Below are 72,089 nucleotides of genomic sequence, written 5' to 3' on the forward strand. Positions count from 1 at the left end.
TCTTTATTAGTGATATTGCAGATGGTCTTGATGAAAAGGTATGTCTATTTGCTGACGACACAAACATTTGCAACAGGGTTGATGTTCCTGGAGGAAGAAGCCAAATGGCAAATGATTTAGGTAAACTGGAAAAATGGTCAGAGCTGTGGCAACTCGCATTCAATATGGATACTTGTGCGAGGACTCAATTCAACAAAATAACAGATTCTCTGCAGGAGACCTCGATTCTCTGTCAGTCGGTGGGGGTCTGCACGATGTGCACAGACAGCCTCTGTTACTGCCATTCACTTACGCTGAGGCTTCTGTGAAGCTGCAGGGAAAGTGCCTGTCAGCAACGGAGGTTCACAAAACACCAGGGAGTCGGTAGAGAGGCAGAGCGGTGTATGGGAGGGGAGAGGAGTCAGAGGGGTGTATGGAAGTGGAGGGGAGAGGCGGAAGTTGTCTGTGCGTATCGCACGGACACCCACCGTCCGACAGTGAGGGGAATCCAGGTCCCCTGCAGCGTTGCGGGGATCTGGATTCCGGTGTTATAATCCGATCTCTATTTGAGGTTGGATTATATAAGGAGAGGAGTTTTTCAGAGCATTTGCTCTGACTAAAACCTCTTTTTATAATCGATAAAAATCGACGATTTTCATTATCGATTATTATCGATTTTATCGATTAGTTGTTTCAGCCCTACTGTTAACATAGCACAACACAAAGAGTGCAAATGGAAAACGCAGAACAGGAAAAAATGGAGCAGTGGTTCATATAGTAAGAAGCACAAAGCACTTCTGAAAATGAACATGCATGTCGCTGTCTTTGAAAGACCATTGGTTACATATCTGTCATCTCTTCTCCAAAACGAGAGTAGCAGATGGTCCACATGTGCAGAGGATGCATGCCCAGGAACATTTTCTCCCTCTGATTGCATGGTTTTATGCTGCCTCTGTTGCCAATGGTATCATGCAGCATGCCTTTTACAAAGCACCTTAAAACTGCCAACATAATACAAGTGTCACCAGTGTTCAAAATGACAAAGATCTATATGATATGTCAGATGGTTTTATTGCAGAAAAAACTGTTTGATTTTTCTCCCATTATATCCTATGGGCATTCAGTCAATTCTGTCATTCACCTGCCATTCCCTAGAAAACCGCTATAATCTCACATAACCTGAGTTTTAGAACCTATAACTATACTAGGGGAGTATACATGACAAAAATCTATCTATTTCTCTGAAAAACAGGTTTGTTTTTTTCTCCCATTATATCCTATGGGCATTCCCTCAACACTGTCATTCAACTGTCATAATTCACAGCCATAATTCCACCTAATCTGACACTAAGATCATGTGTCTGTAACAGGGGAGTATGTGTTCCAAAGATCTACATCATATGTCTGATGGTTTTCTCTGCAAAACAAGTTACGTTTTTCTCCCATTCTATCCTACGGGCATTCACTGAATACTGTCATTCACCTGTCATTCCATAGAACACAGCTATAATCCCTCAAAATCTGAGTTTGGGATCCTGTGTGTGTACTAGAGGAGCATGTGTGCCAAAGATCTATAGGATATGTCAGATGGTTTGCTCTAAAAAAACAAGTTTAATTTTTCTCCCATTATATCCTATGGGCATTCACTCAAAACTGTCATTCACCTGTCATTCCATAGACAACAGCTATAATCCCACATAGTATGAGTTCTAGATCCCATGTGTGTACTAGGGGAGTATATGTGCCAACGTTCTATATGATATTTCAGAGGGTTTTCTCTAAAAAACAAGTTTAATTTTTCTCCCATTATATCCTATGGGCATTCACTCAAAACTGTCATTCACCTGTCATTCCATAGAAAACAGCTATAATGCCACATAATATGAGGTTTAGAACCTATAACTGTACTAGGGGAGTATATGTGACAAAGATCTATAAGATATGTCAGAGGGTCTTCTCTAAAAACAAGTTTAATTTTTCTCCCATTATATCCTATGGGCATTCACTCAAAACTGTCATTCACCTGTCATTCCATAGAAAGTAGCTATAATCCCACATAATCTGAGTTTTAGATCCTGTGTCTGTGCTAGAGGAGAATGTGTGCCACAGATCTAGATATGTCTTAAACTTTTATTTAAAAATCAATTATTCTTTTCCCCTCTATTATAGTCTATGGGCATTCCTCCCCATTATAGTCTATGGGCATTCCTCCCCATTATAGTCTATGGGCATTCCTCCCCATTATAGTCTATGGGCATTCCTCCCCATTATAGTCTATGGGCATTCCATTTTGTCATTCGTTTTAGTATGTCCCTCCTTTTTTCCCGTTAGTGGTGGGCCACAAACATATGAAGAATTCCTGTCATCATAGGTCGGAACTACAATGCAGGCCAAATGGCACCATTTTACACCCTCCCCCCACCCCCTGCAGGACACCACACAGTACCAGCCTACTAATACTAGTGTATTTGTTTCTTGAGTGGCGGACCGACAGGATAAGTACATCCCCTTGGGCACGGCTGAATTTACAGCCGCCGGTAATTTAATCTGCGTTACTCTATGTGTCAGAGCAGAGCCCTCTGACCTGGTTGCCGGGCAACCGGACACGCCATAACGTCATCACGCTTCGTTCCTGGTCGTCTCCCGACAGACCGGACCCAGGGGGCATGGAAGGGGTATGTACCGCCCGTACACCGGGCATGGACCGGGAACGCAGACACGCGGTTTCCTGAACGTACGAGGTTCGCACGGCCCTCTACTAGCATAGTGTAGGCCTAACCGGAGTGTATTTCCCGTTAGCTGTTTGTCTCCCCACCGCAGTTCAACCCTTTATGTGCCGGGGTGCAGGCAGAGCATTACGTGCAGGCGGTTAAAGGGACATGAACCAATCATGATTTTTTTAAGGAACAAAAAGTGTTCTCATAACATCTACTGTCTTTGAATTTTCTGTATCAGGTTTATAAGGAAATCCTGCTGCCAGTACTGAACCTTATAATGGATCACTTCCAGATGCTCAGATGGAGGGGTAGAAATAAGAAAATGACCTGGGAGATTGAAAGGAGAAAGGGAGGAGAAAGGGATAAAGTTTTGGGAGAACAAAAAAAAGTATGCAGGGTGTCCATTACTATGAGCATCTAAGGTACAGGAGTATAGTTATTAAGATCAGTGATATAACTTTACAAAAGCATTTGTGTTAAAGGCAAAATAGTAGATAGTCCTATCACGGCAAGGTTAATTTAATTAATGACTTGTAGAAAATCGGAGACTTTATAAAAACAGAATAGAATGATTCTTGTCTGCTGTGAAATTCTGTATTCCTTACTGTTTTTTTCTTTTCTTACTGATATATGTTATAGCAAATAAATAAACCTTTTTGGTTCTGGAGGGATGGTGTTCATCTCCCTCTGGTATTGAAAGGTCTAAAGCAGATGTAAGACATTTTTGGCATGGTGTCTGAATACAATGAGGCTTCTTCCATGGTGATGACTTGCAGCCGGTAGGAATTTTGCTGACCTAGATGGGGTCTGGTTAGTTACGTAAACTGATCTTTTAACTGAAATGTTAGAAAGCTAAACATTGTACAGACTATTGCACCTTGTTACTCGTGGAAAAACAAGTGGTCCAATCTTTTAAAAAATAGTAATTTTCATTATTAGTAATGTTTTCTAAATATGGCCCGTTATTGTTTTATAACTGATATATTTGTGGGTTTAAATAAATTTAAATAATATTGTATCAATGGATATTTGAATAGATTTTAAGTGCTTCTGAAAATGGGCCTCATATATAAATGGAGAATTAATTTATAAAAATATTTGCCCATTGCCGCAGTCAAGCATAGTGTAAAAGCCTACACGCTACCTATGACTGCTTCTTAAATTAAATATATATAAATAACTATAAACTGCAGAAGTTAGTATAAAACGATCTACATTTGACAAGTACTAGATGCATATATAGGCAGATGTTACCGTTTCTAAATATAAAAAATGCATTCTCAGCATACCAAAATGCCATATAAGAATAATAGCTTTCCAAAGCTACTTTTTCTGCATTACGCCTCTTAGTTCCTGAAAACAAATTACTAATGTTACATCTGTTCAAGCTTAAACCGCTCCAGTACCACTCGACTTTGGTGCACACAAGTTTTTATATATGTATTGAGTATTTAATGCTGCTAACACAAGAAAATCATCGCCTGATTGTTCCTAGAAGAAGTGATGTATTTCCTTTTATAGTATAGATCAGCAGGAGCGACAAAGACTGGCAGTGTGAGACGTCTGACAAAAGAAGCTCAGAGGCAGCTAACATTGCTGCTGGAAATGTCGGCTTTATACCTGGAGTGTATAGTATCACTGAGAAAAGTCTGAGGCCATTGCTTACCCGGCTCGGTAAGTGAATGGAAAGAAAAAGACACAAGATCAGCATAGTCATCCTCCTGCCTTACTAGCTGTGGATAGTAAACCGACAGCTATGGTTGTGAGCACAGGTTAGTGGTGTTTTCGTGCTGTGTTAATCTCTCTATTTAGAGTGCCCTGTTTTTGTTACCAAAGCTTGCAAAGCAAACATAAAAGCTTCACACAGAACACTCGAACATTTAACATTTTATCCTTATGAAATTCAGTGGCAGGTGTTTTGCAATTGTAATTGCCATGTTTTTTACCTGTTTATTGTGCAATATATGTATTTTTATTATGCAGTACAGGCAGTGCTTTCATATGATGTTATATAATATCAAAAGAAAGTTAAAAGTTATATTACATATATTGTGTGGGTACACTAAACCTTAAAAGGTTTTTTTTGTTATGGATGGCCGAATGCCCTCTTGGGATCTTGTTGTAACCAGATGTAACCTAATGATGTCACTGTAATATGAATGTTGTCCGCGAATGTATTTATAACCTTATTGCATGAATTTAAATGTTTATTACTAATTTGCTAATCTCTTTTTTTCTGGAGAGAGAGACCTCTTGCCATTTTGATACCTACTTCAGCTGATAACCAAGTCGTTAGATAGCTGTGCTCTATAGCCCTACATATCTGATCACAGTAAGGCAACACATCACCTGAAACTTCTCCCAGGAGACAAGTAGAGTCAAGTTGATACCTTTTTTGGCTAATTGAGTAGATTTCGAGTGCAAGCTTTCAAGACCTCTCAGGTCTCTTCCAATCATATTAGAGAAAAAACATGCTATTAGTTTGTCAAAATGTTAAGGCTGTCAAACATGTTATCTTAATTGCACTTTGGATGATAAGAGAAGGAATCAGATTACAAAGAAAATAATAGAACAAGATTGGGTGCATCATGACACTTCCCTTTTGCCTCCTACAGCACTGCTAAAAAAGCTGGGGATGATTTCGGTGCATGGCCAATTTGCCTTATGGGGAGGCAGAAACAGAATATAGAGTAGTTAATTAGTTAATATAATTCCATCCACGAATAACACTCTCTGGCTCTCTTTCAGTCAAGTCTGGTAGCATGTTAGATCTATATTTAAAAACAATCATCGGAAGTAGCACTTCCTGCTTGCGTGAACGCCTATATAGTAGAACAGGAAGATTAACTTTCCATTTTTTATACAGTAGTTTGCTTTAAATTCAAAATAAAAATACATTTTGTGTTTTGCATTTGTCTGTTTTACTAAGTGGTTTTTTTTAATTTTATTTATGTTATTTTTATTATATAATGGATCAACTTTAGTGTGACATCAACTTACAAAAGAACACGTAATTGGAAAAGTGCTTTAAGTATTATCAAATAAAGGTGGACAAAGTTAATTTTACTCTATGTTGCCTTTATGGCCACTCTTTGGATATTATCAGGCAATTTTATCATGATCTATTAGGTGTTAAACCACATGCCATATATTAATTTTTTGTGACTGGTTTATTTAAATTGACAATTTCAAGTTAGGTGAATACTTTAAGAAAATTAGGTAGATTTTTTGCATCACACATGATTAAGCCCAATATAATTATTGGCAGACAAGAAGCCATATCACATGCACTTATTGGGAATGCTTTTAACCAAGGCTTTTCAGTGATAGCTCAGATGTGATGATGCATGTGTGTTATTCTAGAATGGACTGATGAATCCATTGCACATATGGGTTGGATAAAATGTAGTCCCCATCAGATCTCACCTGAGTGGTCCAAACCATCCTAGTACTGCCTGAGACTGTAGGGTAAAGGGTTATGACGTGTATGTTGAAGCCAAGTTAGTGATGTAGGAAGAATATGCCCTGGCATTTGACCACCCAAGTAAACGTGGGTAGGCTGGGCTAAAATATTCAACCAGCCCTGGGCTGCCAGAACTGTATTTCTTCCTTTAAAGATAGATAGATTTTTTATTTATTAAAACGCGTTTGTGAATATTGGTATACACACACATGTGTTTTTTGTTTACACAGGAAATTATAAATGGATGATGAAAAGGTAACTTTGCCTCTCACTGTTCATCTGCTGGCCAGTTCAGGAAGCACGTTATCAATACAACAAGCCGTTGACCAGCTTTTGCACAGAGTATGTCCAGATATCCAGCTTTTTCTTGTATCAGAGCGGCCAGCTCTGACCAACACAGTCGAGTCTCCTAGAAAAAGGATTGGATTCCCAGGGATCTCTGTGACACTTTTTCTTCGTGACGACTTGGGTCAGGAAAGAGTATCTGTACTGCGTGGCTTTTTACAGCTACATCCATGGAACCGTGTGCACATAGAATCCAAGCAAGTAAGAACATGTGCTTTCAGCCAGTCTACTGCAGATTACTACTGTCTCGATCTACACATGCCGGTGTGGGGAATAAGACAGGTGCACTATGGCATGGAAATTGTAAGACTTACCTTGTATTGTAGCTTTGATAACTACGAGGATGCTGTACGACTTTATGAAATGATTCTTCGAATGGAGGCAATTACAGAGAAACCAGGATTCTGCTTCTTTACACTGTATTCCACGAAGTACACATCTGTTCAGTTCTCTTTAAAACAACTACCCCCTGGGATATCTGTGCAAGTAAAAGACAGATGTGCCCTTCAGTTTGGCGTTCAGGCAATAGGCCAGCTCGTTCCTTTGCTGCCCTACCCATGCATGCCCATTAGTGACACAAGATGGCAGACACAAGACTATGAGGGGAACAAAATCTTGTTTATGGTAATTACTTGCATTTCAGCCTTACAAAATTTTAAGTTATCAAAGTCTTTGCCAAATCTAGAGCGGAGTCCGTGGGTCTGTCATTTGTGTAGAGAGCATCATATTTCATCCGCTGGCAGATATCAGATTTAAAGCCATATTTTTTTTCTTTTTAACTAGAAAAATATTTGTAGGGAAGTGCTGAATTTTTAACAGTAACCATAGATAGCAAAATAATTGTTGTTGATTGTGCCATTACTTCAGTAATGGTTAGATAAGTGTGACTCTTCTGTAGCTTCATCTTGGAGTTTATTTACTAAAGGGAGAGTTGTGGTTTCTACTCCCTTACTTCACTATACATTATAAAGAGTCTACTCTGGCAAGTTTCTCCAGCAAGAACTGAGTTAGCCCTGCATCATGTATATTTTAATGGGTGAATACATCCCATTATGTTTTGTTGCTTAAAATTAGTGATTTAAAATTAACTTTTCCATGCAAAAGTCAAAAGCAAAATATCAGAGATGTACCGAACGTTAAAACAGACATTTACCAAGCATTATATATGGTATATAGGGTATATTCATTTGCTGCCATTTCCAGCTCACAGACCTCAATATTGCATTATGAAGGGCTAGTCTTGGTAAGCTTTTTGTGAATAGTTAAAAATAAATGAAGTGACTCAAGGCAGTCCCTTATACTATCTTTGCATTATGTATAATGCCAGCCTTGCATAATGTCAGTCCAACTGTTCGCAGTCAGTAAATACACATCCATGATAAATGGCTGTATATGGGGTTAAATAAAAAAATCTCATCCCAACTACTGTATGCATTATGAAGGTCCAGTTACGGTAAGAGGGGTGTTCTGTTAGAAATGGTTTTGTACCTCACCATAGGAAGGTAGAATATGACAACAGGCATGAACCATTCAGATCATCTAGTCAGTCCTTAGTTTACTACTTTTATACGTCAATCCCTAGTCACTCATTGTCTTGTGTTATATTCCTATTTCATGCGTGTTTAAATCCCCCACTGTATTAACCTCTACCACTTCTGCTGTAAGACCATTGCACTTATCTACCACCCTCCCAGTGAAGTGAAACCTCATTACATTAAAACATTACACCTAAACCTCTGACTCTCTTTTATTAGATTATGACCTCTCCCTCATGTTAGTTTATTGTTAAATGAATAAACCTCAATCAGAAGATTAAGCATTCTGGCAAACTGAACATGCACATTTTTCAGCTGTACTGTACAATAAATAGTTGAAAAATACATATGTTATAAAGTAGATTTGATTTTAAAATTCTATTTGTCTTGTGCACAGGTTACTGAAAACACTGTGGCAAATTTGGGTCATCGTGACAGCAGAATGGCTAGAGTATCACATGTAACTCCAAGTGCTCGGCAGAAAACATTCATGGGACGTCTCCAAAAAATGGGGCATGAAAGGCTACCTGTATCTGAAGAGGTGAAATTCAAACAAGTTTTTAACTTGGCCTGCAACATCTCAGATCAAAATGAAAAGACTTGTGATCAAAGTGAAAATGATCTCCAGAAACCAGTGCCAAGACACAGTGTGCAATTGAAAGAGACCGAGACAAATGTAGACACTGGATGTACAGTCATTAAACTAAGAGAGCAACCTATTTTTGATCACAATTTCACAGGCCTTCAGGACTTTTTTGATGGCAGGCACTTCTGTACCACGGGTGAAAAAGAACCCCTAGACATGTTCTCTAAACCACATGGCTCTCTATCCCCTATGTCTGTCAAAAGTAACACAGAATGTGGGCTGGGCACCCAGTGCATTAAATTGGAGAGATCAAAAGTAGACGATAGCAACTACAGAGTACAGAAAGAAGAATTCTTCATTTGAAATGAGTCAATACAATATTTCAATTCTCAGAGTTTCCTATAAAATGGTTCGTTAATGATTCATTTTCTTAGGCTGTCTATTCACAGGATATGTAGTTCCTTTTACATTAAATACTTCTTACGTTATGTTCTCCGCGTCTTATTTATTTTCTCATCAAACTATTGTGATCCTATTTGACTACTGTAGCAACATTTAACTGAATGTCATCTTCTCCATGGTCCTTAGCAAATTGTACACATTGCTGTGAAATTCGCTGTGCTGCAAAATTCACGTTGAGTCATCAAAGCTTCAAGTCTTGGTAATATCTGAGAACATGAGGTTCTTCTCCTGCAGCAGGGGTGTTTGCAGAGAGATAACTACATTTATAGAGTATGATTAGTGAGCTTCCTACCTCTTGTTTTAGTGATTAACAGTGGAAACTGTATGACTTGTTAGAAACAGACGAAGCTCAGAGTTACAGTTCCCATAGGAGGAGAGATACTCTGGCAGGTTGGAGCTTGGATTATTGTTTATGGAAGTCATTGTGTATGTGGGGATATATCTATATGAATGTGTGTGGTTGTGCTTATTAAACATATCTGTGTGTGTTAACATTTCTTTGTAGACCTTTTTGAATTTGTGTTTTTTTTATTGACATAAAATTATTTTGGGGTTTAATACCTTAAATGCTGGGAGAGGTGTGTTGATTTTGTTATGGTAGAGGACAAGGAAAAAAAGTTGACCTGAGAGAAAGATTATCAGTTACTGTCTCTATTTAGCCCATAGAGTGTCAGCTATGCAAATCAAATACTCAGCTGTTCATTTAGAAAGTTCCCAGGTATAAGGCTAGGTTTCCACTTGGGTTTTTGTCCGGCGTTTTTTTCTTGATGAAAAACGCCAGGAAAACTGCCGCTGCATTTACCTGCGTTTTGGCGTTTTTTCTGCAGTTTTTTCTGGCGTTTTAGCCTTTCTGTGGAAATTGCTTTTTTTGACCTTAGGCAGTTTTTCCAGCCTTTACAAGTTAGAAGTTTCACCCAGCTAAAAGGGATTAGGATAAATGGCAAGTATCTGCCCTCTCCTGATGTCATTTACCTGGTAGACCCTTTTGTCTCTTTTCTGTGGTTTGTAAGGCATGCTTTATTTCGAATGTCTGCTCCTCTGGGAAGATTGGCCCCAAATGATGGTGCAAATTGTTTGCTGTTGCTTTTGGCACGCAGGATCCGGTCGCGTATGTTTGTTTGTAATGGCATGTTTGTTCCAAATGGTGTAAAATTCAATATGAACCAGTCCAGGACTTTGTTTTGTGTGAAACTGTTTGTTTTCAGCCTATTTCTCGTAGGACACACAGATACTGGGTCCATCCTCTGCATTGTAACTGTGGAAAAAACGCCATAAAAAACGCCAAGGCAATAAACCCACATGGCTTTTTCATGGCGTTTTTTCTCTCCCATAGACTTCTATTGGAGAAAAAAAGCCAAGATTTCTTGCAAAAAACGCCAGAGTGTCAACATGCTGCAGTTTTGAAAAACTGCCACAGAGCCCAAAAAAGCAGAAAAACGCCAAAGAGGACTGAAAAAACGCCAGACAGAAAAACGCCAAGTGGAAATGGCATTTTGCGATTTCCTATTGAATTACAGCTAACATCTGGCTGCAGCCGTTTTTCACAAAAAAACGCCAGGTGGCGCTATTGGCGTTTTTATAGGCGTTTTTAGCAAAAAAAAACCCAAATGGAAACCAAGCCTAAGGCTAGGTTTCCACTTGGGTTTTTGTCCGGCGTTTTTTTCTTGATGAAAAACGCCAGGAAAACTGCCAAGAAAACTGCCACTGCATTTACCTGCGTTTTGGCGTTTTTTCTGCAGTTTTTTCTGGCGTTTTAGCCTTTCTGTGGAAATTGCTTTTTTTGACCTTAGGCAGTTTTTCCAGCCTTTACAAGTTAGAAGTTTCACCCAGCTAAAAGGGATTAGGATAAATGGCAAGTATCTGCCCCCTCCTGATGTCATTTACTTGGTAGACCCTTTTGTCTCTTTTCTGTGGTTTGTAAGGCATGCTTTATTCCGAATGTCTGCTCCTCTGGGAAGATTGGCCCCAAATGATGGTGCAAATTGTTTGCTGTTGCTTTTGGCACGCAGGATCCAGTCGCGTATGTTTGTTTGTAATGGCATGTTTGTTCCAAATGGTGTAAAATTCAATATGAACCAGTCCAGGACTTTGTTTTGTGTGAAACTGTTTGTTTTCAGCCTATTTCTCGTAGGACACACAGATACTGGGTCCATCCTCTGCATTGTAACTGTGGAAAAAACACCATAAAAAACGCCAAGGCAATAAACCCACATGGCTTTTTCATGGCGTTTTTTCTCTCCCATAGACTTCTATTGGAGAAAAAAAGCCAAGATTTCTTGCAAAAAACGCCAGAGTGTCAACATGCTGCAGTTTTGAAAAACTGCCACAGAGCCCAAAAAAGCAGAAAAACGCCAAAGAGGACTGAAAAAACGCCAGACAGAAAAACGCCAAGTGGAAATGGCATTTTGCGATTTCCTATTGAATTACAGCTAACATCTGGCTGCATGCGTTTTTCACAAAAAAACGCCAGGTGGCGCTATTGGCGTTTTTATAGGCGTTTTTAGCAAAAAAAAACCAAGTGGAAATCTAGCCTTAGGCTAGGTTTCCACTTGGGTTTTTGTCTGGCGTTTTTTTCTTGATGAAAAACGCCAGGAAAACTGCCAAGAAAACTGCCGCTGCATTTACCTGCGTTTTGGCGTTTTTTTCTGCAGTTTTTTCTGGCGTTTTAGCCTTTCTGTGGAAATTGCTTTTTTTGACCTTAGGCAGTTTTTCCAGCCTTTACAAGTTAGAAGTTTCACCCAGCTAAAAGGGATTAGGATAAATGGCAAGTATCTGCCCTCTCCTGATGTCATTTACTTGGTAGACCCTTTTGTCTCTTTTCTGTGGTTTGTAAGGCATGCTTTATTCCGAATGTCTGCTCCTCTGGGAAGATTGGCCCCAAATGATGGTGCAAATTGTTTGCTGTTGCTTTTGGCACGCAGGATCCGGTCGCGTATGTTTGTTTGTAATGGCATGTTTGTTCCAAATGGTGTAAAATTCAATATGAACCAGTCCAGGACTTTGTTTTGTGTGAAACTGTTTGTTTTCAGCCTATTTCTCGTAGGACACACAGATACTGGGTCCATCCTCTGCATTGTAACTGTGGAAAAAACGCCATAAAAAACGCCAAGGCAATAAACCCACATGGCTTTTTCATGGCGTTTTTTCTCTCCCATAGACTTCTATTGGAGAAAAAAAGCCAAGATTTCTTGCAAAAAACGCCAGAGTGTCAACATGCTGCAGTTTTGAAAAACTGCCACAGAGCCCAAAAAAGCAGAAAAACGCCAAAGAGGACTGAAAAAACGCCAGACAGAAAAACGCCAAGTGGAAATGGCATTTTGCGATTTCCTATTGAATTACAGCTAACATCTGGCTGCAGGCGTTTTTCACAAAAAAACGCCAGGTGGCGCTATTGGCGTTTTTATAGGCGTTTTTAGCAAAAAAAACCCAAATGGAAACCAAGCCTAAGTGTAGTCTTTTTCACTTTGTTTGATCTCTCTAAAATGTTGGCAAAATAAATATATTGAGGTGCACTGAAATAGAATGAATGAGAAAATTAACAAATTATACCTCAATAAGCAAAACACACTAATGTAGATGAATCAATACATACATGGCAGAAGAGCGGAGGATGGGGAAGGAACAGGAGAATGGGGTGAATACAAAGTGATCATCCAGTACAATTAAATTGAGTTTTACACATTTACAATGTGAATATAGGGCTGGACGAGAATCTATTGAATGTAAAGAGAATAGGAGCAAATAAATCATAATCCCTAGCTAGCCAATCATCAGCTTTCTTTGTGTAGTATGGACACCATGGCTAAGGAATACTACCCCTCGATCAGATTTGTTCTTGATTTAATATTACTAAACATTATTGTTTCAATGTGTAGATGGTTTCTTCAGAAAGCGCCAACTCTGCAGCCAATAGATAAAATACAACTGAAAGGTTTAAAAAGGCCTTTTCTCCAAGCAAATTGACTTGTTGCCATTTCTTAGTATACCCTGTCTATTGAACCACAGGAAGCAAATGCAATGCAAATTCAAACTATCCCATGAGAATTTCCTTAAGAACTGCGAAGATACTGTGTACAGAGCAAAGTTGTTTGCCATTCTAATTTGTCAGCAGCTTCTTTGTCCCAATGACCACCTGTTCCAACTTTCAGAGATTAAATTAAACCGTTCACTGAAAAAAATGCAATATGTCAGTCAAAAGACCATTGCAATGGTGTGGGGTGACCAGCACACCTCTACTCCTGCCTATTGTTTTTGTCCACAGAAATAACTACAACAAGATGTGTGTCCAAAAAAGACCAATGCATATAATCCGACGAATACGTTGCTTCTGTAGTAATGATGGGGCTAAAGTCAGTGATAAACTAATCCTGACACTGGTTTAGACTGTTATAAGATGAACTAATTAAGGATCGCCTTCTTGTTCCACTCATCTCAACTCAGACAACTGCAGTGCAGGTCCAATGTAGATGCAAGTAAGCATGCCAACTCTATGACCTAAGTACTGGGACTTTGAGTCATAGGCAATCAGAGATGTCATTTTGTCCATGGAAGTAGGTAAATTAGCTTCTAATTGTGTATTGAAAAATAAAAAATATTTATATTTTATTATTTATTATTATTAATATTTATATATATATATATATATATATATATATATATCAATATATCATGGGCTGAAAAAGAAAAGCCAAATGTTCTTTATTTTAGTGGTTCCTGGACATGCAGAACGGGGAAATGCTGTCGCAACACAATCTAAAATAAAACAACAATAGTTGTGTTCAACAATGGGCTGATTGTTTCATTAATTACCACAGGCTTTTTTCTTATTACCATTCACTGCACATTACTAGAATATATAGTTGTAAGCAGCTGGCAAACTGTAGTAAATTAAGAAGCATGTCACTGGGGACTTTAAAGCTGCTTTAGAATACAAAGCACACTGTGCTTTATTCATTGTTTTATTAAATGGTGTTTTATATTCGCCTTGAATTGCAGGAGATGGCCTTTAAGCAACATGAATCCTAGAATAATTCAACATTCAGTATGGGACTTTTGTTTTCTTTCGTCCAATGTGAATCAAACTATGTAATAGTTCCTGTTTACTTGATACATGGAGGATGCTTCCCTTTGATACCTGCACCCAAAACATATTAAGGTGACCTGCCGAGGCCAGTTACTTTTGATAAAGCATGTCATATTTTATTAGCTTCATTTACTGAGATGCAGTTATAACAATGTGGGAAAATTCATAGTGTATAAATAAAAGCTATCATATGAACATATATTTATGGAAAAAGGAAAAGTAATATTACATATGGACCCAGTGACGTATTCTGGCCAAGGCCAATAGGTCCAGGGGGTGGTAGACCCTCTGCCACATAACAGGGAGCGCCAGGCTCCACTATATGGACCCTTTCAGAGATGTTATCTGAAAATTACTCAAGGTAATACATGATTACATGTATTAGGATGAAACATGCTTTAGGGTAACATTAGACCCTCCAGAACTCTTGCGTGAGCCAGCGCTGGCTGGTGGCGAGCACGCCAAGTAGGTGCAAGCAGCATTAGATGTGTTTGGCTAAACGCATTTCCTGCAAGCTAAGTACCTGAGGGGCACCAAAAAAGCAAATGCATGGGTGGGATTTCGAAGACTCTATTAACGCATTCGCAAATGGAAAAAAAATATTTAAAAGGACCATTCAGCTATCATATGCATTAAAATATGATGTCATGGTTGTCCCCGTGATGCGGCTTTCCTCTTAGGTTCCCTGAAATGCAGGCTCATTCCGGCCATCACCAAAACAACACAACACAGAGACTTCCATTACCAACTTGAAGAGATCACATTTTATTAGCGTGTTTGATATTTTACTTTTTGTCTCATGTAGCTCCATGTCTCTTTCCTATCATTATTAATCGGTAGAATTGAGCTCATGAGTGTCATGATGCATATAAAACAACTAAAGGCATGAAAAATATCAAAATGATTGCCATTGCTTAGTATAGAGAAACATAATTTGTCAGCAGCTGTGGCTCTCCAAAGCACTGAATACTCCAATCTTGCGTTAAAGTGACGCTCCAACTATCAAATATAGCGATCCTAAATATATCAACCAATAATATTAGCCAAGTCTTTATTGACATTCGAATGGCTTTTGTTGAACAGAAAGATTGTGGCTCTATTGCCTGCGGCCTTTTACTTTGGTGATTATGAATAAACCCGCTTCATACATTCCCATTCTTAAGTAACTTGAAATGTAATCATTACTATATTTTAGCGCTTTGTAGTGAAAAGGAGCTTCAGGCAAGACAGGGAATGGGTGGTCAGGATGAAGCAAGCAGTAAGTCAGCTGATATGATGTCATGTGACTGGCAGACACGGTTTGCTGCAGACATGGCTGCTGTGCAGTTACTGCTGCTGCTGCTGCTCTGCTGGGAAGCGGCTCTGTGCAGAGCCTTTACCTTTGTAAAGTTGTATCATAAGAAACCTGCTGAACCTGTGGATTCTGTACCTGATTGCTGGTTTCTGCAGAAACTTGATCACTTTAATGGGGCTGATTCCAGGAACTGGATGCAGGCAAGTTGGGAGAGGGTGCAGAGCATGCTTTAACTGTTTGATACAATGTTCCGTGTCCAAGTTAGTTGTATCACGGTCTGTGAAATATGAGTGACTTAAAACTGAATTGCCGCAAGTTCACCCCAAAGCTATGTTTTTAGTTGCAATGTACAGGGCTATTCATAGAAGCAGGAAATAGAAGCCATGCAGGAAAGAATGTACAACTAACTGCTTCAAGCGGTCTGTTTTAACCGTCACATGCTAGATACTTACACAAATAAACAATTCCCAAAAATAAACGAAACTATATTAGCGTTTAAAATATATGAAGGTGTAGTAGTCAAACGCCAATCATTTGCATAAACATGTAAAGAAAGAAATACATAGGTAAAATGGTATTAGAAATGCATGCCTTTTAATGTAATGCACTTGCATATAACTGCCCATAATTGCACTTTTCAAAGCCAATAAGAAAACTTTACTTTTCGATTATAGTTCCCCAGCGAATGTGGAAGTTTGAAAAACTTTTATGATCTTTTTGGCTACTTTGCTTACACCTGTGAGTCCAATGGGTGAAGGTCAGCAGATAGCGGTGGATCTGACAAACTTTTGTACCTGGCTGCATCTTTCCACTCACACCTAATAGTTGGCAATATTCCTCTTTCCACTCACACCTAATAGTTGGCAGTATTCCTGCCTGGGTCACAATAAAAGGGCTGTTCTGGAAGGTGGTAAGAGAAGTGAGTCACTAGATACATTTGGTAGGTTCCCTTGGCATTCAAACTGATCTTGGGGCGCAGGCACCCGGACATAGCAGAATCAATACCCAAATTTATACATCCCAACTTTTTAATTCATCATCTGTTGAGTCTATGGGAGTTTTATTAAAAATTCACTGATGGGATCATTTTGCAACCCCTCATTTAACCACTCTTTTCTTGATAGTCTTTGGAGATCATTGGGGCCTGAGCGAGAATTCTCTTGTAGTACCTTCATAGTCATACCTACCTCCAGCCGCTACTTGTAAGGATCTGGGCACTGTATACAATGTTTTCTGAGGGCATTTCAGGAAAGTACTGTAAAGTTAAGATGGCACAAGGAACAACTGGACCCAGAGCTGCTGGCTCCTTTGCCCTGTGGTAAAGACTGCACTGTTTTCCTGCATCTCTTGCCCCAACTGTACAACAAAGGACATGTTCATAGGTGACACTGCCATAGGGCCTCCCTTTGTTCTATGGGATCTCATGAATAATGCCTTATGTGTTACACAGTGGGCTCCTCAAAAGTTTTATTCTTGGCCATGTGTTGGCTTTTAACTGTAAAACTAACACACTGTGCAAAAATGGTGTGCTGTATTTAAAGATCTCTTCTAGTGATAAGTTGGCTCTTTTTGAATAACCGAAACATACTTAGCTCATCTGCCTTGCTCCGAAAAGGAGAAGAGCATGTTGTCTTCAACTTATTGTCTCAAACAGCCTCGCCAAACATTCGAGCATGTTAAAGTACTTAGTAAGATCTTTAATGTGCATGTTATACTTATACATACCTGGAGACGGCATGAAGTATGTAATCAGATTGCACATGTGTAGTTTTCTTTTGTGCATGTTTGACTCTTTTTGCATTTGCTTAAAACACAAACCATGATCTGCATTAGATTTGTTTGAGAGCTGGGGTCTACCTTTTAATTTGTGGTGACTTTGCTTGGATAAAGCTTGAGTAAATGCTGCCACCCTGTGGTATGTTTTGGATGTTTTACATAAAAGGTGAATAAATGTAAATATTACAACTACCTACAGCTCGAGTGTCTTTTTGTTTTGGTCGATCAGTGTAAAGGTCTTTGTGACGCGTACTTTAAAAATTTACCTAATGGAAGCAGAACTCAAAGGCAGTCTTTGGCAGGTCAATCATTATCTGATCATTTTCCTGTTCCAAAGATTACAAAGGCTGCCGAAATCAGTAGTTTAGGAATCAGAGATAAGAGAAATAAGAGTTAAAACAACCCTTATCCAACATATACTGTATATTAGGTGGTTTTTGCTAATTTTGCAAACAAACACAATTATATACGATTATACAGTTCTTGAAACTGTCTCTAAATGGAAAAGAAGAATGTATAATATCTTTTATAACATGTTTGTGCACCTTTTTGTTATCTTCTACAGAGATTCTTTGTGAATGACTCCTTCATGCAGCCCGGTGGGCCTGTATTCTTAATGATTGGAGGTGAAGGACCAGCCAATCCAGCTTGGATGAAGTACGGTAGCTGGCTGACATTTGCAGAGAAACTGGGTGCCCTATGCCTAATGCTGGAACACAGGTTTTACGGCCTAAGTCACCCAACTAAGTAAGTGCTTCTACTAAAGGTTTTGTCTAATTTTAAACCTTAGAACTTGAGAAAAAAATACCTCTTTAATAGGTACTGTTGATAACTTAAAATATTTGAAAACATGGCAGAACCTTGCTGCTGACCCATAGATTGTTTTGTCTTCCATACTTCTGTAAAATCACTGATGTTGTGTAGAGACTAGGATGAATGGTTAGTGGAGTTACTGGACAAAGTTTAAATTTCACTGGTTGCTTATTAGGCTTAAATCACTAAACAGGGAGTTGTGGGTGAATGACGAGGTAAAAAATGGTTCTCTCAGTTTTAAAATTGGATTATGTAGGAAGGGCAAAATTCACAGTGAATTCATTTGTTACCCATTGCATCTGGGTAAATGTATCTGTGACGCCAGGGGATTTGGTAGAAACATTTCACACAAATATTGCTCTCTTACAGGAACAGTGAAGAGTAAATGTCACGTTTCACTTGTCCCTAAAAACAGTATTCTGCTTGTTTTATACACTGGTTATGAAAAGTTATTCATTATAAACACATTGTGAAGAACTATAGTTTTGAAAATGTTATTTCTCTGCCGATAGATGGCAGTCATTTCTTAAAAGTGCTATTCATTTTGTTGCATATTGCAGACCTGATTTTTTTTTTTTACCTGTAGACATACTGTAGTATTGTACAGACATTATAAATTAATCATACATCCACATTTTATTTTGTTTTAGGCAGGTGTTAAAAAAAGGTGTAAAGTAACAATGCTTTCAAAAATAGACAAAATGCAAAGTGAGTGAGCAAAAGAAAAATATAAATCAAATCAGTATTTGTTATACCCATTGTTTGCAGGCCTAAATTTTGTAGGCATATAGTTGGGTGTATGATTAAACAACTATACCAAACGTGCTAATAATTATCAAATTCTTTATTTTGAAACACAATCATTAACTGAAATAGAAGCAGCTGTATAGGCAGAATAACGCTGGATGAGGAACAGCCAAACTCACTAACAAGGTGAGGTTGTTGAAGACAGTTTAATGTCAAAAGTCACCATGACAAGACTGGGAACAGCAACAAGCCTCAAGGTAGTTATACTGCATCAGCAAGGTCTCTAACGGGCAGAAATTTCAAGGCTGACAGGGAGTTTCCAGATGTTTTCTTCAAGCTATTTTGAAGGCACACAAGGAAACAAGTAATGTTAAGGACTGTAGACGCAGTGGTCAGCCATTGAAACTTGTGTACTAGATAAGGCCATGCTTACTTAACTTCACAATTCAAAGATGTCCAGTCCAGTGCCGCCAGCTTAGCATTGGCAGAAAACAGTGAAAACACTGATATACCCTGTCTGGAGAAGTCTGGTCAGAAGCGGTTTTCATTGAACACTTGTGGCCAAAAAGTCATACCTCCAAAATGGAAACAAAGTTGTACAACTTAACTTTTTATGAAAACACAGGAAATGGCAACAGGTTTGCTGGACTGATTCATCAAAATGTGAAATATTTGGCTGTAGCGGAATTGTTTGCTGAAGGGCTAGAGAGCGCTACAAGAATGTGTGTATGCAACAATAAAGTATGGTGGAGGTTCCTTGCAAATGGAGGATTTTGTCAGAATTAATTGTCCAGTGCTGAGAAGTACATGCAGATACTTGTTAGGCAATACCGTTAGGGAGCCATCTGATTTTCCCCAAATGTAGTATGCAGCATGACAATGGCCCCAAACATACAGCCAAGGTCATAAAGAACTATCTTCCGCATAAAGAAGAGCAAAGAGTCCTGGAAGTGAGACAGAGACTAGATCTCAAAATCAAGTCTGTCTGGAATTCCATATAGAAAGAGAAACAACTGAGGCTGCCTAAATCCACAGAACTGAGGTTAATTCTTCAAGATGTTTGGAACACCTACTCGCTGCATTCCTTAAAAAAAAAAAATGTGCAAGTGTACCTAGAAGAAGTTACACTTTTTGAAGGCAAAGGGTGGTCACACCAAATATTGATTTGATTTTTGAATTTTCTTCTGTTCACTCACTTTGCATTTAGTTAATTGATAAAAATAAATTATTAACCTGACTGTTTTTGAAAGCATTCTTACTTTACAGCATTTTCTCACATCCACGTGAAACTTTTGCACATGTCTATGTCTATGCATATATCACACAGAGATCAGATTCCCCTTCTTCCCATCACTCAGCGTGTATATGTTTGCTTGCTTCAACAACTAATTTGTTTTCCGGTTTAGGGATATGAGTGTAGAAAATCTTCGCTATCTGAGCAGCAGGCAAGCCTTGGCCGACATTGCTCACTTCCAAACTGTAATGACAAAGCAGTTAAAATTGGGTGATCGCAAATGGGTGGTATTTGGTGGTTCATATCCAGGATCTCTTGCAGCCTGGTACCGATTGAAATATCCTCACTTGGCCTACGCAGCGGTTGCCAGCAGTGCACCTGTGAATGCTGTGGTGAATTTCCCTGGTAAGCCGTTATATGCATGCTGTATTTTGTTTCTCTCTTGTATTAAATTGTACCTAATTTTTAGATGTTTAGACAGTCGTGCATTTTTATGTATGCCTCCCTATGTCATATTTACTCTTTAGTTTGTTTTATTTCATTTGGATATCTTGCATACAATATACCCTTAACAAGTTAAAAACGCTATGTTACTCTATCCTTGATGCAAGTTCAGCAGCACAAAGATGTAATTTAGTTAGTCCCGGCAAACCATCTGCCACACAGAGCCTCTTCCTTTACTTCTGAGCTGAAATAGATAAACGGTCACTTAATACATGTTTCCTTGATGTATAGTGTGGAAATCACAATAATATTAATCATTTTAGGACAAAACAATCTATTGGTTTATTTATCTTAAGTTCAGATAAAACAGACTCCCATTCTCGTTGGTCTTTTGGTGCAAGTGACTTTACTAGAACTCTTCTTTCTTTTTGTTCTTTAGGAATTTCATGTTCTGTATCCTTATCAAAATCTAAGTTACTTGGAAACGGAGATTAACGTTCCATTGCATATGTAATTCTATTAGATTTGGGGAAATCTGTATCTGATGTTTCTGTTGCACCCCTGGAATGATCAATTTTCAAGTTTGCATTTATATGACCTGGTCTCTGATACAAGGATCATTCACATTGTCAAATGTGTCCAACAAAGCCATGTACTTGCTCATATTTAGTTTGGGGGAATATTAGATTGAAAGAACAGCTAAGGGTCAATATAATTACAAAAATAAGAAGAATATGATACAAGGGATTTGGCTGCAATGTATTACTGAGGCTCGGTAATGAAAATAATCTCCTTGATAATGTCACGTTTTAATTCCTTACCCGTAGTTACACGGCCTCTCATTTGCATGTGCCTGCTCTTTTAGTCACCACCTCTTGAGGACAGCAAAGGGTTAGAGCTGCCTGGTCTTTTTAGGATGGGCATTACACTGGCTTGTGCAAGTAACTTTGAGAACCTCGTCTAGCCAGTGATTATATATGCTTGTGGTGGGTCACAACCATACCTGGGAACTTCCAGGTTCCAGGTACATGGAGCCCTCCCTCATCAGGGGGAATGGCTTTGTGGGGGCAGGCTACCTGCGTGAGAATAGCCACATACATGGGCAGGGCTTGCCTCAAACACATTTAATTTGTATGGTGGTGGGAGGGGAACAGGGCAGGGAGTGGGTGTGCCTAAACACCTCTACCACAACCTGGAGAACAGGAGAGTTCTCAGGTATGGTCAAGTGACAAAAGCCCTTCACTGCATAGAACACAATCAAAATAATATACACATATGCCAATATTTAACATGTTTAAGTTAACTGAAATGGTGCCTGCTTATGTGGTCTACAGTAGGACAGGTATACAGTCATGTAATGTATGGAGCACTCCAATGTGACGACATATTGCAGAGGCTTTTGTTGATGCAACTGTGTGACAGAGGCCAGTCTTGTAGCAAATAGATGGTTAATTTTTTTTAGCTTGTACAAAGAAAATGCTTCTTCCCCACCACATTCAAAAATCTAAAATCTTCTTGTTTAGAATACCTAGAGGTGGTACAGAATTCTTTGGCCCGAAATCATTCTGCTTGTCCCAAAGCCATGAAACTGGCTTCAGACTCAATACTTGAGCTGCTACAATATAAAGAGAACTATAAGAAGCTTACAGAGGATTTCAGGTAAGTGTAAATAAGAGGGGATAACCTCACAAAACTTAGGGTTTATTCACTGAAGTGAGATCTGCCAGGGAAGCTGTGGTTTCAACTCATAGACTTCATACATTATGAAGGTCCATCCCCTGGAACTGCAAGGGTGAGCTGAGCCCTTCTTGCTGGTGAAACTTGGTAGAGTTAGCTCTTATTGAAATGAGAGGCGGTGGAATACCACTGGTTGGTCATTGGCGGTGGAATACCAACCATGGTTGGTCATTGAGAACTTATGGTAGCCAATGGGCATGTCTCTCCTTTGATGGAACTCCCATGATTTTGTCAGCCAGAGTGATATCATTGGCTTCATGAACTAATCACCATGGTACCTTACATTACATAGAAGTGCTACCCTTTGTTTCAGCGCTTAAGAATAACTGGTAACTATGTCCCCACTGCACATAAGTTTGGTAAGGCCCCGGAGTCAATAGAGAACCCAGACAGTAAATCGTTTGATAAGGACTTACAGTACCCAATGCATAGTGGTTCTAATAAGGCTGAGAGCAACTAGCTGGTAAACAGTTTGATAATGCCTAAAAAGAGTTAAGTGTACTAAGTGGGTAGTGGTTTTGCTAGTGTCTCATTACAGAGCGCTTTCCCAGTGCCAGCCTGCTTTAGCCAAATTGTTTGTCTTTCATAGCTTTCAAAGACCTCTGGTTTGGGTTTTGAATTTCTTGTGAAAATGAAAGTTTAGACTCGGTGGCTCCACTCCTAGGACGTCATCTCAGCTTCTCTCGTTCTCTTAACTTGTAGATGACTAATTATAAGTCTTAATGTCCTTTTTTTTCTGCCAATCATTTCCAATACAGATTATTATTATTTTGTCACTGTCGTGAAATGTAACCTGACAGACTGTACTCTTGCCAATGTAAATATTAGTCATAGTTTTTTAAAGTGTTCCACTTCTTGGATGTCTCAAAAAAAAAAAAAACCCTCTCTACCTGAAATCTAAAGTTCCATCTCAGTCCGAGAAACAGCAAATATTTATTGACTTTGGTGCTGGAAAATGACATGAAGGACCATATGATGCCAAACTATTTTACGCAAGAGGAAATAAGTCACATTTTATGAAAAAAAAAGTTTCTCAAGTAATGGTGATGATTTGGCTACATGTTTTTCTGTGCATTAACACTTTCCGTTGCTTTACTGAGCCTACTGGTGGGCATCCACCTTTAAAGAGGTCTTTTATCTCTTTGTATTTTGAGAATATGGTAACAGAATAAATATGTTTCATTTTACAGCCGCTGTCTAGTACTTTAATGTATTCCTTGATTAAATCAGTTGCAAGACATAATGTTCTCTATAAAAAGAGCAGGGAACATATTCTTGAAATTACCCGTACATTATAACTCATTTATTAGTACTCGTACTGAGGGCTGGGGAAAATGCATATTTCACACAACAATCCATCATTCTTAACCAACTAAATAAACCCCTCCGCCACGTCTTCCTTTTCTACATCAAATTCTGTAATTTTTCTTTATCTGCGCAGCTAGATGTCACTTGTATTATTGACCAGAAACTTCTATGTCTGGAACGTGATTTTACAGCAGAGGAGGGGGGTAGGGCTTGTCAGGGTTTTCTGTGGTACTAACTATATTAATTTCTTCCCCAGATACTTGTTTTTTTTTTTGGTTAAATGTGGTGTATTTGTTTGCATTCAGAATGTTCTCTATGCATAAGCAATAGTAAAATTAATAGTGTTGCCAACAGTCATAATAATAGTAAATGAGAGAAAAAAGCATAAGGGTTAATTTAGGGGCAGTTATGGTTAATGGGGTGTTTAGGGTTAATTTAAGGGCAGTTATGGTTGATGGGGTCTTTAGGGTTAATTTAGGGGCAGTTAATGGATGGGAGTGATGAGTATGAATTTTATGATAAATAAAACTTGAGTTCAATAACTATGTAATTAATAAAAAAAATTTTTCAAATTTTGGGCCTCAAAATTAAGGTGCGTCTTATACAGGGGAGCGTCTTATACAAACTATTACACTATTACATAACTATTACACCCTGCTGCCAATATACATTATTACATTATTAGCCCCTCTTTCTGACCATACCATGACTTTGAGAGGTCCTCTCCCCCGTAATCATCCCCAGAGTCCCTTTGCCCCCTCATTCACTAAGCCATACCTCTCTTTTACTTACTCCCTGTAGTTCAGGTATAGACCAAAACACAACACATGGAAACGGCACGTGCACCTGAATAAGACATAAAAACCCTTTTTTTTGTAGATATACATAAATAATAGCATTGCAGGTATAGATCAACAGAACACACAAACCCAGCATTGCAGGTATAGATCAACTGGAAATTACATAAATCCCCTAAATTACAGACATAGATCACAGGTAGCACACCCCAAAGCCAGCCCTGGCATCCACACTGCCCACATAGAACCTGACCAGCACCCAAATTACACACATAGGATATGCCATCTTTGTCCCCAAGCAGCCCAATGTACACCATCTTTGTCCCCAAGCAGCCCAGTGTACGCCATCTTTGTCCCCATCAACATGCTGCCTGTCCCATCTTTGTCCCCATCAACACGCTGCCTGTGCCATCTTTGTCCCCATCAACACGCTGCCTGTGCCATCTTTGTCCCCATCAACACGCTGCCTGTGCGATCTTTGTCCCCATCAACACGCTGCCCGTGCCATCTTTGTCCCCATCAACATGCTGCCTGTGCCATCTTTGTCCCCATCAACACGCTGCCCGTGCCATCTTTGTCCCCATCAACATGCTGCCTGTGCCATCTTTGTCCCCATCAACACGCTGCCTGTGCCATCTTTACCTTTCCACAAATCAATTATACACCTAAGTCACACAAACACCTTTTACAGTCATTCACTAATTCACACAATCATTTATTCTTTCACTCACACAAATTTACACATTCATTAATGCGTTCTCACAAATTCATTAATTATCTCACTCATTCACACAATGCATCCACACATTAATCCATTCATTCTCTCACTCATTCTGACTCTTTATTTCAATATCCTTGCTACCCTTTCTCGCTATCTATCCCTTCTCTCCCCCTTTGTAGTTCACTTATCTTGCAGAAGTCCTGCGGTGGGAACGCGAGGCCCCTGTCTCACTGCTCTGCCGTGGTGCGGGCGGCTTCACTGCTGAGCACCAGAAAATGATCATCATATTCTGGCACTCAGCATTAAATGCCAGCACTGCAACCGAGACAAAGGCCACGCCGAGCGGTTGCTGAAAATGTATATTCCTGACCGACCGCTTGGCGCCCCTCTCTCTCTTCCGTGTCTATCACGGCTGCACCAAAAAAAGACGGCATTTCAATTGGGGGGCACACTTCTGACACCACTACTTGTTTAGCTTAATTCAGCTGAAACAGACTATAGAGTTTGCTGCAGAATTCCCCTGAGCCCCACCGTCTTCCAAAGATTTCCAGGTGAACCTTTCAGTATCTGTGTGGCTGAGAGTGATGTTCTCCAGCTTTTTAATATGGACTTTGGTGACAGATAAAAACCAGATTTAGGATAGCCATATGTCCATCCTGTGCATGACTACATGATTTCAATAGGAGCACTTTCCTGCCATTGATTGGTTGAAGCACCCAATTAGTGGCTACATTCATCAGAGGAGGGGCAGCTGCAGCTTTTTTTTTTGTTTTTGTTTTCGTTTTTTTACATGCACAGGGTAATTTAACCCCTTAAGGACCGGGCTCATTTTTCGTTTTGTACCCTGTGGGACCGATGCTGTTTTGACACTTTTGTGGTGCTTGTGTTGAGCTGTAATTTTCTCCTCACCCATGTAGTGAACCCACATAAATTATATATTGTTTTTTTCAGGACAAGATGGGCTTTCTTCAGATACCATTATTTTGATCGTATCATCTTATTTACTATAAAAAAAATAAAAAAAAACATGGTGAAAAATTGAAAAAAAACACATTTTATGACTTTTATTTGAAAAATCTTTTACTCACCTAAAAAAGCAAGTAAAAAAACTAGCTAAATAGATTCTACTACTTGTCCTGAGTTTAGAGATACCCAATGTTTTTATGTTTTTTTGCTGTTTTTTTGTAAGTTATAGGGCAACAAGTACAAGCAGCGTTTTATGATTTCCAAATCTTTTTTAACAAATCTGGTCAGTCTGCCTCCATCTCCTCTTTGGAACATCTTTGAAGCTGGTTAACTCAATTTAACCCATTCAAACCATATATTTTTGAAAACTAGACACCCCAGGGTATTCCAAATGATGTTATTTTAACCCTTTCCATGCACCAATTATAGAAATACACTTTGTCAAACTTTGTAATAGTAATTTTTTTTATTTTTTTTTCACACAAATTGTACTTTAGTTATAGATATACAGGTCCTGGTATATGTCACTGTTAAACACCCCAATGTGTGTTCAGGAACATCTCCTGAGTGCAGTGATACCCCACATGCATGGGTTTGTCGGGTTGTTTCAGATTTAAAATGCCACATTTGGGAAGTGCGCTTTTTTTCTCCATTTTGGTCAGTCTGTACCTATGCCCTATCTTTGAGCTAGGCCACTCCAATTTACCCCATCAGCCATTTTTTTTATATTAGACACCCCTTGGGTATTTGAAGTGCTTTTATTTTAACTCTTTGTTGAGATTTTTGAGAAATTTTAGCACTTGCTCAAAATAATAAACTTTTTTATACAGTACCTGTATTCAACCAGCAAGTGGAGCCAGAGTTCTCTAGAGGGTCTGGAGACCATCTAGCTAACTCTTTTATCTTTATTGTTTATTTTCCCGGCCCCCGCCATCTTGCTGATGGCGAAGAACACCGGCAGCTGCGGCTGTGACCGCTCTCCGGAGCGGTCACAGCCCACCCAGAGGTAAGTGTTTGGTGTCGCTGGATGCCTCCTGATCGAGGCATTCCAGCGACACCATTTAAGTTTAGGAGGCGATCGTTGATCGCCTCCTAAACGCTTTAAAACGGGCGTACAATGTATGGCGGCTGTTGACGCCCCGGGGAGGGGCCAGACATGGCCCCCGATGCCGATCTCGGCGTTGCTGAATGCCTCGACATCGAGGCATTGTAGCAAGGCCGTTTAAGCGAAGAAAGTGATCCTTGATCACTTTCTAAGCTTATTTAATTTTTTGACGGTTCAGGACCGTCAAAGGTCATTTAGTGACCTTCTTGTCATGAAGGTCCTGAACCGGCGAAGGGGTTAAATATGAAATAAACTGAGTTGTCAGTTTCATGGTTTGATAGGGTTTACTCACTAGGGAAAAAAGGTTCTTAATATTTTTATGGTATTTTTATTTTTACCATATTCTGTGGTAATCTGCATCTTCAAGAAAATGAAAGCTTTTTCTTTCTCTTTCTTTCTTTCTTTCTTTCTTTCTTTCTTTCTTTCTTTCTTTCTTTTTCTTTCTTTCTTTCTTCTAAATGTTTAATGCTTCTGAGTGACTTGTTTTTTTAAATAAATATGTGCATTTCTGTGTGAAACACGACATAATGCAGACTTATATGGAACCTTTTTATCCCAATAGACTCTGTAAGTTGCTCCAGCTACAGTCCGACATGGACATATCCTTCTTCCTTGATTCAATTGCAGAGTACATGATGGACATTGTCCAATACAACAATGATAACCGGGAGTTTGAGGTAAGCTATTTTTTTTCTAAGTTTCTAATCTAGTGTTTTTTGTTTTTTCCCCTATTTTCAAGCTTTATAAACTTTTTGCATATTAGTATGGATTGACTTGCTGAATTGGGAGGCTTCAACATGAATGTCTGCAACAGTAATTCGTAAGTTATGAGCAATTATCAAAATACTGTATTTTAGGGCTAAGAGCCAGTGTAAGAAAAAAATGTAGTATTTGTAGTAGAAGAATATTCACAGCAGACCAAACCCCCACAATCAAGCACTGTAGATGACTTAAGAGCAGTACGCCAAGCTCAACCAAGAAAACTGAATCGAAAGACGTTCCAGACATATTTAACTGTAAACTGATCTCCATGAGACCTTGGCCTAGAGAAACATATTGACCAAGTGTGACGGTGTGCATTAAACAAGATATCAAACAGTTGGTCCTGTGAAACTGGACCTCACCAACATCATACAGCAAGGACTCTCATAAGACTTACATAAGATGGCGACGAACATAGAAAGCCTGCAGTGGGAGTTTTCCAACTTACAAGATGCTCAGGAGGACCTAGAGGAAAGGGCGAGACCAAAAAATCTCTGATTATGAGGCATACTGGAGTCAGTCAATGGCCTACCTGCTTTCCTTCTGAGACTTTTCCTACATTGAGTAAGGAGCAGTGTAGCATCATCAGTGTTCATAGAGCTTTAAAGACGAAACTAGCTCTCACAGAAAGACCAAGGAAGGTTGAGGATTCTAACGTCGGAGTACAAATACCTAGAGCGGCAGGACTAACAATACTTGGACTTCAAGATTCAGGATTTTGCAGACTTGCCGCCCCACACGCTTCAATGCAGGAGGGAGATGTTCCCCCCCCACACGCAGCACCTTTGGGGCCTAAATGTACCCTACCAGTGGCACTTCTGATTTGGCCTGCAGGTCACAAGAAGCGAAGTAAGGTGCCTTCCATAGAAGAGGCATAAATTGGACCTTCCTCTGCTGAATCTTCCAAGGCAAAGGTCTAGACAAGACCCTGTCCCACACTACCTCCATAAGGGGGTAGCTGTTCCAAGCTAGGAGAGAAGGCAATACTAGACTATGAACATTATTCACATACACACCCATTATTACTGAACCACAGAACCAATTAGCCCTTAGGATATGTGCAGTTACCTCACAAGCCATAGCTAGAAAATGGACCTGAGGTTCTCCAACAAGACCAGAAGTTTTGACCAACATCTAGAACTTACTAGGTATGGACAAAAATCACAGCAAGGCTCCAGGACAAGGTGCCCAAACTTCAAGCCTTATGGAAACCATGGATGACTACATTTCTGGCCCCCCAGTTTAGCAACACTTCCTTACTCCTTTTTCTTTCTTTTATTCCTTTTTTTTAATTTTGTTTTTTTTTACTTGTTTTTTCATTGTCTATCTGAATGTTATTTGTCAACGACTATGACTTCTGGTAAACTTCAAATTAGGTTGAGAACAAGTGTTAAAATGGCCAGAATGCTAGTTGAAACAAGTAACCTATATCAAGGAGGCAATGCCATATTTTCCCCGCCTGTTTCACTGCTGAGTTATTTTAAACTCCCTTACTTATGTAATCAGGAGTGCTCCTGTAACAGTTTATTATATTTATCTACAAGCATCTCCTCATATGATATGCTCACATGGTTGTGGATTGTGAATTCTTATATACTTGTGAAAAGCTAAATAAATTTAAATAATAATAAAAAAGGTTATCCATATGTTTAACAGTTAGGAGAGTCTAGCAATGTCCTCTTTAATGATGATGTTGGAATAGGGAGGAAGGAAAATGTTTTTTTTGGGATACAAGTTGAGGCAGGGGTCAATGACCCAGGCTCACTCAGCAAATGCCAAAAGTCTTCCGGACATACATCAACAAGCTGTATGGTACTAACTACTGAACTTGACAGATTTTGTTTCAGACCCTGGCAAAATGCCCATTTGGGTAACTAAGGTAAATCACATTATATCCAGGAACATTGAAATATTGCGTACTGGAAGTTTTGTATCATTTAGCACAAACTTGTGAACATCAGTCCATACAACGGTATCTCCAAAAGCTGCTATTTGTGAATAAAATATACAGAAATGTTCTTGCTAAGAGATGAACTTTAAAAGCTAATGGATAATGTGGGAGTGAAATAATGCAAGTGGATGCAGAGGGGATGAATGTGTATGGGGTGACGGATATCTGTTGTTTTGCATTTCAATTGGCTTTTTCACTGTTATGGTTACCAATCTGATGGGGATTCTTATCCACTCTAAAATCCTTCTTTGTTTATGTAGCACTCATTTTATTTGTAAGTGGAATCCACAAGGGATTGAGCAGTTTGACGAGTGTGGGCAAAGGTCTATTAATATTGTGCTCTGTATTTGAAATGCTTACTAAGCATGACTTTTTTTTTGAATGATATGACATTATAAAGATTTATATCGGAAATCTCAGATCGCTGTTGCAACATTGAGGAGTGTGAAATTTCATAAACTTTTGGCCAAACATCTCAGGCTGACATTTGAAATGATCATGTGTTAGACATTAGCTCTAAAAGGGTCTGTTTCCAGGCTGAACTCGTTGTGGTTTCCGTTTTCCTTCCAGCTGAGATCCCAACATGAAATAAAATGTTTTCCTCCCATTCAAGAGAGGAGAAAATGCCAGCTTTGTACCGTGCTGTTTTTATTGGAGTGAATGGGGTATACAACAGGACCCAGCCTCTTGAAATCTTCATGGGAAGAAGATGAAACTAGTAATTTATACACGGACTTTCAGAGATTTAAACTTCTCAACTTTTTGAGTTAGTTCAGTAAGGAAACAAAGAAACTAAGCCACAAGTCCAAAATCTAGGGAATTAAATCTCCCTGCTATATAACCTCAAAACCACAAGAAAGAAAGAGGGGAGGGTAAATACAGAAAAAAAAGTGCTCCCTACTGAAGTGAAAACGTACCTTTTTAATATAGTTACACTATGACAGTGGGACAAAACTATATAACATTGTATCATAATATAAATAAAGAGTTAAAATGAATTGTATAAGACATTGTGTTGAGGGGGATAGTAATATTAAGACCAATTCAGATCTAAAAAGATAACAATCCCTACAAAGTTGCCTTCATTGTGGTCAACCAAAACAAAGCTATTGTTACAAGGTGAGATTCATTCCCTTTCCCTAAAGACTGATAAGCGACCAATTTGTCAGCAATTTAACTCTTTTATTTACAATAGTATAGTATTGATAGTCTTGTCTCACCTTTTTATTGTTAAAAGGTATGCCAATGGTGTTAATGCAGTCCACGGACATGCCTCCAATTGTCATGTTATTATTCTTAAAGAGGGATACTTGGGAAGTATGCAATAATACAGTGTATCCTTAGACTACTTGGCTGCCTGAAATGCACGGAAGTGGAAGCGTGTACATCTTGTTTATCTACTAGAGGTGTTTGATATTAAGAGGAAAATCAGTTTCAGGAACTAAAGTCTGTGATCCGGATAGAGAACAACTTGGGCAAGAGGCAGGTTTTGTGCAGGGAGGTCATGTGAATGTGGAATGTGTTGGCAAACAAAGCGCCAAGTAAATGCAGGGTTTATGCTTCAAATACACAGGTACACTAAAACACATTCTTCCACAGACGAGACTTGGACACATCAGAATAACCTCAGCAGGGATATTTGTACAAGTGTGTTCTGTTTGATTAGATAGCATCACAGCATCCTTTCCAGCAGTGAGATCGTCAGAGATTTTGCTTACCAGTAAAGTTCCAACTCTTGATGTGTTTAGTGACGTTGAAGAGGTCAGTATTAAATCAAGCCAGCTGTTTGTTTTTATTTGATACTAGAACTGCCTCTCACTTTCCCAGAACCTTTCATAATCCTTGCAAGTCTTTGGACAACTTCCTTACTGAAGCCTCTGCCAAACAGGAACGTAACTGGCCAGGAACAAAGACATAGCCCTTGGGAGTTGGATTACAGTTTTGGCTTTGATTCTCATTAACCTTTCTTTTTGTTTAGCAACCCATAAAACAGAAATAAATGTACATTTTTATCAGTTGAAACTCTTTTCAGTTTAATTTACAGAATTTACAAAATGTTTGGATATCTGTGAACATTAAGGATGCAATTCACGTTTTTGATTGGGTTAAATATGATTTTAGCACCTGTTTCTGACTCTAGGGTTTATTTACTAAAGAGTTTACAGTAGACTTTTGGTTTTAACTCTTCCGCTTCAGTATTAATTATGTGGGGTCAAAACTAACAAGTTTCTTCGCCAAGAAGGCCTAAGCTGACCCTTCCTGCCGCAGAAGCTCACTAATTTATAGTGAAGTCAACTTGTTTAGTGAATAGACCTCTATGTGGGGTACTACAGTACCCTTTTAAAAGTTCCTACTCCATCATAGAGTGTTGAATATTAACAGAATAAAGCAAGATTTCTGATTTGTGCCTAAACCAGTGGAATATTTGAGAGAGTTCTTGTGTTGAAATCATATATACCACTTTGTTGCGTTGTCATCATAGATAGCTGCTCAATCTTTGCATATTTACTAATTCCATTTCAGGGTGTGAAAGGAGGCAATGTAACTATCCAGGTGGTGTGCGATATTATGGATAATGAGTCGTTGGGTGCTCCATATGACCAATTTGTTGTTGTTATCCAAACCATCCTAAATGCTTTGGGACAAAAGTGTATTGATGCACAGTATAAGAATTTTGTACAAGAAATGAGAGATGATAGCTGGGAAGGACCCGCGTCACAGGGGGGTAAGTTTAACAAAACCTCGTGTGTTTCTAATGTATCAATGTTTGAACAGGATAATTAGTTGTATAGAAACTATAGCTTGCATATTTTACTATTGGAATAACTAACATTATCCCTTCTGTCAATGTGTGTTAATAGCATTTAAGGCTAATATAATGCTAGTGTAGCCAAAAAAGGGGTTCACTGGTATTAACTGTGCAATACATTGTACTATTTTTCAGTACTATATCACACAACCATCAATCATAAATCTTAATTTAATGTTTAGGGGCTCCTCTGTCTCCTCATTGAATTATTCTAATATTTCTTAAAGGGGATTGTTGCCTACAACATAATTAATTTGATGACTTACTGCTTAGGCAATTCATAAAATGTTCATAAAGTAACCTCTACCTCAGCAGCACTAGCTGATACCATCTAGTAATTTTATAGATCTGATTGATCTAGTTAATTTTCCACTGTTCGCCCCATGCAATTAGTTGATCTCTAGTCTTGGCGCCATAACACCATTGTAGTGGTAATATCTACACATAAGGTTATATATACACAAAAAAGCTACATATAAAAAGCCACCATCTTGTAATTTGTTCTCAAGAAGTCCAATGTGCCATTTGCTATTGCTACAAATTAATTCGGCCCGTACGGACTGTAGTAACCATCTCTTTTAATAGTTAGGACACTTTGACATGCTTAACATTATGATGTCTCCTGGTACCAAGCTTGTTTTCATGTGATTTGTCCTCTTCATGCTACCTTATTGATGTAGGAGAGTAACGGCACTAAATAACTTATCCTATTACGAAGGAGAACCCGAGGAGAAGCAAATGTATTCCTCAAGATTTTTCCCTTTTCCACAGAGTAAAAGCAGAAAACTTCATGTCTTTAGACTACAAAGAATTGTCAAATGATGGAATACACAAACATTTAGGTTAATTAAACCCAGCTCTTATCTGACACAACATTTTGTTCTGAACAAATTAAACTCAATTTTCAGTATCCTCTTGGGGTATTGGGCTTTTTTATTTTGAAGTGGTTGGTTTCAATAGGAAGAATAGGATGTTATCACTTACTCTTCATGTTGGTGAAATAATTGCTTAGATATTCCAGCGTGTATGCCACATGCCTTCTAAAACAATTATATGTGCTTCTTTATAACTAAAGCAAAATTACGGTAAATGCAAATAGTGAATGAAAAATGCATTTAATAACGCTCTGATTACTTGGCCTAGGTTTGCTTGGTTATATTAAATGTATACAATGATCAGTATCTGTGTAAAACAACAATGAAGATATGTTATGAGTGCAACCAATAACCCCATGCCTTCTGCTTGCTACTGCTTTGATAACGTAAAACTTTTTTAGCTCTGATCTTAGATAAACATCCATCTGGTTGTTATTACTAGTGTTTGTTCAGTTGCGGGAAACGGAAATACAATTTGCCAAAACCTTAAAATTCTCAGTCATCTGAGTTCACCCGGCTGCAAGCTTTAATGTAAACATTGGAAACTGTTCACTTTAAGATTGTTCTGTGAAGTGATTATGTATTACACCTCTTCTTTAATTCTGTTGAGAAACACAAGATAAAATTTAGAGTCTGGATTTTTTGTGTAATATTGGCTGTGTTCTGGGCAGGGTCAGTCTGACGATCACAAAGCTGCCCTGGCACTTTAAGGTCCACTGGGCAGATACCGAAGACCAGTCTGAGACTGGATATTACTCATGGTTAGTATTTGTGAATAATATAATGTTTATATATTCTTTGTCCAATAGGAAGGCAATGGGTGTACCAAACATGCACAGAATTTGGTTTCTTCCAGTCTACAGATTCCGATTCGCAGCCCTTTTCCGGCTTTCCTCTTAGGTAAAATAGCATATCAATCTTGTTAGATAAAGTGTAATAGGCAAAGTAATGTCCGCAATTGTTAATAAGAGATGTTCTAAACACTTAGCTTGCCTTAGAACCTGGTATTAAAGATGATCCATGTGCTCCATTCTAACCACACAATGGAAAACACAGGAATCGTTCCTGATATGACATGACTGCTTAGGCCTATATCCTTAAAACATTACAAATACGCAAATTAAACTGGGGTGATTTTTGACCCAACCAAAGGTCAACTGGGTCTGGGCTTGAGCAGCTTTACTTCCGTAGCTGTGACTACAAGAAAAGATGGTGGGTGGAAAGTGCATGCGGATGAATACATATGCAGTTAAATAATGATGACATTCCGCCTCCTCTACCAAGATCTATTGACTGTAAATAGATCTGTAACAAGGTAGAGGAGGACTTCCTGCCAAAACAACTTTGCCCACTCCAATATCATCACTAACATAGCAATAATAATTTAAAGTTCAAAGAAAACACACAAATCCATCATGTTCAACCTTGCTGTTGATCCAGAAGAAGGGAAAAACCCACATTGAAGTGCTTTCCAATTGTGGCTCAAAATGGGGAAAATACCCTCCTGTTTCCAAAGTGGCAATCTCATGTCTCAATGGATCAGCAAGCAAACGTTGTACTTAATATAACTTGTATATAATGACTTTTTCAGTATAAACAACTTCTCTAGCCTTTCTTGAAATCTCATCTGCCATTTGCCTGTCCAGTCCTCCTCGTTGACAAATCACCTTGTAGTGGAGGAACCTCTAGGTCAGACTCTATTAACTTACCTAATTTTGTTTCATCTACATAAACCAATACATGGCTTTCAACTGCACTCCACTGCAAGATGATTAATAAAGACTTTACATAACATTGGGCCTAGGACAGAACCTTGAGGAACTTCACTTACTACTATTGTTCTATTGTAGAATTTTTTTATTGTAATAAAATCCTGCTATTTAGCTAGTTTATCAACTTTATAGACAAATTAAAGAACTAAAAAAGCTGTAAGTCTTATGATTTTAATGTATTCCCTTGTCCTCAGTTATCATATCCAGCAATGTTCTGATATTTATGGTTCAGCTTTTAACCTGTCCACTGTTACGGATGCTGTTCAACAAACAAATGAATATTATGGAGGATTTGGAATAAAGAGCAGCAGAATCATTTTTCCTAATGGATTGATTGACCCGTGGCATGCACTTGGAATTAATTCGAACCTCAGTAGTGACTGCTTTGCTATACAAATGGAAGGTAATATTTTGTTACAACGTATCTGTGCATTGACCGCTTAATATTAAGTGTGTGTGGGGGGGGGCAGAGCAGTTGTGTTAAAAGCCATCTTACTCTAAATTAAAAACATGTAAAGTTTCCAATGCATTTAAGAATTCTGGGCCAAACATGCAGATACGGACAGAAGGTATCCCACATTTTGATTCCTTGTTTGCTGTTACATATACTCTCTGGACGGTCCCGTACTACTTTGTACAAAGCTTTAAGTTTAGTACGTGCTTGACTCAGTACATTGTTCTTATCATACCATGCAACGTGTTTTTTGCTACCTCTGCCGTACGGATGTATTTTAGTTGTATTGCAAACTGTACTGACTTATTTGGCTGCAACGAATGATGTTAGATCACCGGGCTTATTTCCCATAGAGCTCCTCTTATTACGATCGGGCGTTAATGGTGAATTCTTTCATATTAATGCTTCTCGATTTTGAGTTGCAGATATTCCAGGTGCGTTTGTCTTTATGGGACAGCATTCTGTGCTAAACAGCCCCAGCAGCGATATCACAATATTTTAATTTGCACTACTTACCTTTCCGGGCAGCAGGGAAAAATCGCAAATGCATAGATGGGCACTCATTCACTAATTTAAAGGTGACATAGAGAGTGCATATAATGTCTGGAGTGTCTCTTTAGTAACTTCACTAGCCAATGTTATGTTTTGTGATTGATTGCTTCGGTGCAGGTGCATTGGAAAACCATTTTAGAATATGAATGTATTTTCATATATTTTCTTTCTGTCTAGTAATGAGTAGAATGTCTTGGTCGTAATCATTCAGAGGGACCCTTTCAACGTCCATGGAGAAAAGGACTTTATTAGATAAATAAGACTTCATTAGCGTGGCCCTGTGTGAAAATAACCCGAAATATCACAACATCCTAGAATGGCAAACTTCCTCATAAAGGAAACTTATTGAAACAAAATGAAAAAATTATTTCAATTCTAAACCACATAACTGTCTTTAATACACACACAAAATATCAGGTGCAATTACTGCACCTAGACTATAGAACCTTTTAAGGTCCTTTTTTTCTGAAAACACCATTCCTGTAGCCAGGGGAGGGCTGGCAGCCTAAGGCCTGGGGGGCAAGTCTGGTCAACTGGCCCATTGCACCATCAAAGCGGCTGCGAGCGACATTGAAAGCGGCCGTCGTGCGGCAGTCACTCCACCAGCGCCTAATGAAATTAAAGTGGCCGGCGTGCAAACACCGCATGCCTCAGCTCTTCATCACACCCCTTTTAAGACGTGGGAAGAGGAGCTGAGGAATGGCCATTGGGTCTGACAGCCGCATGATGCAGGGGCGTACCTAGAGTATTTGGCACCTGTGGCAGACCCTGTATGTGGCAAACCCCCCCCCCACACACTTTAAAACTGCATAGTTTCTATGGTTAGGCAAACATTGACAGGGGTACAGCATATTTGTTATCATTATATACTTAGGGATTACGCAGCACCACCGTCAATGTGTGCCTATACACTGAGCCAGACACTGACAACCCCTATCACTTTATACTAAGCCAAACATTGATGTGGTGTAGGCTTACCACTTTAGTGACTGGCATAGTATATAGTAGGGATGCACCGAAATGAAAATTCTGGACTGAAACTAAAAATTCAGCATTCACTTGGCCAAAACAGAAAAAAAAACAAAAAAAAAAAAAACTTTAAAATACTTTTTTAAAAGTAACACCAAAATTAGACAAAAAAATCAACAATAATATTAACACATATACATATATATATATATATATATATATATATATATATATATATATATATATATACACACATATATATAACAACAATCACAATCCTATCATGCCCAGGTTCTAGCATGTGCTGTCTGACTTAGCATGATAGGAGTGTGATTGCTGTTTGCAATTATATATATCAATATATATATATTAATACTGTCATTGAATTATTCTGTCCAATAAAAGTGTTAACACACCGAAGTTGGACCAAAAAATAATTTATAACAGCAATCACACTCCTATCATGCCTAGGCAGCCACTACATGCTGGAATCTGGGCATGAAAGGAATGTGATTACGGACTCCCTATGCCAAGCTATCCCCCAACACTTACACATCCATGCTATCTGGAACCCTCATTCACAAACATTCAGCATAACACCCATCACTCTCACACACTTACATTCAGCATAACACCCATCACTCTCACACACTTACATTCAGCATAACACCCATCACTCTCACACACTTACATTCAGCATAACACCCATCACTCTCACACACTTACATTCAGCATAACACCCATCACTCTCACACACTTACATTCAGCATAACACTCATCACTCTCACACACGTACATTTAGCATAACACCCATCACTCTCACACACTTACATTCAGCATAACAACCATCACTCTCACACACTTACATTCAGCATAACACCCATCACTCTCACACACTTACTAATCCACTCTCTCCTACCTTTTCTTCTTTCACTCTCACGTTTCCTCTTCCTCCTCTTCTTCTTCTTCTTCTACTTCTTCTTCTTCCTGTCCTTCCGGTGCACTGAGCGCGGAAAATGTTGGGCGTGGCTTCAGTGTTGTTGCCGCGCGCACAGAAACTGGAGGCGTGCCGGCATGGTGGCACCCCTCAGATGAGCGGCAGCCGGGGCGGACCGCCCCCTCCCTCCCCCGCCAGGTACGCATGACGGCCGCATTCAATCCTGCTCGCGGCCGCTTAGTTTTTAACTTTGCGGCCGCAGCCGCATTGAATGTCTGTCTGCCGGTCGTCCGTCCGGCCCACCGGCCCGGATTTAGGGCGGCCTGGGGGGCAATTGCCCCCCGGCCCAGCCCGCCCCTGCCTGTAGCATAGGGTTCAAAGGAAGCCCCAATGTTTTTTTGATGGTTTTGTGTTAAAGGCCCTTTAGGGCACAGGATCAGCAAGAAGACATGCAGCAAAACATCACATCACACCATTATTAATTGCAGGAGCTTGTTTCAGATGTGATGTTTTGTTCTGGTTTCAGATTGTATAAGATTGTGCCATAATTCTAAAGGGAAAATGCTGACATATTTTCCTTAAGTAAACAGCCTTGCAATAGATAAAAAAGTGTTAATGCTTTGTCCATCTTGTATTATGGATAACCTGCTTCAATTGTTGTCTTTGACAAAAAGTAACAGTGGAGAAACAATACAGATGAATTGTCAGCCCAATAAGGATTTATGTAACTCATACCTTTTTAATAGCCTTTCCTGACAGTAATTGGCTTAGCCCACCAAGACAGACTTCCATCAACACTAGGTTCACAACAAATGGGATTTCTCTGAAATGGCAACAGCGTAAAATGCAAGTGACCCCCAGCAAAAAATCAAAATAACATATCTAGTTCTCTACTTTAAACTTTGAAAGCTTCAGTACATCTAAGATTGGTATACAAAAAGGTGAGACTAGCTCAGTCAAGAGCAGAAACCAGGGCTGCCATCAAAGATTTTAGGGCCCAGAACAAATGGTCTGTACCCCTCTCCCTAGATGGCCCTTTACTGAGATGGCGCCCCTCCACACCACCAGGATTTTCTCTTCGACTGATTTTTTTTTTGGTGGCAAAGATTGCATAGGAAGGCTTTTTGGGGACACTGGTGGCAAAGATGGAACAGACAATCTGTTTTGGGGCACATTCAAGCCGTTTAGGGCAAGGATGGTACAGGCAAGCTGTTTATTACTAGACATTACACAGTCACACAGTTTCTTTCCTGGTGCTGGCACAGCTTTCACTCAGCTCTGTTTGAAGGAGGGACTCTGAACTCCAAATCAGGAGAATTAAGACTTCCTGATTGGCTGATACCTCCTTCACTCAGAGTTCTGATTCCATAGTCCGGCCGTTAAGCTTTTTTTTTTGTGTACAAAAAATGGAGGGAGACTGCAGAATGGGCCTACAGGACAGCCGTGCTCCTTACAACTGTAATGGTTCTTCTCACATGATGGTGGCCTTGGCAGAGACAACTTAAGTGGCCTTCCCTTTCATGCATCCCCACTCAGGGGATTCTGACATTTTAGCTCACTTATGCATTACACTCATGGAGATTTTTGATCTCTATCATGTGAGTTCACCCTTCACACACTCACAAAGGCATTTTAGAACTGTATGAGGCAACAGTTTAACGTACTGAGCCTTATCTATGAGGTGCAATTGGTATCCATCTTGTCACAGCGAGCGAGGTGGTCCATGTCTGGACTCGTCTTTACATGCAGATATAATAAGCAACTAATTTATGGATTAGGACTAGACACCTTTTACAAGCTGGTTAGGGAGACCTGTGATTTCCCTTGTAAATAATGGCCCTTTGAACAGTGGTGCACCAGAGAGACTGCCCCCCCCATCACTACCCCAATAACAACGTCTGCTTTTGCTGCTGGATTGTCAGCCTAGGTAAGTATCCACAGACTGATATACTGAGATGGGGAGAGTTCTATTGTGTGTTGCCCAGTCTGTGTATTTTGATTGGCCTTCAGTTACTAAAAATGCAATCTTCCTAATGTCAACTTTTTTGTTAACGCTTCCAAATGAAGGGCAGATTTTTTGCATTGATCAACATCTCATCATTACTAATACTAAAACCTTTTCCCATAACGAAAATACTGCACATGGGAATTATTGACATCTACCTCTTAAAACTGCATGGGACATGTTGTTGTATCTTTGTCTGTAATTAGGAAAAGTCTGTAAGTTTTCAATAGTATACCTTTTTACATTAGCCAATATGTCCCTTTTTAATAAATTGGCTTGTTATCCAGATTTATTTCCATCATTTCCAGATGCAGCTCACTGTGCAGATATGTATCCTGAGAGACCTGGAGAGCCGTCTGTTTTACCCATGGCAAGAAACTTTATCTTTCAGCTGCTTACAAAATGGCTACAATCATAAACAACTTCAAGATGCCCACTTCAAGTCTCGGTTCTGCTGGCCCAACCATCTAATTTGTGCTCTAAAATGGTAATAAACGAAGCTAAAAAAACTAAACTAAAAAAAAAAAATCACAATCGATTGCTGTGTCTTTGTTTCAATGTTGGCATAATACGGTACGGTTTCCTGTAATGTCTGGAACATTCAAGGAAATAAATATTTGATTGTATTGCATATGCCTTTTTTTATTTTTTTTACTTTTACCATTTCTAATGATGCATGTTTATGTTAAACACAAGTCGGTGCATGAACATAGTGTAAAGAATGGGACAAAAGTCTCTTTTTCCAAAACAAGCATGGATTTTGTTTGTGTTCTTCTGATGGCATAAATACAAAGGTTTCGAATGACTGGACCGGCAGTACAAAGTTACATGGAATGCCCATACAGTATAAAATAACTTGCCTTATACTTTGTGTATTTGCAGTTAAATGCAACACAAGGGAGAGGGACAAAAATCAGAGGGGTTGAAATAGGAATATCTTCTAACCCTTATTACAGTCCTAAAGATGCATGCTGGTCCTGATGCTGTCAAAGTGTGACCACATATCTAGAGAAACTATGTGTATGTTTAAAAAAAAGGATTGTATTATTGGCCATATTGAATACATCATTCAAAACATTTACAATGTAGGTTGGAAAAAGTAAGTGAACCTCTAGGCTTATCACTTCAACAAAAGCTAGATGGAGTCAGGAGTTGGCAAACCTGGAGTCCAATCAATGAAATAAGCAAACGTTTTAAGTTTGCTATTCTCAAGAAGAAATCACAGAAGACCTACAATCAAGAATTGTTAATTTGCATAAAGCTGGAAAGGATAACAAAGTAATCCCAAAGAGTTTACATATCCATCAGTCCACAGTTAAATTGTTTATAAATGGAGTTGTTTTAGCCCAGTCACAGGCCACAAAACCCATTAGAAATCCAGTGGACTGAGTTCACACCATACATCTTAAGAATATGGCTGAGCTTAAGCAGTTCTGTAAGGAAGAATGGTCTAAAATTCCTCCAGCTTTGTGCAGATCTGATCTGCAGGTACTGTGAATATTTATGGGTGTGTTCAATAAGGTCAAGAAAGATTTCTATGGTTTGTGTGTCATTAGCTTAAGCACATTGTGTCCGTCTAAACTTGTTTCTTAGATGCGAGATCACATTTTATGAACAATTAATATGGTACTCCAGTTAATTCCAAAGGGTTCATGTGTGTGTTTGTGTATAATATAAACTGTGTTTAGATATATATGACAGATTTGCATAAAAAGGAGGGTAGAGAATGAAAGAGTGTTGATAGAGGGAGAGAGCAAACAAAGAGACAGAGAGAAACATTTGTGTAACGAGGGAGGTCATTGTCTGAAAGAGGAGCCAGAGTGTCAAAATAGTGAGCCATTGACAAAACTAAGAGAACCCCACTATTAGAAGGTGTTATATTCAATGCAAATCTGAACCAAGAACCAGCTTGCACAATAATTGCCAGATGTTTTGTAACAGCAGCTCTCGAAGTAGGACTATCCTTTAATGTGCTTAAAATTCAGTATTCTACTGTAAGATAGCTGGGAGAATATGTTCAAGATGTGGATGACAAGACATTTCAGCCTTTTTTTCTAAACCAAGTTAGTGTGTACATGCTCAGCTCATAGTTAGGATGAGAGAAAACACAACTATATTTACATAACCCATTTTATTTTGGAATTGTAAAAACTGGAAAACAAAAAAAACAACCCTTGAAACCTTACTCCCTCTCTAAAGAAGAATGCATCCCAAACCACATGCTTTAAAAGTTGCAGACCCCCTAATCCATGGTCCAACATATGTCTCAGCATATGGGGGGGGGTCTTCAGAATTCTTCAGAAATCCCCCATGCATTTGCAAAAGGGACATACTGCTGTAATATGCATTGAAGTGGATATGATGGCAAAAGTATCGCTTTTTAACAAGAAACTTGTTTATAACTATGAATGTTTTTTTTTTGTATAGTCACTTGCTATAATTTCATTAAATCACCTAATAGCATAATCTGTGATGATTTAGGAATAGTTAATGATTTTTTATAAAGTGGAAATGTGTTAATTTCCTTCTTTGTGTTTTTCAAGAGATACTATACCTGCAGGGAGTATGAGGCAATTCTCATATAAAAAATAGAATGTGATTAGATCCACATATTTAGGATGCAGGGGGTCCTTGCCATTTTGAGAAGTTTCAATAGATTTAATGCAGCAATAAGACAGAATAGATTGTATTTCATTTCCAATATTTAAAGCCAAAAGTTACAAATATAGAGGCACATTGGCTCCTTCTCTATGCAGCAAGCAAAGCATAAAAAACCATTCTGTAGCATGGATCCTGGAGTTACATAAAACAGGACATATAAGGCGAAGGGGGGGGTTCAATTGCTAACACAATTAGCACGCCCCCCCTAAGTATGCTACTGCTTCCAGTACAATACCTACAATGTCGACAACATTGTATAACATACATTTACGTAGTGATGGATTAATAAGACTGCAAGCAGAGTCAAATTGTCCACCCGTGGTATTTCAGATGTATTTATGGATATAAATAAAAAGAACAATAGATGATAGGTAAACTTTCGTGATTAATTTACGTCTGAAATGAATACACCATGAGATTTATCAGAATACGACAACCTAAACCAGTGAACCACTATGGGTTTGTCTATAAAGAAGGCATGTTCTCTAAATGTAGCAGACATGTAACGACTGGTTCAATCTATGCAAGTCTACACAGGGTTCCCATTAAAACATTGTCATCTTTATAGACTAAACTGTACTACATACAGTGCTAATATATTAGTTAATTTGTATGATGCTTCCATGGCCAGTCTTTGTGATGTGCACCATTGAACTGGTGAAGACCAATTTTGGATGATATGTCTGCATATGGTCACTGTTCATAACACCGACATCAATCTCCAAGTCTCTGTTGAAGATTGAAAAGAAAATGTATTTAAATAATGACTAGTTGCACCATTGCCCATTTGCAAGTTAATCATATTCTTTGTTTTGTCTCAATTTTCACTTTCTGCTTGTCTAGTTACCATATGTCATTCATTGGTGAACTTCAGATATCCTAGTCCCAGGTAGGTTTTGGACAAATACTTGTATTCCTTTTGCGTCACCAAGCACTATCAATCCTTAATGGTTCTGCACTAATGGTGAGTTTTGAGTCACTTGACCAACTTCTGCATCGCCCCCTCCCGACTAAAGAGGTTTAAAAACCAGATGTTAACCATAACAGACAATACAGATCATATGTTAATGGCAAGAAATGGGACAGATTATGGTTACATAAATGTCATCCTTCCTCAGTATATTGATAGAACTCTATCACTACACCGGTGAGGACAGGCACCTGGGTTATGTTTGAGTTTTTTGGTTGTTAACCTTCACCAGAAATTTCACCGGTTATTGGCGCAGTTTAAACAATTCGCTGGAAGGAGATGCATTTGGGAAAATGTACCTCCTCGCTACCATGGTTTGACCAGGAGAGGGGTATTTACTAGGATACATGTAGGAATGTTGTTTTATCATCTTTCAGAAATGGCATTGTTCCAGCAACATGCTGTATGGGTTAAACCTACCAAAGAACCACTGATAGAGCAGATGCTGTAGAACAGATAAGGAATTATATATGAAGTGTGCGTTATAAAGTCCCAGATTTATTAATTAACTTGTTCTAGGGCAAACCTAACACTGAATTAAGTTTAGCATGTCCATTTGAGAGTTTATAACACCAAACATCAATCATTTAGAATACATAGTTAAATGGAGTACATTTTTCTATTGTAAAGTTTTCCAGAGTTTCTCTTCAATCACCGATTGAAGGAATAGTTTTAAAACATAATAACTTTGAATATAGTTTACAGACCCTGCTTTAGAGAAAAGTGAAAATAATTATTTGTATCAAAACCTTTTTGTTCTGTTTACTCATGTATTCCTTTGGTATCAGAAACATTGTAATATTTTATCAGACTATTTTTTGTTAAAGTGCCATAAGCGATTCTGGCTTTATATTGCTAGACGTAGTAACTACCCCAAATCTAAAATACAATATATTGATGTACAGATTCTGTAGAGGTTTAGTTTATGAATGACTAATTTCCTCCTACATTCCTGCACTGAGTGAAAGGCAGTTGTACTTTGATTGGAAGTAATGACAATTCATTTACCTAATTATCTCCATACAAAGGCAGAGAACTGACTAGCACTTAGGAGCTGACTGTGAAAGGCTTCAACCTTGGAGTGTAGATGAATTGGACAGTCATTCTTAATTACAGGTCTTCATGTCACAATTAATGTGAGAGTGCAACACCAATTCATTTTTATTTCTGTAAGAGAACATAGAAAACCCCTTCTGTTCTATTAATTCTAATGAATCATTTGCTGATAATGCAAACTTAACATCAAAATGGTTTTCTTCTCTTTTTAAAATTTTAAAAAGAGTATTTATCGTGAAAATATTTGTCATAAATCCTTTGTGTTCTCCTACTGATGACTTTATATACAGAACTTGTATCAACTTCTTTGATTGTATCATTGATTATCAATTAATGTGTTTTGGTGGAATTGTTTAAAAAAAAAAAAAAAACACTTTCAGGGGGGTGCAATAAACTCAGTGCATGGCACCCAGGTGCCCAGTGACAGAGAATCACTGTGGGGTGACGATGTACCACAGAGAGTGGTAGCTGTAGTGAAGACAGAGCACAAGGTAAGAAGAAGGGAGGACAAGCAAGTGTCAGGGGTATCCACGGAGCTCATCCGCCGAGTGCCCACTTACCCAGTCTGCCGCAGGCACCTCCGTGGTTCCCTGGAACATTAGGCCCCAACATGTACAAATTGGGATCATCACCAGCACTATGGGACACGCATGTGCTTACTGCACCCTTTTATAGGGTTTGCAGCAGAGACATGGTAAGGCTCATGAAGATGAAATCACACAAGGGGGCGGATTCATAATCAAGCACTGTATAAAAGGGACAAACAGGACTTTACGCAATGTTGAAATTGCAGCGGTCGGATGTTGCTGTGATCCAGATCCCTACCTTCCTTACCAAGACTATTTCAGTGGCAAGTAATAGTGGTCTTTAGACTTGCTCTTTAACCTCATCACTGCTAAAAGTATTTTTGGTCTTAGTTTCTCCTCATTAACCCCTGCATTGCTGACTTACTTTCCTGAACTTTTATCTACTTGCTTTTGCCAATAAAGTTACTTTATTGCACTATTCATATTGCTGGGGATTTCCTGCATCTTGATAGCCTCACCTTTGATCCTAACAGCAAGCTACACTGTGGGTGGGTGGGTGAGGTGAGAGGAAAAGGAGAGAGGGAAAGGGAAAGAAGAAATAGAGAGTGGGAAGGAGAGAGATGAGGAAGAGATGAGAAAGGGACAGGATGAGGAGGAAAGAGTAAGTGCATGTTTGTGAGCATATTTTGTTAGCATGTGTGTCAGGGGTTAGTGGCCCTTGGGAGGGAGAATGTGTGTATGTATGGAAAGTTGTATGGTATTACAATGAGTGTGTGTGTTCATGTATGGTGTTAGCACAAGTTTGCATGTTAGTGTGTGCTTTTAGTGGGGAGTGGGCACCAAAATCAACACTACTCCAAGGCGAGTTGACCAATACTGGTCAAACGCTGAATAAATCAGATGGATTAACTCAACAGCTGTTGACCCACATGCCACTAACCCTAGGCTCATCCCTGGTCATTTTTTAACATAAACATACAATTGCCATTCATACTTGGATGTTGAATACCTTATATACCAGCATATGTAACCATTTCATCAACAGTACAGCGATATCAATGAAACAAAATAACACTATTTTCTCTGGTGTGTACAGTTGTTAACAATATAGATAGCACATCATATAGATCAAAATGTGTATATAAAGCAAATCTTTTATTTTTGCATGTAGGTACAGTTGGAAAAAAAAAGTAAAAAAAGCAGGTAGAGTTAGTGAAGTAGGTAAATACATTGTGTCAAAGCAGAAGTCTTGTAAACTGGAATAAAATGAGAGGTTTGCAGTGTGTACAACCAAGATCAGGCCTTCCATCGCTGGGCCGCAGATGTTGTGGTAGCAAAGAGAGTGAATTAAGATGCCTTATCTCCCAAAATATGTTCACTTGACTGATTTCGCCAGTGTTCACATCCACCCACCAGCAAAAGAAGGAAGTAAGTTAACTCCCTCTGCATTGTACCAAAATTAGCACACACAGGGTAATAAAATACAGCCATCGTTTTGATTTGTCAAGAATAGAAATTATACTATATGTAGTATTTATATAAACAAAGTGCTGAAATGCCATTAAAAGATATAAAAAATGGGTTTTGATTTGCAACCTACTAGATGAGTAAAATTGGGTTCTGCTTCTGATTTGCTATTGGAAACATGTTCCCACATCGAGAAGATAATTAGCTATGAGGTTATTTATTATATCAGGGACAGATTTTCAACAGTGCTTCAGGCACGTTTAGGCAGATTTAAAAATTACATTTTGTAGAAGAAAGAGAAACAAACCGCATTTAATTCTTATTCAAACCACATGTTAAAGTTATATGGGAAATCTTTTGCTTGTTGCATTTTATCTTGTAATGTGAACAGAAATACATGTGTGTGTATTCAACAAGGAAAGATCTGAATCATTGTACAGTTTTAATCTGCCACTTTCTGAAAGATGGAGTAGGGTTCCCATACAGCAAAATGTCAGGGCTGAAAAATCAATCCTCCTAAAAAGGCTCATGATCCACTTGGAAGTATCTACCAAAACAACGCATTAAGGAATTTCACAGAATATCCTGTATATCTTACATGTTCTATTAATATCAGTCCTGCTCCCTAAGCATGTTTTGTATAGACACATGAGATATAAAGGATTTCAAATAATTGAGTTAATCAATCAAACTTATTGTTATTATTGTTGACCACCAGAGCCATAACTCTGTGATAGTTTCTTCTTTCCACCCAGTTTTCCTCCCATTTAAGGCCTTCTGGGACTAGCCCTGCCCCCAATGTGTACCTTGCCCCTCGCAACACAAAGCCTCCCCACAAGAGGGAGATGTGTAGGTAGTGCGGATGCCGGAGGTGCAGGGAGGAACAAAGAGGAGTAAGGGCATCAAAACCAGAGGGACAGAGCCCTGTTGACCCCTATCTGTAGGGGAGCCATGAAATGTAGTCTGCAAATCTATTTATTTTCCACTCATGGATTTGCATTTTATGTGGTATACTAGTAATAAAATGGGAGGAGAGGATTAATTAAAAAAAAAACCTTTTTCAGTTGTTACTGTGATATATAGGCTTTCAGCAGATTTAATTTATGAGGGTAATTGACCTTGGACTGAACAAGAATAGCGCCTCCAGCATCCCCCTAGAACTAGCCCAGTGAGAGTATATCCTGGGTCTTTGTCGCAGAAGAACATACATGAAAATGATACCATGTAGGCTATACCAGCTAGAAACGGAGCTCTGTACTGTATATGGACAATCTCTGATTGTCTTCCTTGTTGTCTGGGACTGCAGTTGTGAGGTACAAGCTCGCCATGTAACATGAAGGGAGGGGAGTGAGACAGAAGATGGAAGGAGGCTGAACAGCCAATCAGAGCGAACTCTGTGACCTACAGCGCTCCCATTCTAGAATATAGTAGAGAAACCAGGTAATATACATACCTGCTGTAGAGCCGGCTGCTCTCCGCACATTAATCTGGAGCTCACAGGCGGCACAGGTGATAACATCAGAGGAGTAGCTCAGGCTACGACAATTCAAGTAACTCTACTACAGAATGGGGGCTCAGGGACATTCACTACAGTGGAGACCTTGAAGCAATTGCTCAAACACACTGCAAACATTGATTCAATGACAATGTGCATTGTACAACTATTTTCTCATTCATATCACATCATCATATTCTGCAGTGCGGTCTATGAAATCAGTGCTTCATTTAGAGGAGTAGAAGCAAAAATGACATTTGTGAATTGATGATGGAAGCCATTCACTGAAATATGGGTCACATATTAAATCCGTCTAGATTGTAAGATTGCGAGCAGGGCTCTCTACTTAATTTGTCTTAGTCTGTATACAATTGTTGGAGCTATATAAAAAAAAATATATTAATATTAAATGATAAGCCCAGCAAAGACATTACATTTTAAGATGCTCCTCACAGGGGTTTCCTTAATATCCTCACAAACATTCGATGATGTGTAAGTGTCATAGTGTTCATTAAATATCTTTTACATCTTCTGTTGGACTACAGTGATATAAATCATAGAATTATAGACAAGCATTGTAGACAATAACATGAGCAACAACTTCATTTTAGAGTTTCAGCTCGGCAAATTCAGTGAACATCTTGACCTTTTTAAATTTACGTAATCCACGGAATTAGCAATATTTACACATGAAAACGTATTCGTTTTGACAGCATCTGAGCAACGTGTGAAAATGTCAAAATAACAACTAGATAAACAGTGATGTGATCCTGGAAACTTTGTTACACAGAAAGTACTGCTGAGTTTTAAAGTGTCAGGGAGAAAAACAATCTATATAGGTACTGCCAGGAAAAGTCTGTATGTTTCATTCCAAAAGTTGTCATTTCCTTAGCAAAAGAGATATTTGGCACTCGTCATAAAATAATTAAAAACAACACTTAGTTATGCACTGAACTGCCTTTCTGTTAAGATTTTTAACATAAGATTTTTAATCTAAGTTGAAGCATCTTTTTGGGTCAACGTAAAATATGTTAAGTTACATATGCTTTAGGGACCCCATACATTTCTTTCTGATTGGGACTGAGCTTGCATGACTTGACTTTATATCTTTTTCATTGTTGGCCCAATAACTTTGACTACGAAAAGGCTCTTCTGTTGGACCAATCGAGTAGAGAGCTACATAGGTTACCATTTTGTACTCAACAGCTGTTGAGTTAATCCATCTGATTTATTCAGCGTTTGACCAGTATTGGTCAACTCGTCTCGTCTTGGAGTAGTGTTGATTTTGTCATGCTAGAAACCTTTTTGAACCAACCAGCTCAACTCTGTGAATTGCCACATCTACATATACATACATATAGAATGTTCACACCAAGAACTTGCTCTCAAGTGAACAGACAAGTTCAAAACAAGTAGGATGCTTTCCGTTAGTTAGAAATGTTAACATATAGGCAACTTTACACTCTGTTGATTATTTATGTCATTGAATTGCACAGAATGAGTAGTCCGGCACAATCTCATTTGTGATGTTTTAGTGATTTCAGACATTTTAAAGATTTAGAATATTACTTGGTTTCTTATGTTTTTATTGCAATTTAATTTTAATTTTATCCAGTGAAGATGATGATCTAATTCCTAAGACACTACAAACAAGGCTGTATTATTTTAAGGAAAATGTAATTGCGGGTAACAGAAGTACACAGGTTTCTATATAAAATAGACATGACAGCTCAAATGGGTTATATGGTGTTTCTAGTCACTGTTACTTATTTCGACAGTTTAACATAAATACTGTTTCCTGTTGATTTAAACTACATGCCCTGGCATTCCATAAAAAATACATTAAAAATGATGACGCTTGGGAGAAAAGCACATTACAATGCTCAATACATCTATATAAAAAGGAATAAGACATTAATATGTGAAGCTAACTCAGCAACAACTATAACGCTGATAATTACTGCTCTGACAAAAAGCATTTTCAATATGTTCTGTTTCTTTATGACTAGAATAAGACATGACCTTGGGTAAAATTATTTTATTTCAGGTTTTTAACCATGGTAATATTCTAAATATGATCCAGGACTGCTGTAGAGAACTCATCTTCAAATCAGAACCAGTTGGTTTAGAGAGGATGGACTTCATGTACTACCAGACTGTTAAAAGCCCACTATAGCCTTGCATTGCTGGTTGTGATGCTGGTGATCAGAATGGACTGGAGAGAGGGTCGCCAGAGGTCTCACAAGGGTCAGGATAGACCCTCTGGGAAGTCTTTCACTATAAATATTTTTCAGGTAGTTTCAAGGTGGCATAAGTTCAGCCATTCAGCTTTATGTAGGTGCACCGATACTCTGTTACACTTAAACTGCCAACACAAACCCAGAAATGCTGGCTTCTGCTGACAGGGAGACTCCAAGTGGTCCTACCTCCTGTGTACTGGTGGGGAAATATCCCGACCAGTGCAAAGACCATAGGATGTTCCATTAGGTCCTGTGGGTCAACTAGCAAAATATATTTAGGCCATAAAAGTATATCTTAAAGAGTTAAGAAATATATTTGTGGAAATCATTGTGATCAATTGATAAGGGAGCAACATATTTCTCAGTGACAGATGCAGGGATGTGAAAATTATAAATGTGGATGAAAAAATAGATCCTTAACAGATACCAAATTTGTCACGTCCCCTTGTTAACAATTTTAATCGCTTTGACCTTTTCCCAAGAGACTAAAATTAAGCATTGTGGATGGAAGTAAAAATAGTTAGAGAGGAAATGAGTCACAATAACTGGAAAATTGAAAGACCACAAATGCAACCATTTGATAGCCATTAAAAAGTATCCTTTTTCCATTGGGTAAGTTTTTAACCTAGCATTGTGGGTGGTCTAAGGCTCATGCTATTTCGAGCATATTGCACAATACATCTCACTATAGGCTGCTTGTAAGAGTCTTGTATTTAAACAGGTGAACCACTACGTGCCCTTGTGGTGAGCTCTTTGTATTTAAATACATGTTAAAAATATAGACTACATAACAGTGGCCCTTTTATGCTTTCCAGATGATGGCATATGTATTTAACATAAAAACATCAAATTTGACAGCAGAATCTTGGTATTGTCTTAGATTCAGGATCGATGCCTCATGCATTTTTAAATACCTTCACTGTATTAAAAGAATACTTTATGCTTTTTCAAGAAACAAAAGGCCATTTAGACATTTTGGACAATGTTATGCTTCCAAATTTGTTTTCAATTACAGGATGCCAGTGTCAGAGTGGACAAAGCAATGCCTATAAAGACATGGTTGGATGAGTTTGGTGTGGAAGAGCCCTGACTTCAACCCCATGGAACACCTTTGGGATGAACCCGGAACATGGATTGTGAGCCAGGCCTTCTCGCCCAACATCAGTGCCTGCCCTCACAAATGCTTTACTGGATGAGTGGGCAAAAACTCCCACAGAAACTCTCCAAAATCTTGTCAGAAGATGAATAAAGAAGGGAACTTTATCAAGGGGGTAATACGGTAGGAAGATTGTTGGCCACTATGGTTAGAGGAACAGCGAGTAGACGTCACATGACCCATATCCGTTCAGGGTTGCAAGGGACTGGTCCTTACTTTTCTCTTTTTCTTCCTTGCTGAATGTTATATACCATGAGTTAAGGGTCTCATTATGGAAACACTAATAGTGGGAGAGGGCAGGCAGACCGGAGACTGATCTTTTTGTTTGAATTTTGGGGCTCTAGGATGGAGAGATGAATACAGGCTGATTCATTGTTCATTAAGTGTTTATTGCTTATTATTTGTTAATTGGGTTAAGCTATTGTTATGAGGCAATAAATATCCACAAGTGGATGCTGTTCCAATGTTTAGCTTACATTAGGTCAAAGATCTTAGGGCGCCTTTCATCTACATATCTACATATCATCTACATATTCCTGTTATACAAAGTATGGTGGATATAATGGAGAAGACAAACGATATAACCTATCTCTTCTGCATTTCTCTGTCATACAACACAAGAATGTGAGTGTACTCGTGCAATGTTTTCAATTAAAAGACGTTTAAAAAAAAGAAAAGAAATAATACAGTGTTTTAGATAAGGCATTAAAGTATTTCAATAGAAATACTTGTTCCCCAGCTCTGTATACACACAACATGATAGAAATACTGCAGTTTCTTTAATCATTATACAGATAAGCAATCTCTGCTGTAAAGCATACTGCTTTATTGTTTTTTGTTTACTGTTTACCAAACAACCTAGACATAAATCTTAAAGTACAGATAAGGTTTGTTTTCTGTACTGAATAAAATAAATGCACATTGCTTTCCTAATCACTTAGACATGAAAAATAGCTGACTATAATCCTACTTGTTGGACTGAATGTTAGGAACTTTTTTCAATAATGTTGGTTAATAAAATACTATTAGAAATTTAAACCCACAATGATGATTTTCATCCGTTCCCCAGGTATTTTATGAGCAGGGGAATACTGTAAGACAAAACAGCACTAATAATACATTTTACCCCCAGCTTTCTGTAATTTATTAGTGACCATGATACTGGGGACCCCATCACTCTTAATGCCACATATACACCAAGACACTGGCACAGGGGACGGCTGGCAGCCTTAGGCCTGGGGGGCAAGTCTAGTCAAGTGGCCCATTGCGCCACTGAATCAGCCCACCATCCATGCCCATCATTTCCTAATTTTCTAACGCATATTGATATAATTTGATTGGAAGTACATCAGTACACTAAAAAAAAGTAATCATACACGGGATGCCTGAAGCCTCGCTTAGTGCCAATAATCCTTTTTAATAAAATATGCAGATTGAAATAACACAGTAAATAACACAAAACCTTCACTTTTTACTCTCACTGATTTCTGGGCCTAGAAAGTTTTACAAATTCAGGAGGGCGTTTTATCTCTGGATAAGTAAAAATTAAATAGTTCAATTTATTCCTAAAGTGAGTATAGTGCCACAAAACAGATGACCAAATACACACAGGCTAGGCTCTGCCACACCAACACCCAAACACACACACACCAGGACAGCCTCTGCCACACCAACACCCAAACACACACACCAGGACGGGCTCTGCCACACCAACACCCAAACACATACACACCAGGACAGGCTCTGCCACACTGATGCCCAGACACACACACTTGGACAGGCTCTGCCACATCGACACCCAATGTCACTGTAGGGTCCTCGCTCTTGTAGTAATTTCGTAAATAACACATCGGTAGTGTAGGCTGCTGATCGTGTAACTAGGGCTCTTGGTGACTGGGGCCAAGTCAAAAGTCCTTCCCTGCGTTGGCATCACACACCCACTTCTGTTAAAGCACATCCATCACTTTGCAGCACCTGGGGTGGCTATATCTCTTGCCCCATGGAAGTTCCTGGGTGCTTTCTAGATCACCCATCCAAGAGTTTCTTTTTATTTAAAAAAATGTTTTAATTATTTTTCCTGGATTATACCGGTACAATCATTACAAAAATCCAAAAAGAATATTCCTACATAGAGGCTTAAATAATACATACAACTGAAATAATAAAAAGACAAGACAGAGCAGCCATTGTCTTTGAAATTCAAATATGTCTCCTATGCACTTGTGTCTCTCCGATATTATAGTGATATCAATATACTTGATTGGATATTATAGACTTCTTGTCCCATGCTTAGTTATATATTGAATATTGCTTCCCCTTGAACCACATACATAAGATATACCCTTGCACACAAATCTTCAAAGCAGCCCCCATGCTCCCTTAGATAAACAAACCAAAAGTCCTATAAAAGTCCCATAAAAGTGTGTGAAACAGATGAGGCAGCATCGCGGGTATGCCAATGCTTCTTGCAAGGAATTAGAGAATTTGGAAGAACCCTTGATCCAGTCAACTGCATGCCACAACAATGAAGCCAGATCATTGACCACAGGAGCTTCTGTAATAAGATAATTGTTATGACTGAAGAACAGTTTTCCTTTTAATTACCTTGGGATCAGTTTCCCATTTAAGAATTGCTTCTTCCATATGGATGCTACATTTTGCTCGTCCTTTTCTCACACACAAAATGATCGTCAGAGCCCTGTGAGTCACTCAGGAAAAGGGACATACATTTACCAGAAAAAATAAACTTTCAGGACATATTACAAAATTATTGTGCCTAAAAATCTAGTGTGTGAAAACATATGGAAAGCAAAACCCACGGTGTGAGTTTGAGATACGCCAAAAGCAAAGGGTCATGGGACAATTCAGAGGTTAACAGCAGGGTTTGCAGCTGTCACCAGCTAACAACCAGACCCTCATAGCTTTGCCTTGCAAATTACCCAGGGAAAGGTTGAAGTATACTGTTTGTATAAACCTAGCTTTTCCTAGGTGGTGAATGTCACAAGCTTTACATAGGAAAGTATATATAGGTTTTATTAAAGTACAGCAGAAGATGCTTGCATACAGAAAACCTATATGGTCGGCTAAAACAAATTAATCCAGGTTTTATTGTCTGCAAAGCCAGCATGTAATGGACCACTATTTAGCATCACAATAGCAGAACCTCAAGGATTTGTTCCATTCGCTGTAGAGTCGCTAATGACTGCTTGTCTTCAGATATTGCATGCTTCCCTACATAGTGATGTGGTGTCACAGTAGCCACAATAGATACACATGTTGCTGATCAGCACACTGCCCCGAAGTATGTGATATATATATATAACCGAGTAATTGCCAAAACTGGACGTCTCAGAACTGGCTCTCCAAAGCTCTCTCCTGTTCCTCATAGGAGGCAGGACGGCACGTGATGTGAGATTAAGGAGTAGGACAAGCTGCACATAGAAGTGAGGCTAGACCTAAATCACCTACAAAGAGTCCCTGGACATTAAACACCCTAACCGGGATTTCCAGAGCCTCTGGGTGAAAACTATGGACTTCTCAGATATCCTACATATAAATATAAGTATATGTATACCCTACATATAAAACCTGTATGAGAATATGGAATTTAGTTCTACACACTAGCGGTCATCATCAATCATACTCAGTACTGATTTAAAGGCTGAAGCCTTGTCCTCTGACTTCTGTATTATCAGCTAGGCAGACTGTCTCTAGAATGAAGATCTGTAGATATAGCTGATAAAAATACTATTGTGTATGTTCAGAACCATGGACAGAGAAGTGTTTTTGATAGGCTGGGCATAACATCTGTCTGCTCTTAGCACCTGGGTAAGGAGCTCTGGGAGCATCTATATGCATATGGTGCTGTATGTACGTAGGGTGCTCATTATGTGGACCATATGGCTGACTTCTCAACTTTAATCCTTTGAGCCATGGATCTTATTGTAGTCCCTAGCGTAAATACATATTGCTTGCCTTCCTTCGGGGATAGGTAGTGATCAGCTGTTGTTCTGGCTATAGCTACCATCAGGGCTGGACTGAAAATGAAAACCAGCCTGGGAAAAGGATGCAGCAGCCCTCGGCATGCAGGCTCCCACTACGTTTTGTGATCATATGGCCAATAGTATATCTATGTGGTATTCAGCCACGTGGACTAGCCTTCTGGACAGAAAGCCTACTGGAAAGTTTTTCCATATCCCAGTTGGCCAGTCCAATCAGGGCTCCCGCCATCCTCAACCACTATTTTGCAAGCCAAAGACTGAAAATCATACAATAACAGTTAGTACTCATTGAACAGCTCTGTGGAACATGATGGCACTATACAAAGCATTACATAATATTAACAGCTATAGCAAGCTATTTCACCTTTTTTCTCTTTTTGGAAAAAAAGATAACTTGTTGCAGGAGAACAGCCCTGGACATCTGGAGCTTTCAGTATATGTTTATTTTGGATCTGCGTATCATTAAGGAGTCATCTACAACTACAACACATCTAACGGCTACTTCATTTTTTGTAGCCTATTGTACTGATATTTTAGTACGGTCTGTGGCTAAAACCCTGACAGTTCAAATTATTATTAGTTTGATCTAACCCAGTTTCTGAACAGTATACATTAAAATGTAGGTCTTTTAACTATGCCTTCATCTATTTTAACAAACAAAAGCCAACCACTAACTGTTGTCTAGTACCATAAACTCTCAGCACCTCCAGCACGAGGGAACAGGAAAAAAGTGTAGGGTGTCAGGGGGTACCAGAGCTTATTTAGGGTCCAGAGATGGATCTTCCCAGTGTGTCCTACAAATAAATATCTTGGTATCACCTTAAAGACATATATGCCATCATAAAAAAATGAAAAGTATAACTAAATGTTGAGTACAATAGTTTATTACTACGCAATATTGACCTTAAAATGTAGTTTTTATTTTGCTGGTTTGTATTATGTTTGCTTTCTGTTTATGTGCTAACTATTCTTCGTCTTATTTAAAAGCTTTGCTTTAACATAGATTTTCAACCAAAAAAAATGTTGCCCGTAATAACCAGGCATTCCATTGCTGGCATCAGGGTCGGGTGACCCTGTATTAAAGCGGATCTGCCATTTTCCAAACTGTAACTTTTATTGTTTAGGATACCTATAGGTTGGGTATAGTTTAGATACCACAGTTAGGAAAATAACCATTTACTAGGCGTTTAAAGAAAAATGCCATGTATGTAGGGTCGTGATTACTTTACTTAGCCTAAGCTCACATGTCAGAGGTATGTCCTCCCCCGGCCTTACTCACAGTCTGCAGAGATAGGACCATAACACATTCTCAAACAAGTTAGTGCCAAATTCCATGTTGTTCGATACTTTCCTTGGGGGTGTCGAAGCAAAGTTTCTCATCAGTATCTGTTGCTATCTCACAACTGATCTAAAATCTTCAGCCCCGTTTAAATCAAGTGAAGCTCCAGGCCATTCAGATTTTTTTTTTAAAAAAAGTCAATTTTGCTTTGGCGTAACAAACCTGGTGTTTTAATTTGCCTCGAGGCAAGGCCTCTTGTCGTGAAGAATACAATCTTATCAATTGTGTTGATAGGGTCTCTCAGAAAAGGAAAAATGTTAGCTTCCATGATGATCTCTCTAAAATAGCATCCATTCCACGACCCCCATTGTTCCTTAATCACCCACTTTAGCCTTTTCACAGTGAAACACACAAATATGCCATTGTCTTTTTTTTTTATACTTCTCGGAATCGCACATAACACTAAATACACACGAGACCATACTTTCAGATCATATAATGAAATTTGCACCATCGTTTATCATCGAGGCTATAGACCGCCACCCTGTAATATGGAACTGTCCCTGGCGAGGTGCCCGGTCTACCTGCCCTGGGTTTTTTGCATCATTCATGTGGTTTATGTGTTGTGACTAAGTGTCTCTATTTTGAGGCATGGAGGTTGGAGCTGTCCCCTGTGCAATAAGACGTTTCTGCGAGAGGCTTTACTGCAAACTAATGGATCGGTAAGAGGCGAGCTACAGAGCGTGACATGTATGAATGTTTTATGAAGGGCAGATTATGCCTAGAAAGCTGGTAGCCCAGACATAACATAACCGTACACACCATTACAGATCTCTGTGAAAAATATGTATAAAATAAAATAAAAATAAAGATTCAAATGTTCCTCAACCTGTTTGTGCAGTTAAGACTGGAACCCAGACAGAAGGAGGAGGAGGGGACATGGGGGTGGATGTAATTTAACAATATATAGAGGGGGAGGAGAAGCCAAGGGGCTGGTTTAACTGGGTCTTTGGAGGAATCAGCAGAGAAGCATCAGATCACTGAAAGGACTGAGACAAATCTGAGTGTCTGAGAAGAAAGACAGTACCCAGACCCACAGGGAGGTAAGTTTCCTTAATGCTTATACTGTGGGGGTACATGTAAAAGCAGTGATTAAAGAAGGGTTCTATTATTAAGTACCTGGTCTGCAGCCTTTTGAGTAACACAATACACAGATCTCTAACATGAGGATTAAACAAGCCTGCTGCAAAACAACTTTCAATTAACCACTTCTTTGACTGCTGGCTTGATTGCATGCACAGTCTTTCTTAATTAAAGATGTGTTTTTGAGAATATGGACTAATAATGCAAAACTGCAGTCATTAACCTCTTCTACAGTTGGCAATTCAATGAGTTTTGGATTTTGGATGTTGGTGCTGCTGCTCACTCTGGCACTGCATGAGTTAATGGGAACCAGTTTGTCTGACATGGATAAGGGGACACAGTATTGAGAGTTCCCAGTACAGGCTAGTGATGTATGGCTAAGTGCTCTACTCCTGATTGTGTCTGAGTGGGGTGTGTGATAAGGCTTTCAGAGCCTTTGTATAAATTGCTTTTTTGGCAACATTGCCCTTGTAATTATATTAAATCTCTAAATGTGGGTGTACAATGAATTGAAACAAAAGGGGAATTTGTGATCTCCTTTGTTATATGGCATACATTAGAGTATTCATTGATACTCCTTCATAGATGTTGAACCACCTCCCAGCAGAAGTGGCAGCAGCTAATACAGTGAGGGTTAAAACAAGACCAAGGACTTTGTGGCTTTATATCATGCGCAATTGCACTAGATGTGCTGAATGGTTCTTATTTGCCTTCAAATTCTGTTTCTATCATAGTGTCTGTATAATAGGCTATGTTTCTTTCTATTTTCTGGCTAAACTGTCAGATCAAAGCTTAGCTGTCTAGTTAACAAATACACATTAATCAGTAAGGGGTATATGTGTGTGGTAGAGTTATTTTGAAATACAATTAACGTCCTGTTAGACCTAAAATGATTATGATTACTCTAGTGCTTGCAGTGACCTCATTAATTAACTGGTAACAACTTGTGCAGAATAATATTTATCTTATTGTAAATGATGTTGTTTAGAAACAAAACACTGGAGTGTTTATATTAGAATAACATTAAAGCTTCCATTGTTTAATGCTCTGTAATAGTTTCATTTATTGACTTTTTGTAATTTGTACTCTTTGTAAACGTATGTGTTGCGTCAACAAGCTAAGACCTCCTGTCATCAAAAGTCAACCGCGCCTACTCCAAAGGGACCATGAGTGAGTTTTCCAGAGTAGGTCTATCCAAACTATGTGATAAATAATGTATTAGTTTCCAGCTATTTTTTATGTGTTGAATTGTATTTTTTGAAGGAGCAGTAAACCCTAGTTTTCCTTAGAAGCATTGAATATGACAGCCAATAAGAACCCGTTTGGCTCATTTAGTCTTCCTATTTGTATCTATCACCCTCTCAATAAAGTAAAGTTCATTATGGAATTTAGAGATTGAGGTATCAAGGAAAATGAAATTATAATACCGGTAATATTACCACCTGAATAGACAGAGTTTTTGTAATAGCTAAATTTTAGTGATAGCCAACAGTTCAGACAAAAAATAAAATAACCATATTTGCACTGACTGGATCTTTTCTGTGGTCTTTTATTGGATTAACATGAACCTTTTGATATGTGCATGTTGGTCAGGACTATTCTCAGCCAAGCTTGTTTCCCATCAAAGTATTGTTGGGACATTTGAAGTTGCTCCATGCCTTGAGATGAATAGTAAAAAACAAAAACTGTCTGCGCTTCTTACCCTAATAAAGTTGGCAACAAATATGTAAACATAATATAAATGAGAGGTTCCTCATCAGTCTGGTTGCAGCTTGCTGTCCAGGGGTTAATGGGGAGGAGGTTTAATTGCACCTCCCCCAACACATTAATAAGGTTTTGGTAGCAGTATAAACTGCTTTGTGTGCCCACTATGTAGGAGGTGAGAGTAGGTTCTCACCCTATTGAGAGTGTGCCTTGACGTGGCGGGTGAGCTTAATTATGCTTTGGCCAATTCATATAACCAAACCTCTCATTTATATTATGTTTACATATTTGTTGCCAACTTTATTAGGGTAAGAAGCGCAGACAGTTTTTGTTTCTTGTATACATTGTACAGCCAATACACTGTTTCTTGCAGCATGCTTACACCTGTTTGGTAGGCCTCATATTATACATTTGTATTATTTGAGCCTGAGACTAGCTTAGCGCACCGACATTTTTTCTTTTCCTTGAGATGAATAGTGCCAGCCCGGAAGATAGGAAGTGGTAGCAATGTGAACATTTTAGCTGTATTTTTTAAATGAAAAAATGTCTTTGGGAAAGTAGGTTGCGGCACCTCTCATTTTCTAAACTGATTAATTTTATATTTCCACTAACTGTTCATCTATGCTATTTCTTTGCCCCTTAGATTACGCCCAACAACACTCTGCCCTCATCAGTAAATCACGCCCAACAACACTCTGTCCTCATCCGTAAATCACGCCCAACAACACTCTGTCCTCATCCGTAAATCACGCCCAACAACACTCTGTCCTCATCCCTACATCACACCCAGCAACCGTTTTGCTCTCATCCGTACATCACGCCCTACAACACCCTTCCCTCATCCTTACATCACGCCCAACAACACTCTGCCCTCAACCGTACATCATGCCTAACAACACTCTGCCCTCATCCGTGCATCACGCCCAACAACACTCCTGCTCTCATCCGTACATCATGCCCTACAACACCCTGCTCTCATCCGTACATCACGTCCTACAACACCCTGCTCTCATCCGAACATCACGTCCTACAACACCCTGCTCTCATCCGTACATCACGTCCTACAACACCCTGCTCTCATGCGTGCATCACGCCCAACAACACTCTGCTCTCATCCGTACATCACGCTCCGCAACGCTCTGTCCTCATCCCTACATCATGCCCAGCAACACTCTGCTCTCATCCGTACATCACGCCCCACAACGCTCTGCCCTCATCTGTGCATCACGCCCCAACAACGCTCTGCCCTCATCTGTGCATCACGCCCCAGCCACGCTCTGCCCTCATCCGTACATCACACCTAAGCAGTCAGACACAGTGTTTCCCTGCCTGAGGCTTGTTTGATATTATCACAGTTGGTTTCAAGAGAATTGGTTCTGTTGCATAAGAGGTCTTGCTCTCCCATAGTATATGCATCTGAATTTGTATGAAGTATCACATTTTCCCTAGGGTTACAGAATGGGGTTATGTAAAAAAACAAAAAGAGTTTTGAATATTGAAAGAACATGACCTCTTCAAAATGTCTTTCTAAAATAAGTGGGTTTGCTATGCCAAAAAAGTTATAAAAAAAAAAAAAATCCGCCCATTAGTCGTTATGTAAAACAACTTTCCGCTAAAGCAACTGCCTGGGTCCATGATGTATAGTTTTTATCAGAATGAGACATAATCCAGGTAAACTCTCCTGGAAGGATCGCTTAAAAAAAATTGGGTCAGCAGAGTTAAAGATCCAATAAATGTTCTAGACATTGCCAGACCTAGTACTATCAGCAAGAGAAAGCAGGCGGCAGGAGGTGATCAGTGCTCTGGTAAGTAAAGCTGCTGTTTCTCAGACATTGAGCATAACGATTGTGCAAACCTTTCTTTTCATAGAAGGAAGCTTTGCATTAATTGTGTTAAAAATTACATTTACTGGATGAATGTTCAGATCTGACTGGTGGGTTTTTATTTGTAATCTTGTACACATATGAAAAAGTGATATGACATAAAGGTCATCTCCTTCCCCAGTGCAGAAATACGTACCCACATTGATCATATAGTACACGTGACATTTCTTTCTGTGCTGTTAACTATGGTATATATATTTTTATTGGGTTTTATGCCGACTCCAGGGCTTAGTTTATTATACAACCTTCTCAACCGCGCACAGGGTGGGGGTGCTGTTAGCCCCCCACAGTAAAGAGCAGGTTTTCATGTTTTATATTTATAAAATGCAACCTTTGTTAAAATTCCTGCAAGAACCAGAATTTAATAGCTCATTTTAATATACCTTTTTTTATTTACTGTTTTATTTTTTTGAAGATCGTGCTCTATATTTGTGGTATATTGCTTCTCTCCGACAATATGGTGTTCGTCTTTTTTTCTTTTTTGTTTTTTTGTCCTGCAGCTGCTGGACGTTTTTCTTTAAACCGGTTTGGCCCTGGCTTTACTTATACATTTTCTATGATACACTGACTCAAGACGGGGCTGTTGTGGATGACCTGCCAATATCCAGCTGCCTTTTGGAATAATTTCTTCCAGGTTGTGTTTCTGTAAAGCATCAGATGAAGCTCCCTATAGGTTCTCCATCAAAAATATCTTGTTGAACTGCCTACTTTCCCTTTCATCTGCTTGAAAAGCCTGGGTGTCTTCCAGCTCTTCCATGGATCTGTATTCCTGCTGCATGCTTCTCACAGCTTCTCCACAGCAGGAAGTAATTTGCTTCAAAAACTCAGAGGACCTCTGTATGTCACAGCTGCGTTTTCAGGCTTTTTGTTGTAAAATATATTTCCTTTTTATAAAAAAGAGCAGTTTAGCACCTTTTGAATATTATACAGGACATGAAAATGGATTGATATGCAACTTCTAACAGCTTTATATTCAGTTTATTTAAAAGGATCTCCAAAATCAATCGCCATTACTCTTTTATGGTTGATCACTTCTAGAGGAAAGGAAGGTGAAAGTGTCTCGGCTCAAAAATTAGGCTCATACAGAAGGGTATTTTTCCTGCGTATAGTGGCAGTACGTATGGGTTGTTCTTTCCCCTTAGGACAAGCTTCTGAAAGACCAATCAAAAAGTAAACTCCTCCCCTCTTACCCATAAATGCCGGCAAACTGGAAGAGTCCTCAGTTCTTTCTTGTCCCTCGTAGGGTGAACAGCTTCGTGGATTCTTCTGATGGTGCGGCACACGGGTTGTTGCCTGGGGGGTGAGTGTTTGGCTGCGGTTTAAACTTCCCGGGTGGAAGTTCCGTGCTGCGCGCCTCGTAACTGGCTTACAGAGGCAGCGTTCACTCTATCCTTTTTGGTTCCAGAGAAGGAGCCTGTGCAGCTGTGTGGAACGCACGCCCGGGTGGCTATTCGTTCCACTGTGATCCTGTAGCGCAATCTGAGCATGCGCGGGTTGGATCGTTTTTATGGCGCCAATTCTGATTACCTACAGCCATACCACCCTGAAAGCGCTTATCTCCTCTGATCTCAGAAGCTAAACAGGGTGGGCCTGGTTAGTACCTGGATGGGAGACCGCCTGGGAATACCAGGTGTTGTAGGATTTGGCAGCCTATTTAAGCTGTGCAAACCTGACTGACCACAAGAGTGTGCATCAGGTCAGGTTCCCGTGTCACCAAGCCCCCACACGGTTGTCTTGCATTGGATTTTAAAAGTGTTTAGTTGCGGTTTTAAACTTCCCAGGTGGAAGTTCTGTGCTGCGCGCCTCGTAACGGGCTTACAGAGGCAGCGTTCACTCTATCCTTTTTTGGTTACAGAGGAGGAGCCTGTACAGCTGTGCGGAATGAACGCCCGGGTGGCTATTCGTTCCTTTGTGATCCTGAAGCTCGATCTGAGCATGTGCGGGACGGTTAATTTTTATGAGGCTTTGGCAGCCTATTTTAAGCTGTGGAAACCTTACTGACCACTAGAGTCCACACGGTTGTTTTGCATTGGTTTTAATTGGGTTTTAGCTAAATTTAACCCTTCGTCTCCAGAAACGGACAAACCTGCTCCTCCTGCTAATAGCTGCTTCTAAAGCTAGATATCTAGCCTGTGCAGAATGTAATATGCCGCTCCTGGACGGCTACAGTAAAATAGACTTCCCAATAGTGTGCTGCGGACATCTTGGCAAAAGAAAAGCAAAAAGACATGCATTCATTCGGATGATGGTTCCAAGATAATTTATCCCAGACCTTTTCAGCATTTAAAGATGCGGCAAAATCTCCTGTACTTGAGTCACCTGCAAAAGGCATTAAAGACGGCATTGTCTGACCGTTCTTCGGGGGAATGCTCTCGCTCATCTTATGACAAGTTTATTAAATAAGTTAACTGCGTTCTTCAGTTGCTACCGAGAGCAACTAAGTAGGGTCTCCCCTGTTCCTCCCGAATTAGTGGAATTGATGCAGAGGGAGTGGTATAACCCGGCAATCAAGCTTTTATTTTTTAAGAAATTCATGTTTTAAGAAGATATTTAATGGCAAGAGCTTCCAAAGGTAGAGGTGCAAGTAAACCGCGCTTCCTGTAGGTGAGATAGCGGGACTCCGAGACGCTATGGATGAGAGAGCCGAAACAGCCGTTAGGAGAATGTTTCAGGCAGCTGCGTTCAGAGTAAAGCGGCTTCAGCGGGAGCACCTGTTATCAAGCCTCTAAAGCAGACTTTATGTGACCTGCTGTTTGAACAAGGAAGGCCTTTGGAAGGCAAGAGAGTAGGGGGTCGCCTGCTACACTTTCAGAAAGCATGGTTTTAGTCTACGGAAAACACATGAATAACGAAGTGGTATAGACAAATAGTTTTTGTAGTCTACAAGATCAGGGTTTTTCGCTCTTCCTCGCGTCCACTTCCTGTGTTCCTCTTATCTTACAAAAAGTGAGAACACGTTTTGTCGGCAGCAGTGTTTTAGTTGTTAGTGAAGGAACAAATGCCCTCGGAACATCACTGGAGAGGAGTGTATTCTCTAATTTTTTTATTTTTTCCGATTTAAAGACCATCTGTCATGGTTGTATCACTTATCAACGTTTCAGAATGGAAGCCATTATATCGGTTTCATCATCCTCCGAGAAGGAGATTTCATGGTCACTATACACGTAAAGATGCGTATCTACACGTCCCTATGGTAGTAAGTTCCAGGAAGTGCCTGAGATTTGCTATAAGAACAAAGAATGGCCTGAAGCATTTTCATCTCAAATCTATTCTTTTCGGTTTGACTACCGCTCCTCTAGTCTTCACAGAGCTTCTCTGTCCCCTAGTGGCGCAGTTGAGACAGTTTAGCCGTCATCCCGTATGTCAACGACTGGCTTCTCAAGGCATCCTTTCCAAGTCAACTAAATCACCAGCTGAAGACTTCAATAGCCTTTTTAGAACAACACGGATGGATCATAAACTTAGTAATATCTAATCTTACTCCATCCAGGAGAATCAATTTCCTAGGTTGCATTGTGGACTCTGTATCCCTCTTTTTGCACCTTTCTTCTCAGAAGATCACGCGGATCAAACCATCTGCAACGATATCCGATTTGCGTAATCAGGAAAGCAATGAGTCTCCTGGGGTTTTTAACCTCTAATATCCCAGCAGTAAGATGGGCCCGGTCATGAATGAGGCCACTTCAGTGGCAGATCCTTTCCAGCTGGCTAGGTCTCAAGAGGAGTTAAATTCTAAGATCAAGAGTGGTTCTCCTACAGCTCAATTGATGGCTTTGTTTCAACCAGCAGACTGGTCCATTGTCGCAACAGATGCGCCAAAGACAGGTTGGGGTGCTCACCTTTGGTTCCACAGAGCCCAAAGAAGATTGTCTCCAGAAGAGCCTAGCCAGTCATACAACTAAAGGGAACTGAATGCAGTTTTTCTAGCCCTTAAGGTGTTCAAATTGTGGATTATGTTCCCCCACGTAAACTTCAGTCAGTCAATGAGACTGTAGTAGCTTACCTCAACAGACAAGGAGGCACAAGGGCTTGAAAGCTTCAATGTCTCTGTTCGGAGATTATTTATTTATTTTTTGATATGGGCCCATAATCATCTGAGAGATCTATCGGCATGTCTTTTTCAGGGGGCCTTCAATACACTGGCAGATGACCTGAGCAGGGGAAGATATGCTCAGACAGAGTGGTCTCTGAGCCCGGTTATTTTTCGACAGGTTGTCCGTCAAGTTTGGGCGTACAGATTTTGATCTTATGGCTACAAGGCAAAACAGGAAACCCCTCTTTTTGCGTTTCTCTACAAATAGACTATTCTCATTTTCTAGACGGGCTAACAGCGATATGGCAAATCAGCCTAGCCTATGTGTTTCCACGGTAGCTCTGATCCCGTGTATCCAGAAGATCAAGAAGGACAAAGCCAGGGTGCTTGCAATCCTTTCTTTCTGGCCGTTCTGTCGCTGGTTCTCGAACCTGCTCCAGATGACGATTTGTTCTTGGGAACTTCCAGTATCTCCAGATCTACTGGGAAACCGCAATGTCCATATACACACCAGCCAGATGTTTCGCTTAACGGTATGGGTGCTGCAAGGCTGATTCTACAGGGGAAGGTATTCACGGTGCTATGGCCGGTCGGTGGTTTAATTTGTAAAGAATGGTGCCAGGATCAAGAGTTCCATAGCTATCCTCCTTCCATTCCAGTCATCGTGCAGTTTCTCGAGAGGGGTTTAATGCAGGTCTTCAGGTGGCTACCTTGAAGAGACAAGTGTCCGCCCCCGGTCACTTCTTGCTTTGGTCTTGGCCTCTGATCCCTTTTTTTTTTTTTTTTTTTTTAGGCGTTTTTTGCAAGGCTATTATTCTGGCTCTCTAGTCATCCAGTGAGTTCATTCTTTCATCAGGCTGAAGTCGTTCTGCATCTCCGACCGTTTTTTCCTCCCGGAAGTCTTGTCGCAGACTAACATTAACCAGTCTTTAGTGTTGCCCACCTTTTTTCCTAATCCTTCTTCTCCAGAAGAGATCACGTGGCACTCTTTTAATGTTGAAAGAGCCCTTCATGTCTATTTACAACGTACTGCAACAGTTCGTGCGCCAGACCACCTGTTTCTTCAGTTTCATGGGAAATCTGCGGCCCAGGAGATGTCCACATCTACTGTGGCTAGATGGCTTGATGATACTATTTGTTTAGCCTATGTATCCTGTAAAGTGGATAACGTTGTTTGTCGCTTTACGTACTCTGAGCTTGTAAAGGGTCAAAACATTTTGCAATGTGTGTCAGACATGAGCAACACAAGCATTTCCAACAGCATCAATTTATTGTGTATCGTGCTAAATCGTGTATCCCAATGCTCAGCGACACCCAAATGATCATTGTGGAGTAATGCATATGATTTGTGTATTTTTTTTAAAGTGTATAACACAATCTGTATCCGGTAGAGTGTATGTATCATCCCCTATTGAGGTGCACTGACTGCACTCTACTAGAGCTATGTCCGATTCCTGGGCAGCTAAGGCCTTGGCTTTCCCAGAAGAAATTTGCAAAGCGGCAACCTGGTCTTCATGGAATACTTATGTTGGTCATTATAGGCTGGACCTTTCTGTAGATTCGGAAGCTGCCTTTGGCCTTCATGTTTTTCAAGCGGTCAATGCCTCTATCCCACCCATGTGACGGATCTTGGTATATCCCATACGTACTGCCACTATACGCAGGAAAAAACAATAATTTCTTACCGTAAATTTTCTTTTTCCTAGTATAGTTCCCTCCCTTATACGTTGGAATGAGTAGTGTTTCTTATTACTGAGGACTCTTCCAGTTTGCCGGCATTTATGGGTAAGAGGGGAGGAGTTTACTTTTTGATTGGTCTTTCAGAAGCTTGTCCTAAGGGGAAAGAACAACCCATACGTACTGCCACTATACTAGGAAAAAGAAAATTTACGGTAAGAAATTATTGTTTTTATTTTTGTATTATCCTGAAAAGCCTATGTGTAAAATGAATGCTGCACCTAAAGTACTAATATTTAGTGATAAACTAACAATAAAAGAGCAGAATACTTATCTCGTACACACAGATACAAGTGCAACTATAAAACAGTTTACTTGGGGTATTATAGAGCCAATGGCAATAATAAAATTGTTTTCTCCCGACTTTGCCGACTTGGTGTATATATGTATATTCTATAGTCTCATTGGCAGTATAATTCAGGATTCCAAAATTATAGCAATCATCTTGACTCTACCATCTTCATCTGCATTCTAACCACCATAATACCAGGCACATAATGGTCTTATACTTGGGTTCTATAAAGCCTCAGGTCTTATTTTATTACCGCTACCTGACACAGGTTGGGGGTAAATAGCTGGGATGTTTTTATGTATCATTTTTAGACGACAGAGTTGATTTTTATTCAGACCAGTTGGATATTGGTGAACACAATCATACTCAAGTCTAGATGACCACTTGACTTGTTGAATAGTCCCAGCTGTCTTTAAGGTACATCTACCAAACTTTGAGATTATAGATAAGACTCATGAACTCTACCGTGCATTTTAAGTAAGTAAATAAGTAAATTGGCAAAGTTGAAAGTCATACCATTCAAATGCCATCCTTATTGATGTGCAAGCAGTTTTTATCATGTGTAGATAAGGAAGTAACATTTTTGGAAACGGCTCAGAACAGTGATCCATGTCACAAGAACAATGAGTTACAAATTTCCCACAATAGACTTCCTTGTTCATTTGCACGTTTCATTAAACACTATTGTTAGTCATATTTAATACAGGTACATTACTGGGTAGGTACACAGCATGTAGGGTTTTCTTCTGGTTACACTAACTTATAGCTCCATGTGTCTAAGATAGACAAATAAAAGATGCCCTCACCAAAAATGCAAGATGCACTCATGGTCACAAGCACAAAGGTTGTCTCCACAAGTATAGAGTTATATATAATTTTACATAATCAATTAATGCATATGCACATATACATTTTTACATCATTAGATATTTTTCAAGTGTTATGTGTGTTTTTCACTATAAGTGTATCTAGTTTTGATAGGATTTAGATTAATGTCAGTACTTTTGTTGAATAATTATGCCTGTGGCGTCTTTTCCCTGAGCCTCTGCAATAGGGCATTGATTGTTTCCATAATTTGTTTGTTTTGCTTTGTACTAGTTACGATTTTCTTATTGCTTTATTTTATACAGTTCTGTGAAAAAGTATTTGCCCCATTTCCAATTTCTTCTATTTTACTTATTTGTCTCATTTTAAATATTTCACATCATCAAACTGATTTTGATATGAGAGATCTGCAGTGTTTGGTTAAACGGATAAAACAATGGTTGAGTGACAGACGGGTATAGTTCATGGTGTATATTTGTGGGAAGGACTTCTTACTGGTGGGGAGACCTCAGGGATCAGCTATGGGACCTGTACTTTTTATTAATTATATTACGCAAGGTCTTAATGATAAGGTAATGTATTTTTGCAGATGTTACACAGGTCTTCCATAGGGTGGGCATTCCGGGTAGAAAAGTGAAACGGCAAATGATTTAAGTATATTAGAAGAATGGTCAAGAGTGTAGCGACTACAGTTTAATGTTGATAAATGGAAAATAGTGCATTTGGGACATACACATCCCAAGGCAGGTTTTGGGGCACTGTTCTATTGGTGACTTAAAGGTAAAAAGGCAATGCGATAGTGTCAGAAAAAGCAAGCGGGGTGCTAGGTTGTATAGCCTGGACAGACTAGATGGGCCCAATGGTTCTTAACTGCTGCCAAATTGTGTGTTTCTTTTAGATTACCTCCTCATGTGCTGCTTTTTGAGACATTTTAGCCTACTTCACTTTGCTTGCAAGACAGGTTCTTTTTAATTGATACTTAGATTCAACAGGACTGGCAGTAATCATTTCTGGGGGCGTTTAGTAAAATTACATCCAATTATCAATTCATTTGGTTAACTGGTTGATTTAAAAACTAAGGGTGCAATTATTTTTTCTTATAGATAGGGTACCAGGCGGGGTATGATAGCTTTTCTTCATTCTGTATGTGAAATTACAATTTAAAAACTGCATTTTGTGTTTTCTTGGGTCATCTATGTCTAATATTAAAATTAGTTCGATCTGAAAGGTTTAAGTGTGACAAATATGCAAAAATTGAAAGGAGCAAATACTTTTTCACATGACTGTATCTTTACTCATAATTTTTTTTTTTTTTTTTTTTGTATTTTTTTTTTTTTTTTGGTGTTAATTTGCTTCCTCATTTTGTTTAATTCTTGTGGGATATTTCCTTTTTTCTCATTGTGTCTACTATTGTAGATTGGACTTTGTTGTTATCACTTATGATTGAGAGCCCATTTGTGAAACAACTTAGTTTTGAGCCTTTTTTTTGCTGTGGATTACCATTTTGATACAATGAACTGTAGCCGGACAGGGAAAATGTAGAATTCAAATACAGCTTTTTAACCTAGTGATCAAATTCAAAACACAAATGTGAAGTCTGCAGAATGCAGAGGGCCACAATACAGAATATGTTAGTGTTAGGCAAAGGCTCAAGAACAAGTGAAGCCTGTGTTCAGCTGCCAGAATTTGAAAAAGTAGCCATGCTTCTCTGAGCAAGAATGTCAGGAATTCTAGGATTTAGCTGTGTGTTTTTACGGGATTATTCTAGGAGTTTGCTGGAGTGGGATCCAAAGTCCAATTCCTGGAATAAACTTGGGGTTTTAACAGAATGTGTGCATGAGCAAGCTCGGAGGAGTCAGGCCGCTAAGGGAGTTCAGTATTACACATAGTGGTACACAGTCTGTACCATCGAACGTGATGTGTGTCCTGGTGGGTAAAGGCACACAAATATTACATATTCTTTAACTTGGCAATGGCTGGGGCATATGGGAAGACATTGGTGCCTATGGGCACTTATTGAAATGTCTGTAAACAGGAGTCTTGCTGCCTGCACTTGCTGCGGTTTACAATTCCATTCCAAATGCTGTTATGAGAAATTGGCTTCTAAAAAGTTAGTAAGAGTAATTTATTTCCTGTCTCATTCACCGAACTTCCTTTATCCCTTTATAATGACAAGAAGCACAGGGTCATGTGACTACTAAGAAGAAATACAGTTTCAATCAATGTGTCCTCCTAAAAGGCATTGGCCGTCTACAAGACACTTGCTTTTGGCAGTAGGTTCCTCAGCATACACAAGGCTTTCAGCATTAATGAAAATGTATTGTGAAAATACAGTTTTGCTCATAGCTAAAGCTAAATACTAAATATATTCATGGTTATAATTTCAATGTGTATAAATATAGTCCTCATTAATTTTGTTTAGTTGTTTCATCAAAAGCCACAGGGTCAGGAGGTGTATTAGAGTCCTGCTCTTCCAAAGATGATCTTGATGCTGAAGACTCACTTGAGCTGAAGATGTTCATCACTTTGGCTACTGCAATTTTCTTCATCTTTCTTCTCTTCTGGGGTTTGTAAACCACTAAGCGCTGGTCTTCCATTTTTTAATGCTCCAGCCCTTTTCTGGTGTTCTAAATCAATAAGGGTCTTTTGTTTTAATACAGTAAATGTTGCTTAATGTTACAAAGGTAAAAGAATATGTTGCATCTAAATGAATTGACATTTTAAATAGAATAATTCTGAATCGGATCCAACAATTCGACAAGGTAATGTAAATTGATAAAAACTGATATTGTAGCTCAAAACAGTATAACTGGTCAGATGGAACTTGACGTCTCAGGTTTGCTGTTTTGGTGCTTTATAGAACGTACACAGGTGTTTTGTTTATTGCAAAGCTGCTCTGGAATATTCATGAGCCCTTCTTCTTTGGCAGGAAATATGGTCGATTCTAAAGCTAAATGAATGCAGCTCAGTACGTTTTCAACCCCGAAGAAGGCTGCAGGGAATTTCTAGTAGCCGGCCTTTATTTTGTTCCCAGAACCTATAAACATCCTGTGTGGTGGAGAGCAATAAAAATAATTTATAGGACTTAAATCTTAGAATGTACTGCTTACACAAAAGACGCTTTTTTACATCACTGCTAGCTCGTACTGCGTGTGCTGGAATGAGAGCGATGACTCTTCTACTGAATATACAGCTTTTTGATTGTTACTGTGGAAGTTTGGGGGGGGTGTAAAAAATACTACTGTTTACGTGTATGTATTATACAGAAACCATTTAGCAAATCTGAAAAAAGCAGTTTGCGCTCTGTTCAGAGTCTTAAAATTTGAGTAAGAAAAAATAAGTTTAAACTTGGAAGCTATGAACTTAATGTTGGAATAATGTTTATAACATTATAACATTTATTATAATGTAATAAAAGAAAT

The 72,089-nt window shown here is 39.1% G+C and overlaps 3 protein-coding genes and 1 pseudogene across 3 annotated transcripts in view; all 4 read left to right on the forward strand.

The window, feature by feature from the left end:
* The first annotated feature begins 4,222 nt into the window (after window positions 1-4,222).
* FAM124B (family with sequence similarity 124 member B) lies at window positions 4,223-9,113 on the forward strand. Its single transcript, XM_053460410.1, has 3 exons — window positions 4,223-4,468; window positions 6,390-7,239; window positions 8,437-9,113. Exons 2-3 carry the CDS (start codon window positions 6,400-6,402, stop codon window positions 8,986-8,988), a joined length of 1,392 nt encoding a protein of 463 aa, XP_053316385.1. The 5' UTR covers window positions 4,223-4,468; window positions 6,390-6,399; the 3' UTR covers window positions 8,989-9,113.
* Window positions 9,114-15,462: 6,349 nt separating this feature from the next.
* Window positions 15,463-40,829, forward strand: LOC128482847 (putative serine protease K12H4.7). The gene is made up of 9 exons (XM_053458800.1): window positions 15,463-15,664; window positions 17,806-17,987; window positions 20,207-20,439; window positions 22,002-22,137; window positions 27,675-27,789; window positions 32,349-32,550; window positions 34,319-34,409; window positions 35,476-35,684; window positions 40,507-40,829. The coding sequence occupies exons 1-9, from the start codon at window positions 15,482-15,484 to the stop codon at window positions 40,614-40,616; spliced, it is 1,461 nt and encodes a 486-aa protein (XP_053314775.1). The 5' UTR covers window positions 15,463-15,481; the 3' UTR covers window positions 40,617-40,829.
* A 17,217-nt stretch (window positions 40,830-58,046) lies between these two features.
* The window catches only part of SERPINE2 (serpin family E member 2), a 22,745-nt gene continuing 8,702 nt past the window's right edge, over window positions 58,047-72,089 (forward strand). Inside the window, exon 1 of the mRNA XM_053458801.1 lies at window positions 58,047-58,153. The gene's annotated coding sequence lies outside the window, so the exon portion shown is untranslated. The remainder of the gene's footprint in view (window positions 58,154-72,089) is intronic.
* On the forward strand, window positions 63,306-63,422 carry LOC128487685 (uncharacterized; annotated as a pseudogene).

The sequence above is a fragment of the Spea bombifrons genome, chromosome 3 (assembly GCF_027358695.1).
Source record: "Spea bombifrons isolate aSpeBom1 chromosome 3, aSpeBom1.2.pri, whole genome shotgun sequence".
NCBI lineage: Eukaryota > Metazoa > Chordata > Amphibia > Anura > Pelobatidae > Spea > Spea bombifrons.

What these genes read in the sequence shown, in the direction of transcription:
- FAM124B (XM_053460410.1), top strand. Translation starts at nt 6,400, where the DNA reads ATGGATGATGAAAAGGTAACTTTGCCTCTCACTGTTCATCTGCTGGCC. An exon ending in GAGAGCATCATATTTCATCC is followed by an intron (nt 7,240 to 8,436) that starts GCTGGCAGATAT and finishes TCTTGTGCACAG; the next exon opens with GTTACTGAAAACACTGTGGC.
- LOC128482847 (XM_053458800.1), top strand. Translation starts at nt 15,482, where the DNA reads ATGGCTGCTGTGCAGTTACTGCTGCTGCTGCTGCTCTGCTGGGAAGCG. An exon ending in ATTCCAGGAACTGGATGCAG is followed by an intron (nt 15,665 to 17,805) that starts GCAAGTTGGGAG and finishes TATCTTCTACAG; the next exon opens with AGATTCTTTGTGAATGACTC. An exon ending in TGCTGTGGTGAATTTCCCTG is followed by an intron (nt 20,440 to 22,001) that starts GTAAGCCGTTAT and finishes CTTCTTGTTTAG; the next exon opens with AATACCTAGAGGTGGTACAG.